At 35.6% G+C, this 72,089-nt stretch overlaps 4 protein-coding genes and 3 pseudogenes across 5 annotated transcripts; 6 read left to right on the top strand and 1 right to left on the bottom strand.

Moving 5' to 3' along the window:
- The first annotated feature begins 14,892 nt into the window (after positions 1-14,892).
- Positions 14,893-16,424, top strand: LOC143556693 (protein STRICTOSIDINE SYNTHASE-LIKE 12 pseudogene; annotated as a pseudogene). The gene is made up of 3 exons (XR_013139418.1): positions 14,893-14,936; positions 15,430-15,684; positions 15,762-16,424. The product of XR_013139418.1 is annotated as a protein STRICTOSIDINE SYNTHASE-LIKE 12 pseudogene (transcript).
- A 12,169-nt stretch (positions 16,425-28,593) lies between these two features.
- LOC143556688 (tetraspanin-8-like) lies at positions 28,594-29,942 on the top strand. Its single transcript, XM_077045953.1, has 2 exons — positions 28,594-29,328; positions 29,420-29,942. Exons 1-2 carry the CDS (start codon positions 28,828-28,830, stop codon positions 29,720-29,722), a joined length of 804 nt encoding a protein of 267 aa, XP_076902068.1. The 5' UTR covers positions 28,594-28,827; the 3' UTR covers positions 29,723-29,942.
- Positions 29,943-31,312: 1,370 nt separating this feature from the next.
- LOC143556686 (putative calcium-binding protein CML16) lies at positions 31,313-32,180 on the top strand. The gene has a single exon (XM_077045952.1). The coding sequence runs from the start codon at positions 31,541-31,543 to the stop codon at positions 32,021-32,023; it is 483 nt and encodes a 160-aa protein (XP_076902067.1). The 5' UTR covers positions 31,313-31,540; the 3' UTR covers positions 32,024-32,180.
- Positions 32,181-38,649: 6,469 nt separating this feature from the next.
- On the top strand, positions 38,650-40,769 carry LOC143556685 (protein Dr1 homolog). Its single transcript, XM_077045951.1, has 6 exons — positions 38,650-38,972; positions 39,050-39,112; positions 39,915-40,004; positions 40,097-40,191; positions 40,272-40,340; positions 40,438-40,769. The coding sequence occupies exons 2-6, from the start codon at positions 39,058-39,060 to the stop codon at positions 40,612-40,614; spliced, it is 486 nt and encodes a 161-aa protein (XP_076902066.1). The 5' UTR covers positions 38,650-38,972; positions 39,050-39,057; the 3' UTR covers positions 40,615-40,769.
- A 6,816-nt stretch (positions 40,770-47,585) lies between these two features.
- Positions 47,586-48,570, top strand: LOC143556684 (protein MIZU-KUSSEI 1 pseudogene; annotated as a pseudogene).
- A 2,029-nt stretch (positions 48,571-50,599) lies between these two features.
- Positions 50,600-51,823, bottom strand: LOC143556692 (early nodulin-like protein 5 pseudogene; annotated as a pseudogene).
- Positions 51,824-60,069: 8,246 nt separating this feature from the next.
- Positions 60,070-64,209, top strand: LOC143556708 (uncharacterized). The gene is made up of 6 exons (XM_077045968.1): positions 60,070-60,197; positions 60,320-60,518; positions 61,470-61,593; positions 61,663-61,955; positions 62,584-63,330; positions 63,425-64,209. The coding sequence occupies exons 1-6, from the start codon at positions 60,103-60,105 to the stop codon at positions 63,506-63,508; spliced, it is 1,542 nt and encodes a 513-aa protein (XP_076902083.1). The 5' UTR covers positions 60,070-60,102; the 3' UTR covers positions 63,509-64,209.
- Positions 64,210-72,089: the final 7,880 nt, after the last annotated feature.

Genomic DNA, 72,089 nt, shown 5'->3' with positions numbered 1-72,089 from the left:
GTTGGTGTCTCGAAAAGCGTGCCAAAGGTTGATCAAGCGAGTATTGATAAGAAAGATAGAGTCGAAGTACTGCCCGAGTGTGAAGGGTATTCCTAAGCCGATAAAGGTAGGCATAATGCCCAACCAAAATAATAATAAAATATTGAAAGGGCTTAATACCCTAAGTCGAAGTTATTCTCGATAATCAAAGAAAAATAAAGAAAAGAAAAGATATAATATATATATGAATAGATATATATATATATATATATATATAAGATTATTCTTTGTTATGAAATATATTATTTAAGTATAATGAGTATACTTAAATAATAAAAGACTACGTTTCTTAAAGAAGAAGAAACGTCGGGTTTTATGAATAAACTAAAGGTTTATAAATTACTATTAAAACTAAAGGTTTTAAAGTAAAAAGAGATTATGAATTAAAGGTTCATCGAGATAAATAAGACTAAAGGTCTTAAGCCGGATCGTGTATCCGACTAATGAATGTTATACTCGTACTATAGGTGCGAGATAGCGAAGGAAGATTAACGGACGGTGTTGGAAGCCGATCCCATTGAAAAGGTGTATACGCCCCACTTTTACAAACCTGTTTTTAACAAACAAACGTGTTACGTGTAAAACTTTATATGAGGCTACGTGTCTCTAAAAACATTGTAAATAAGAGTATAAGCCAGCCCTCAGGCTATGGTATACGTTTGTCTGGATCCTTACATATGTGGAACGCGGTGGGCACATCGCACCACGCTTGTTCATGACCTCCAGCCACGATGGGCCGGACCTAAGTTACGTCCGAGTGAGGAATGGCCATGTGTATATTTATGGTACCTAAGTTATGTCATAAACGCTGCGATTTTTCGCTGAGGTAACCTAGTGCAGAGACTCGAATTTATGATGATGGTTTAACTTAATTATTCCTAAGCCAAGATGGGCCGAGGCTTACGTGGTCTCGAGGGATGATTAAGTAAAAGAAAATATTTTAGCGTCAGCATATTCACCAGCATTCGTTGCTGACGTATTTTATTTAACATTTTGCAGGTAATCAGGATTAGAGCTTGAAGGACGAAGAAGCTCGAGTATCCGATGGCTCGGATAGTTTTATGTAAATATTAAAACATGGTGGTTTTTGTAAACTTATAAACAAGTAAAACAAATCGAGACTTTCGTCTCGTATTTTGTAATGTAAATATTTATATTATCGATCCTTATGTTTTTATAAGACTTCCGCTAATAACCGTAACTCTGATTTATTTACCAAATATGGTACCAATTATTGATCATACTCCTAGGCCTAGATTGGGGGTGTGACAGGTTGGTATCAGATCCATCGATCTTAGCGAATTGGGTATCATAAAACAATACCCAAGCTTCGATTCAAGCGTAGGAAATAATTACTTGTTTAGGGATAAGATTGGTTGGTAACCCTTTCTTTCCCTCTCTACATTCAAAACTACCTATCAAAGATGTCGTACGAAGAATTAATGAAGTGTTATAATAATGAAGAAAGAAGATCATGGAAGTACTATAAATTTCCAAAGGTCATCATGAGCAAAGATTACTTCGAGTCATTTTTCAATTCCAACGAAGGACCTAGCCAACAACCCAATATGGAACCAAGTCCTATCTATCATTTGTATAACACCCCGCACGAAGTGTACCAACCGCCGAGACACTCGAGTTATCATCCGACAAGTCTGCCAATGTATCAACCATCGGAAGTTCTGACGTATTATCCTTCCGAGGTTCCAACTTATTAACCCATGGAGACTTCGCGATACTATCCCTCTGGATGATCTTCACATATGCCGCCAAATCCGCGTCCGTCATACTATTTTCTTGCCAACAAGCAAAGAAAAGAGGAACCCAGTTCTCCTTCTTCCGAATGGATGAAATGCCACTCCGACCAGCGAAGGTGGCATACCGGCACTTCAACAATGGATACTGTCAATTCCCACATCAACAATAAAGGGCCGTCTCACAAGCCCAAGATGAGGGTGACTATGCCATACGAGAAGATCTACATGCCCGCAATGACTGAAGAAGAGCTAGAGAAGGAACCGGAAGAGGAAACTGATCCAGAAATGACCAAAGAGGAACCAAACGAGGAAACCGACCCAAAAGAGGAATACCCAGACAATCCAAACGAAATAACCACACCAATGGAGGAGCAACACTCAACCCCAAGCTATGGATCTGTGGACCCGTACATGCAATTCCTCCATGAACTCAAGGTAAAGGCGTCAACAAGTTTCCCATCATATCAAGGTGAGATTCCATCCATTGAAGAACATGCCAATGAATTTCGTGAGAAAAATAAAGAAGCCGATGCATTCTTCAATTATCCCTCCGATGTGACTGCATCACCATACCCAGATCCCAAGAACCACTACGACATTGTGATGATGGGTTACCGCGACCCACCTCCAAGATATGGGTATCCTACCGACATACCGCAGTCCCAGGAGGAGCATTTGGATCGAGCCTTACAAGAAACTGATGAGTTGAGGAAAAAGATTGATGCTGTGGGGAAAAAGAAAAAGAAAATGGTAGACAAACTACTTCGCAAATGCAACAAGCTCACCAAAGTTGCAAAGAAGTTTATGAAGGATTAAGAAGAAGAAGTATATGTGTAAAATAGTTTATATGATATGTGTATGATATGTATCATATGTAATAAGGATAGGATCTTATATATCGTTTTAACGATATATAAAATATGATGTAAAATAATATACATATCATTTATGATATGTATATAGATGTGAAATAAATAAAAATTTGTATAATAAGAAAAGAAATGTGTTAAATTTCAGATCAAAAGATATAAAAGATAAAAAGATCTAAAAGAGAATGTCTAGACAAAGCGATAATCGTGAGGTTTCCCGAAAGGAAGCCGAGAAACGAGAAGCAAAAGGAAAAGGTCCCGAGAAAGAACGAGAGGAACCGATTCCCGACAAGTACATGAATCAAATACAACAAATGATTAGAAAAGCAGTTAGGGAGGAATTTGAAAATAGATCCCAAACAAAACATTCTCATTCTGAAAATCCTTCTCGAAAGTTTGTTTCGAAACCACGATCTAGACCCTCCCGTATGGACGAAAGCATGCATGAATCAAATGCCGATGGAGGCATAAGGCAAGAATTTAAGAAACTTAAAATCGGTGGTTGTTCGTTTAAAGATTTTAAGTATTACGGATCAAAAGAGTTTTATAGTGACAAGGGAGCCATCAATACCGTAAGGTGGCTTGAAGAGATTGAGACGATAGTGATTACAAGCAAATGAACGAATGAAGAAAAGATTCAATACTCCGCCTTAATGTTTAAAGGAGAAGTGCTTGAATGGTGGAACACGTTAATAATGAGTAGAGGAAGGGAAGTGATGTATAGTTTGTCTTGGAACGAATTCAAGGAGTTACTAATGTCGAAGTTCTGTCCGATGCATGAGACAGATCAAATTCAAACCAAGTTCTTAGCTCACAAGGTTGTTTGAACAAACCTTCGTGAGTATAACACAAAATTTCATGAGTATTGTCGCCTGGTACCCCAACTGGTGACCCCCGAATCCAGCAAGGTCACACGTTACATTTGGGGATTACCACGTGAAATTCGTGACATGGTAAGATCGCACTTGCCACAAACTGTTGACTCCGCGATGGAGTTAGCAGGATACTTGATGGGCGGAATGATCCGCAATAAAGAGGAAGATAAAAAGGTTGTAACAACACATGACTCAAGAAGAGGAGGAGATATACGCTTCAAGGGTAAAGGAGTTGACCAACGAAGGTCTAGCTCCAATCTTGGCATCCCTCAATGTAAAATTTGCAAGAAGTATCATCGAGGTAGATGCAACTTCGCCTCACGAGTCTGTGAATCATGCAATAGACCCGGCCACGCTACGGCCGATTGTTGGAAGAAAAAGATGACCTGCTATAACTGTAAGGATATGGGACATCTTAGCTTCGAGTGTCCTAAAAATAAACCCGCGACTGGTGGTGCGGGTGGTAGTGGTCAAAAGAACGAGCCTAAGAAGGGCAATGCAAGAGTCTTCGTCTTGGACACCAGAAAGCGGCTGATACGCCGGAAACCATAACTGGTACGTTCCTTATAAACAACGCCTATGCTAGAGTCTTGTTTGATTCAGGAGCCAATTTAAGTTTTATAGATTATAAATTTTGTAATCTATTAAACGAACCTTTAATCAAACTTAATAAAACTCTAAGCGTCGAAACCGCTAATGGCGACATTGTTAATATCTCCGAAGCTTTAGAAAACGGAAAAATCTTGTTAGCCAGTTATGTTTTGCCTGTTCAATTATTACCTATGACTCTTGCTGGTTTTGATGTTGTATTGGGTATGAATTGGTTATCCGACAACCATGCACGTATCCTTTGCAATCCCAAGACTGTTGAACTCCAAGCCCCCGATAAACGTACTATACGAATTGAAGGGGACAAGGACGCTGGCCAAGTTAGCCTAATATCCATGATAAAGGCTAACAAATGTTTGAATCAAGGATGCTTAGCATTCATGGCCTACGTCACCGAAGAATCGAAACCCAAAGAAATCAAAGACGTTCCTGTTGTTTCTGATTATGCCGATGTATTTCCCGACGAACTCCCCGGCATTCCTCCCGATCGTGAAGTAGAGTTTAGAATCGACCTTATTCCCGGTACTGCTCCGATCGCCAAAGCTCCATATCGCCTCGCGCCAACCGAGATGAAGGAACTGAAGAAACAACTCGACGAACTCCTAGAGAAAGGCTTTATACGACCAAGTTCATCACCATGGGGAGTGCCAATACTGTTCGTTAAGAAGAAGGATGGATCCATGCGGATGTGCATTGATTACCGAGACCTCAACAAAGTTACAATAAAGAATCGTTATCCACTTCCGCGTATCGATGACCTATTCGACCAATTGCAAGGTGCTAGCTACTTTTCCAAGATCGATCTTCGTTCCGGCTATCACCAACTCAAGGTTCAATCCGAAGACATACCTAAAACCGCCTTCCGAACAAGGTATGGCCATTATGAGTTCACCTTTATCCATTCGGACTCACTAATGCGCCAGCCGCATTTATGGATATGATGAACCGTATCTGCAAGCCTTACTTGGATAAATTCGTTATCGTCTTCATCGACAACATACTTATTTACTCTAAGTCAAAGGATGATCATGAAGTTCACCCTCGAACCTTACTTGAAATCCTTAGGATCGAGAAGTTGTACGCCAAGTTCTCGAAATGCGAGTTCTGGTTGCACAAAGTGCAATTTCTTGGTCACATAATAAACGTTAACGGAATTCAAGTAGATCCCGCTAAGATTGAAGCCATTTCAAAGTGGGAGGTTCCAAAGTCGCCAACCTAGATCCGAAGTTTCTTGGGATCGGCCGGCTATTATCGAAGGTTCATCAAAAATTTTTCCCAAATCATTGTTCCCTTAACTTCTCTAACTCGTAAAAACATCAAATATGAATGGGGAACAAAGAAACAAGAGGCGTTTGATATACTTAAACAAAAGCTTACCCAAGCTCCTATACTGGCTTTGCCAGAAGGGATGGAAGACTTCATGGTCTTTTGCGATGCATCACATTCCGGTTTAAGATGTGTGTTGATGCAACGCAAGAAAGTTATAGCTTATGCCTCTCGACAACTCAAGGTGCACGAAAAGAACTACACAACTCATGATCTAGAGTTAGGCGCCATAATCTTTGCACTTAAGATATGGAGGCACTATCTCTATGGAGTAAGATTTGTCGTGTACACCGATCACAAGAGTTTAAAACACATATTCGATCAAAAAGAACTTAATATGCGCCAACGACGCTGGATGGAAACTCTAAACGATTATGACTGTGAAATTGTCTATCACGAAGGTAAGGCCAACGTTGTGGCCGACGCCTTAACTCGTAAAGAGCACCAAAAGCCAAAAAGAGTCCGAGCGTTAAGGCTAGAACTTCAAATTGATCTTATTGACCAAATCAAATCCACGCAAACTCAAGCGATCAACGAAAATCAAATCTCCGATGAGAAACGAAACGGCACCATTGACTCGTTGGTCAAAGGTGACGATGGTATCCTTAGACTCGGAAATAGAATTTGGGTACCAATCATTGGAGGATTGCGCGAGAAAATCTTAAACGAAGCCCATAAGTCCAAATATACGATGCATCCCGGAAGCGACAAAATGTATCAAAATCTTAAAGAAAATTATTGGTGGAACGGAATGAAGAAGGATGTCGCTTCGCATGTTGCGAAATGTCTTACTTGTTTGAAGGTCAAGGCTGAACACCAAAAGCCTTCGGGACTGCTTCAACAACCCGAACTTCCCGTATGGAAGTGGGAGTTGATTACTATGGATTTTATTACCAAACTCCCGAAAACGACTCGACAACACAATGCGATATGGGTGATTGTGGATAGTCTAACTAAGTCTGCACATTTCATACCTATTAATGAGTCGTACTCAATGGATAGATTAGCGCGTATATATGTAAACAACATCGTTTCTTTACATGGAGTACCGCTATCTATAATATCCGATCGAGACAGTCGTTTTACATCTCACTTTTGGAAAAGCTTCCAACAAGCACTCGGCACAAAGCTAAACCTTAGCACCGCCTATCATCCACAAGCCGATGGGCAAAGCGAAAGGACAATCCAAACGTTGGAAGAGATGCTTCGCGCATGTGTGATTGACTTAGGAGGAAGTTGGGATGACCACTTACCTCTAATGGAATTTTTGTATAACAACAGTTATCACACGAGTATTCAAACTGCACCATTTGAGGCGTTGTATGGACGAAAATGTAGAACGCCCGTGTGCTGGTCTGAAGCCGGAGATACTCAATTATCTGGACCCGAGATAGTCCAAGAAACTACCGATAAAGTACTTCAAATCCGTGAACGACATAAGACGGCACGCGATCGCCAAAAGAGTTACGCCGATGTCCGTCGTAAGCCGTTAGAGTTTAATGTTGGTGACAAAGTAATTTTGAAAGTCTCGCCGTGGAAAGGTGTAGTCCGATTCGGCAAGAAAGGCAAACTAAGTCCTCGATTTGTTGGACCCTTCGAGGTACTTGAACGAATTGGTACCGTCGCATACCGTTTGCGGCTACCTGAGGAAATGCAAGGGATACATGACGTATTCCATGTTTCAAACCTACGAAAATGTCTAGCCGATGAATCTCTTTCAATGCCATTAAAAGACGTAGAAATCAATGAGAATTTAAAATTTGTAGAACGTCCCATCCAAATTGAAGATTCAAAACTAAAGAAACTTAAAAGACGAACATTGAAAATCGTGAAAGTGAAATGGGACTCCCGACGAGGACCCGAGTATACTTGGGAACTCGAGTCCGAAATAAGAAAGAAATACCCCCACTTATTCTCGTAAGCAATCTCGAGGACGAGATTTATTTCAAGGTGGGGAGGATGTAACATCACGTAAAATTCGTGCCAAAAATGTCAAGTTTCCAAAGTCAAGGGACCAATTCTGCCAATTTTCAAACTCCAATGACTAAACTGAAAAATCTGTCTTCTTAACTCATCGCGCTACGCGACAGGGTCAAGAAAGACACCCATCGCGTACCGCAATGGGGTATCTGACACAGACTGACACGTGTGCCACGTGGCACACGGTGGCAACGCCTGTTCCCACGTGTCACCATGTGTTGACACGTGTGGCGGCCCCTGCCACGTGTTGACACGTGGCAATCTACACCCTGCCTCACCAACCCTATATCGCGGTACGCGATAGGGGAGCCAGGGAACCCAACGGTACCGCGATGGGGTTCAAAAATACTATAAATAGGGCAGCTGCGGGATTGATCCACTCACACCAAATTTTCACATACTTACTCTCTCTCTCTAGACTCTCACTACCTCGAGTTACGTGCCAACGATCACTCTCGATAAACGTGCCCCCGAACCTCGTTTTCTGTGCCCGTTACCTCGATAAACGTGCCACTTTCCATCGACATTCCGAGTTAAGAAGAGGTGTTGTCCGACGTCCCGAAGATTTACCTCGAAGTGCATGCCAAGAGTGTTGGTGTCTCGAAAAGTGTGCCAAGGGTTGATCAAGCGAGTATTGATAAGAAAGACAGAGTCGAAGTACTGCCCGAGTGTGAAGGGTATTCCTAAGCCGATAAAGGTAGGCATAATGCCCAACCAAAATAATAATAAAATATTGAAAGGGCTTAATACCCTAAGTCGAAGTTATTCTCGATAATCAAAGAAAGATATAACAAAGAAAAATAAAGAAAAGAAAAGATATAATATATATATATGAATAGATATATATATATATAAGATTATTCTTTGTTATGAAATATATTATTTAAGTATAATGAGTATACTTAAATAATAAAAGACTACGTTTCTTAAAGAAGAAGAAACGTCGGGTTTTATGAATAAACTAAAGGTTTTAAAGTAAAAAGAGATTATGAATTAAAGGTTCATCGAGATAATTAAGACTAAAGGTCTTAAGCAATATCGTGTATCCGACTAATGAATGTTATACTCGTACTATAGGTGCGAGATAGCAAAGGAAGATTAACGGACGGTGTTGGAAGTCGATCCCATTGAAAAGGTGAATACGCCCCACTTTTACAAACTTGTTTACAACAAACAAACGTGTTACGTGTAAAACTTTATATGAGGCTACGTGTCTCTAAAAACATTGTAAATAAGAGTATAAGCCAGCCCTCAGGCTATGGTATACGTTTGTCTGGATCCTTACGTTTGTCTGGACCTAAGTTACGTCCGAGTGAGGAATGGCCATGTGTATATTTATGGTACCTAAGTTATGTCATAAACGCTGCGGTTTTTCGCTGAGGTGACCTAGTGCAGAGACTCGAATTTATGATGACGGTTTAACTTAATTATTCCTAAGCCAATATGGGCTGAGGCTTACGTGGTCTCGAGGGATGATTAAGTAAAAGAAAATATTTTAGCGTCAGCATATTCACCAACATTCATTGCTGACGTATTTTATTTAACATTTTGCATGTAATCAGGATTAGAGCTTGAAGGACGAAGAAGCTCGAGTATCCGATGGCTCGGATAGTTTTATGTAAATATTAAAACATTGTGGTTTTTGTAAACTTATAAACAAGTAAAAAAAATCGAGACTTTCGTCTCGTATTTTGTAATGTAAATATTTATATTATCGATCCTTATGTTTTTATAAGACTTCCGCTAATAACCGTAACTCTGATTTATTTACCAAATATGGTACCAATTATTGATCATACTCCTAGGCCTAGATTGGGGGTGTGACATCATCATCACTATCAGTCTCCGTTTCGGGAAACTAACCAATCTTTACCCCAGGCTCCTTACCCTTATACTTGTACGAACTTCTACCCGTTTGCTCGAGAATGACCTTCAATGCAGATTGTCGTACCATCTTCACATGATACGGCTCGGATGACTCGACAGTATTTCCTTCATCATCAACTTCATTCATATATACTAGCTTGGGGATGTCAGGAAGCAAGTAATCCAAGATCAATTGGATGAATCTCGGATACATCATTCGTCTGTTCTTAGCAAGCACGTTCATCTGCATGTACTTGAAGAACTGACTTGAATAGTTGTACTTCATGTTCTTTGTCAAACACATCATTACTCCCACCTAGTCAGCATTTAACTTGTCAAATCCTCCCTTCTGTGAAGATAGGCAGTTAGCAACAAATGAAAGAGAAGCTTCCAATAAACAGGGATATGCTTCTTTATATAGGTGCCCCATACAGTATCATATCCAATCTCCTTAAGATACCTAACAATCTCTTCCTTCGAGAATGTAGTAAATGGATTAGCAGCATTATCTTTAATTTGCAAGGCCTTTCGTATTACTTCCTCATTTACTACTACATCCAGTCCGTCTATCTTCGAGGTGATCTTGGAACCATCCTTCTTAGTTTTTGCCTTGGTCCAAAACTATTCAACCCTTGAATTGTGAACTTCAGGATTAGTAGAGATAGCATAGGACAATGGACATTCCCGTAAACCCTTGATCATGGATATAAAGACTTTGTATTTTCTCTTCTTCGGGATCTCCAAAGGACAAGAGTTGTTATGACCCAATGACACACAAAATGAACATAAGTGTTGATAATTGAGCATAAAGGTACAAACTATATACAAAGAAAAAAAACAAGAAAATAAAACTTTACAAAAATTATGAACAAGTTTGCATTGAATCAAAGAAACTGTCTAAGTGTTGAGTTTTCGGATAGAATGGAATGAGAATTCAGCTTAAGTTTATATGCATACTCAAATTACTAAGTCCCAAGTAATCGAATCGAATGCAAAGTTAATCTTAGAAATGTGAACATTTAAAAATTAGACAAGTATAAACTTATTCTAATCGAGTCTGAATACAATCTAATCTAGTTATAGATTAATCTAATGGAATGTGTATTCGATTAGATGCCTGTTAGATTAGGTTCAAATTTAACTAAAGATAAATTTATAAGTGTCATATGATCTAATCGAATGAAGAGTTCAGTCTAATCGAAAAAACCAAAACAAACCGTTAGTTCGGTTTTTACAAAAATATTAAAAAAAACCGTTGGTTTTTGTTTAGTTTTTGATTTCTCGAATTTTTATTTTTTATTTTTTTGATTTTTCAGTTTCAGGTTGGTTTTTTCGGTTTCTTACACCCCCCCCCATCATGTAATATAATATCTCATATGAAGATTTAATAAATCCCACGCGAATTAACATTCTGATGATATATTTTCCCTCATTTATTCTTTATTTGGTTATTGACTCGTGCACCACACGTGCAGAATTATAGAAATCATTAAGTAAACATATATATAAACGGCAAGTTATTTTTTAATATATTTTTTGAGACAACAACATGATTTTAATTCAAATTCATATTCATACACAAAGTATAATAAACTTATAAAGAATGACTTTACATGGTAGAAGGTTTACGTAAAAAAAATTAAAACTTTAAAAAATAATATTAACATAAAACAAGCAAATTTTACTAACATAGTATGGAAATCAAGCAAATAAAAAAATAAGCATTCAGGAAAAATTCTCGATAAGCATCCAAGAATTATCACGTTTTGACCCGAACCCAAATCGATACGATTTTAAAAAGGCCTGTTGAAACCCGAACGAAATCGATACCTTTTTATATGGACTCGTTGACCATAAAGAAACTAGATACCCTTTTAAAATGATCCATTTTGACCCGAGCCAAAGCAAATCGAAACATTTCTAAAATGACTCATTTTCATAAATGAAAGTTGAAATAACACACTTGAAGATTAAGAACAAAAATGAAGGGTAACACATACAACATTCTTAGCTTCTAAAATTCTTATGACCAAATGCGAATTCATTATTACGGGTTATGAAGATAAAAAAAAATATAAAGTTTTAATGACTTCAACCCACTTGAACATTTAAACTCATGTGAACATTTAACTTAATTTGTGAACCCTCCATATTCTTTCATTTTTCAATAAGCGCTAAAACCAAACACCAAACAAACTAAATTGAAACGAAACTAAAAACAAAAACAAAACAACCATGAAAACCTAAATAAAAACAAATACCAATAAAACAAAAACAAAAACTGAAATGAAACTGAAAAATTACAATCGAACCGAAAACAAAAACTGTAAAAATCAAAAAGAAAAACTGAATAAAGTTAAACCCTCCTAAAACGAAACTAAAAACAAACAAAATCGAACCGAAACGAAACTGAAACGAAACAAATTTATAAAAACTAAAACGAACAAAAACCAAAAACCGAAATGAAACCAAAATAAAAAATAACTACTATGAAATTTTGAAAAGAAAAACCCAAACTTATTAAGGAACACTTGTATTATTAACAGTATAGTAAATAAGAATATGTTGAATATAATTTAATATAATTTTGAGTTATTTTATAAGCAAGAAATTATGAGAAACTTTATGAAAATAGTTATTGTTTTAACAGGATACTAGATAACAAAGTTTGACTTGCATTTTATCTTTCTCTTTGTTTGGTAATTGAAACTTGCAAATTACTTCTTCACTTGATGACCTTTCATCACCAGTTAAAACAACATTAATTAGTATTTAAATTAAATTAATGCATTCAAAATATTTAGTTAAATATTAAACCATCTTTGAAAATATATTTCTTTATAAATAATTAACAATAAAGAAAATCATTATATAGAATTTGTTTAAAGTTTCACTCGTCAACCTCAAGTTTAATATAAATACTTCATTTTAGCTCGTTGACCCTTAAAACTTTTTTAAAATAAAATATGGGCTAATTAGGATTGATAATTTAATAAAAACAAACCCTAGTATTACTTAAAGTGTAGAAAATATTAATATTATTTATATATAATTTAGAGCACATCAATGGTGATTGCTAAGATTTGTTTTTGAGTAGGGCAACGGAAGTGGTAAAGAGCATCGGGTGGCTCTACCATATAAGATGGTAAATTTTTGGTTAATTCATTCCATTCAATAGTGATTACATTTGTCACACCCGGGCCAAAGGCGGCGGAACATGTCGGGGCGTAATGTATTGATTGGATAGTAGCTCAACAGACACTAATTAAAGAGACAATAATTATTTAATTTCATTAACATTAAACAAGTACACAAATTCAATAATCGAAACAAATACATTATAATTTCGTATATTAAATAAATATCCTAAGGTAAAACTAATATCTTCAATCTTGAACAATATCAACTACTTGTACTTGTAGCATGTATAAAAATAGAGTTTTGCCAACACGAATGTTGGTGAGAATGCATAAGTTTAGTTTTATATGTAGATAGGTAAATCACAATTCATATGTAAATGGTGAGTATTACAATTCTTATAAATATGTAAACAATTAAATAGATGTGGACTTGTTCCTATTGATACAAAATCAACGTATTTGGGTAAATGTATGATCAAACTAGATGAGTATGAGATACCAAACCACCAAAGAATAAAATATACATTTAAGCACACAAAGCATAATCATAGAACATGCAATAATCACACATAAACATAAATTGAATTGTGTTTTGAATAGATTTTGTAACAAAACTCGAATAATACATAAGGTATACATGTTACCCCTAAAATATATTAAAGATGAAAAAAGGGGGAATGTAAACACACTTGAATGAAGGAAAGCAGTAACGAGAAGATGGTAACGGTTAGGGCGAACTTAGTTCCACGAGAATTCATGACAATTTATCCTAATTTTAAAGCCATAAAAGAAATAAATATCTAATCGAAATAAATGTACTAGTTGCGATAAATTGGATTTATAATGGGTTTGGGATCGATAAAGCGTTAAATACATTTTATAATAACTTTATAATTTGAATTGAAAAAGTAATCATTTTTTTATATATTTTCACAAGTTTCTTTTTAAAGAATAAAAAATACTATATATGTATATATTTATGTATTTTATCATTCATATAATAAGCTAACAACTGTTTTTGAATATTGGTGGTAAACATTTTGTTAATTATATTAGGCTTTTAGATTGAGAAAATATAAATTTATAAATATATAAAATTGTATATTTATATATACATGTATGAAAATGCTAATCGATAATTTATTTTGGAAGTTTAACCGGGTTCGGTTCGTTAAACGAGTGAAAATTGAAGTTAAATTTCAATATAGTGAAAGATTGTTAAAGGAATAACATTTAAAAAAAATCTTACAAAATCGGGCCTGCACCCCAGACCAATTCGAACTTACACATGGGTGCACTAACCAACTGGGATGGTGTCTAACCTCTGCAGGGGAACAAGAAGTAAAATATTTAAAAAGTTAATCAAAATAAGCCCAAACCCTTAGAACCCTAATTTGCAAAATCCCAAAATCGAAGGTCTAATGCCTGTCAATTAAAATTGACTTAGGGATTTGATTAATCATCATAAACCGATCAAGAAGCATACCATAATTACCTTAAACGAGTAACGATTGATCGGAAACGATACACTAGGGTTCGGTGAAGAACATGAGATCAAGAGTTGTACTGGACTGCTTCTGTGTAACAATTGATGGAGGGGTTTGTTTCGTGATGCAGAAGAGAGTGTGTGATACCCGTTAATTGAATTTCAAACATGTATTTAAAAAGTGCGCACCTAAATTTTACATATTTTGATTTGCGACAGCCACAATGGTGACAAGACAAACATAACATATTCCCCACCACTAAGATGGTCGCAATTCAAAAATACCATACTTCTTCCATGAATTTATGACCGAAAATAAATGGTTGCAATAACTCCAACCGCTTAGCTACCTATCAAGTAACCTTGCTTTATTTGCATTTTTGTGGGAAATCGGTCGCTAAATTTGATACTGTTTTTTCAATAGAAAATTATGGTCCAGCCCTGTGTTCTAGTAATGAGTGGGTATGCTAAGATGCCATGTAATTTTATGAAATTCACTAACTTAGAAAAGAGTATAAATTATAAGGGGAAAGTAAATACAATATTGTTAGCCATTCAAGCTTACACGCAAAACCAATTAAAATTACGTAGTTTTGATTGGAATCCCTAAAAACCCTTTTGGAGTAAAATCGTGTCTTCATCTCTTCCACAATTGTTCTTTTTCCCTTTCTATCAATGATTTCAATTGCTCATTTTTTTGGTTAAAATCATTTCAATCCTTAATATAACCAAGCAAAAGTTTATTTAGAAAAGCACTATCCTTCCGAAACTTGATTCTAAACTTCACGGTATTTCTTCATCTTTCTGCTCATCGATTGACTATTTCTTCTATCCAATCCAAACAAGATAAACAGGATAATTAACAATATCTCCAAAACTAATGGATAATATACACACAATTATACAAATAATATATGTACCGTATAAATGTACACATTTCCTAAAATGACGGCTCTAGTTTTCTTACCTATAAATAAGAGCTATGTGCAGTACTCTTGAATCAAATGCATATTCAAACACATGGCCACTCTAACACCTTTCTTGCTTTCTGTTTTCGTTGCATTTCTTTACACTTTTGTCGTTGTTTCCGGCCAATTTACCATTTTTAGTAAGATCAAATATTTACATACTCATTATTGAAATGGCTAGGCCCAGACGTCGGTTTCATTGATTTCGCATATACTACACCGACAAGGTCACGTTATATACATACTCATTCATGATGAACCTAACAAACACGAATGAAGATATGTTTGATTAATATCATTCAAGAACGGTTAATTGAAGTTAGAATCGCTTATTTTACACAATATTTAACAACTTTATATGTCCAAGTGACATACTTGGCTCTTAAGTAATCTGAATTCGATCTTTCATTAACTTTTCAAAGGCAAATATGCAAATTAAACGCCAAAGATTTTCTTGTGTGATTTCTAGCTTACGCAATCTTATTAACTATTGTGTTTTTTTAATACTGATCAGGAGTAAGCAAGTGTGTGATGGCACGACTGATCCGGATTTGGGACCAACATGCGGAAGGCCACTGGCTCTTAGCTTTCACCCTGTAAGAGGCCTTCTTTACATAGCCGATGCGTATTATGGGGTTCTAGTTGTTGGCCCTCAGGGCGGGCTTGCAACTCAGCTTGCAGGTGGATTCAAATTTGCTACTGGTATTGACATTGACTTGATAACTGGCAATATTTATTTCATTGATGCTAGTTTGACTTATGATATCAGGTATATACTAATCTTGTCTTAAGTCTTAACACATGTAGTACAACCAAAAGGGAACTTAAATGTCTATTTTGATGCAGAGATACAACACTACCTGGATTTGTTCCAGATTCAACAGGTAGATTATTGCGTTACAATCCGCGTACCAGACAAATATCTGTTTTGCTTACTGGTCTCTCGGGTGGGGGTGGTCCGGCAATCAGTGCCAACGGTAGATTTGTTCTTGTATCCGAGCTTAATGGTGGCCGAATTTCAAAATACTGGCTAGTGGGACCGAAAGCAAATCAAAAGGAACTTTTGCTAAATACGGTTGGGAACCCGAATAAGATAAAGCGAGCAGGAAGATTAGGAGAGTTTTGGGTGGCCGTTTCGATTGGATTCAGACCACCAAGGCCGCCCGTCATACCTCAAGGAGTGAGGTTCAATTCGAATGGAGATGTGTTGCAGATAGTGCCATTTGCTGCTGGGTACTTCAATACATCAATCACTTTGGTTTAAGAGCATAATGGGAAGCTTTATGTGGGTTCTCGCTTTACCGATTTCATTGGTGTCTACTCTAATCGTTAGCTAACCATGCGTGCATATGTTTTACCGCCACCACTACTAAATAAGGTTGATCGAATAAACCATCATAATAAAACTTTGCTTTGTGTGTAATTTTGTAAGATAAATGTTCGGTTTGAATTCGTAAATATTTATGTTTCTGTTTTTTTTTTGGATTCATCACCTTAGTTAACTCATGGATTAAATTTAGAATACATTAATTGATAGGGAAGCACCGATCCATAACCCAGTGAACCCAAGCCCAAGTCGACTGGACACAAGCCCGTATCAGAAATGGATCACTTTAGCCCAGCTGGAATACCCAAGCACTTGATTGGCATCATCAGTTCATCCCCCACGTTTTGTTCCACAGCATGTTAATTTTATTGTTTTACTTTTCTTTTTTAGTTTTCCAGTGTTTTCTTTTTTTTAGAAGTTGTCAAGGTAGTTGTTTGAAAATTCCACAAGTGTAGAAAACGTGGGGTTGTCATGCTTTGTTAGTTATTCTTTTTTATGGTTATGTACTGGAAGAATTGGAAATGAAAGCAGATTTGATTTTCCTAATTTTAATTCTCTATACTTAGAGGTTATTATTTCCATTGCTATTCTAATTTCTTGGCAGGAAGTTAGAAGGTGAACTTGGAAGGCTAATTCTAATTCTCGTGGTGTGACTGTATCGAGAATTCGAGTTAGAAATTCTGCCCAACGAAGCTCTCGGGTGGTGTGTCTGTATCTCGTAGAGACCGTTGTAATTCAGTGTTTTCAAGTAAAGGGTATTTCGATCCATTTAAGAAGCTCATAGCCATCATTCGGTATCAAAGCTATGGATACCCGAAGTACCGAGTTGAAAAAGATTTTGGTGATAATGGAAACTGATAAGAGAGAGATGGCACAAAAGATGCAGGCTACGCAAGAACAAATTCAAGAATTGATTGTTACCCAGAATCATGGTGAAGACTCCACGTCTAGCGGGTCGGTTAACAAAGGCAGTACGGGTGGTTGGCACCCGAATGACATCAAAGTTGATATCCCTGAATATGATGGGAAACTGGATCCTGATGAGTTTGTGGATTGGTTACACACTGTGGAACGGGTCTTCGATTACAAACAGACAAATGAGGAAAACAAAGTTAAAATTGTTGCCCTCAAACTTCGTAAATACGCATCGACATGGTGGTCGAATACTTGTTTGAAGCGAGAAAGATCAGGGAAAGAAAAGATCCAGGCTTGGCCCAAGATGAAGGCAAAGATGAAGCAAATATTTTTACCCACATACTATATTCAGAATAGTTTTTCCCAATTGCACTCGTTAAAGCAGTCACCAGGTACGGCTGAAGAATATTCTCACGAATTTGAATATCTCCTGATGAAATGTGATATACCAGAGGATGATCCCCAGACTCTTGTTCGTTACCTTGGAGGCATGGAACCAAGGGTAGCTAATGTTGTTGAGTTGCACTAAACCAACAACGCACACCAATTTAAAACCATCTTCTACATCAAACCCCAATTTCGAACCTCCAAAAGCTCCCCGCCGATGTCAGGGCACTTCGCCTCTGAGTGCCCAAATAAACGAATCATCTCGCTGGCCAATTTCGAATTGGCAGGTGGTTTTGAGTTCGGGTCTGAGTTCACAGCTCCGACATCGCCGCCTGAGGAAGAAGAGGTTACCGGTCCCAGGGCCCATGTTTAGTTTTTCAAGAAGAAAGCCTGCAACGGGAATCAATTTTTCACACCCGTTGTACAATCGCCCAGAAGGTATGCTCTGTAATAATCGACGGGGGTAGTTGTACGAATGTAGCTTCTCAAACCTTGGTTACAAAACTGAACCTCACCACCCAACCACACCCTTCTCCGTATGTAATTCAATGGCTTAATCAGGGCAAAGGCATACGCGTCTCCCATAGGGTGTTATTGTCTTTCAATATTGGTAAATCATACACCGATGAAGTGTGGTGTGATGTTATTCCAATGGATGCGTGCCATGTATTGCTTGGGCGCCCCTGGCAGTTTGATCGGCGAGCAATGCATGATGGATATTTTAACACATATTCTTTCACTCATAACAACCGTAAGATCGTCCTTACCCCAATTGCCCCTTCGACTGCCTCCCAAAAACCGACAACCAATTTGAGTACATTACTAAAATCTGAACACCATGAATATAAGTCTGTCAAGGAATTTGTTTTGTTAGGACTTGATGAAGATGAGAACCAGCCCCAACCAATTATATCCCCTCTCGTGCAAACCCTATTAAAATCCTATTCCCAAGTTTTTCCCACTGAAATCCCCCCCTGGCCTACCCCCTAAACGTTCCATCCAACACAAAATTGATTTAATCCCAGGTTCTGTGTTACCTAATAAGCCCGCCTATCGCACTAACCCCCTGGAAACAATCGAGATCAGAAAGCAGGTCGATAAGTTGCTAGAAAAGAGGCTTATTCGCGAGTCTCTAGTCCCCACTCTGCTTGTACCAAAGAAGAACGGGGAATGGTGGATGTGTATGGACAGCCGATCAATCAACAAAATTACCATCAAATATCGATTTCCCATACCGAGGCTGAATGATTTGTTGGATGAGCTTCACGGTTCCACTGTGTTTTCTAAAGTTGACTTGCGGAGTGGTTACCATCATATTCGAATTCATGAAGGGGACGAATGAAAAACAGCCTTCAAGACGAAGGAATGGTTATATGAGTGGCTCGTCATGCCTTTCGGATTATCAAATGCGCCTAGCACTTTCATGCGCTTAATGAATCATGTATTGAAGCCATTCTTGGGTAAATTTGTTGTTGTTTACTTTGATGATATCCTCGTGTATAGCCGGACTGTGGATGAACTCCACACCCACCTGTCCCTATTGTTCAAAGTACTCGATCAAGAAAGGCTCTATGGGAACTTGGAAAAATGTGAATTTTTTACTAAACAAGTCACTTTTCTTGGCTATCTTGTTTCTGAACAGGGCATACAAGTTGATGAAAAGAAGATTCAAGCAATTCGCGACAGGCCGGTACCCCAATCGATTCAGCAAGTTCGAAGTTTCCATGGTCTTGCCTCTTTTTACCGGCGTTTCATCAAAAACTTTAGCACTATTGTAGCTCCAATGACTGAAGTAACTAAGTTTAAGCAGTTCACTTGGAATCCCCAAGCTCAACTAGCCTTTGAAGAACTTAAGAAACAATTATCTTGTACTCCAGTTTTGGCGCTGCCCTGTTTTAATGAGGTGTTTGAAGTTGAATGTGATGCATCCGGGGTCGGAATAGGGGCTGTTATGTCACAACTTGGCCGCCCGATTGCTTATTTTAGTGAAAAGCTCAATGATGCAAAAAGGCGATATTCGACATATGATAAAGAGTTGTATGCCATCATTAGAGCTTTGGATCATTGGCAACACTACTTGATTTCGAAAGAGTTTATTTTGCATTCAGACCATGAAGCGTTAAAGTACATTCAGGGTCAGCATAAATTGCAACCCCGACACGCTAAATGGGTGGAGTTCCTACAAGCATTTACGTTCACCATTAAACACAAATCTGGTCGGCTCAACAAAGAAGCTGATGCTCTCTCTCGCAGGTACTCTCTGGTCACATCTCTCCAACCGAAAATTCTAGGTTTTGACCTCTTGCCGAAAGAGTATCCTTCAGGTCCCGACTTTGGGGAGTTGTATGCAAGCTGTCAATCTCATGCCAAAGGTGATTATCATATTTTTAATGGGTTTCTGTTTAAAAGGCAGCAGCTTTGTGTCCCCCGCCATAGCATCAGGCTAATAATAATAAAGGAAGTTCATGAAGGAGGGTTAGCGGGTCACCTGGGTACTGACAAAACAGTTCACATCCTACACAGCCATTTCTTTTGGCCAAAGTTGAGTCGAGATGTCGTGCATTTCATCAAACGATGCCTACCGTGTCATCAAGCCAAAAGTCAATCTTCCCCACACGGGTTATACATGCCTCTGCCTGTCCCGGTTGCACCTTGGGAGGACGTTAGTCTTGATTTTGTTACTGGGCTACCACGCACTCGATGTCAAAAGGATTCGGTTATGGTGGTGGTGGATCGATTTTCTAAAATGGCCCATTTTATCGCATGCCATACCACCTATGATGCTGTCCAAATAGCCAATTTGTACTTCAAAGAAATAGTTTGTTTACATGGAGTGCCGAAGACAATGGTCAGTGATAGGGATGTTAAATTTCTTAGCCATTTTGGTTGACATTGTGGCGAAAACTGGGCACCTAGTTGAAATTTAGTACTTCGAGCCACCCTCAAACAGATGGGCAGACTGAAGTCACCAATCGTACCCTTGGTTCACTACTCCGAGCGCTCATTACTACTAACATGAAGCAGTGGGAAGAATTGTTGCCTAGGGCTGAGTTCGCTTATAACCGAGCCCCGAATAAAACAACAGGTGTCAGCCCTTTCATGACCCCACTCGATCTTGTCGTGCTTGATACGTCCACCAAATTCAGCCAAGAAGCCTGTGAGCTAGCAACTGATATCAAAACCATTCATCAGCGAATTCATGATAAAATCACCCGAAACAATGAACTTCTGAAGTACAAGCGTGACAATGGAATAAAACACATCCTTTTTAAACCGGGTGACCTTGTGTGGCTGCATTTTCCCTCGAAACGTCGTTCTAAATTAAGTCCCCGGTCGGATGGTCCGTTCAAGATTCTTGCTAAGGTCAATGATAATGCTTATAAAATTGACCTCCCGGGTGACTCAGGTGTTTCAGCAACTTTCAATGTCGCTGACCTCCAGCCATATTTTGATCCCGACGAACCCATTCCAAGTTTGAGGTCAAACTTTTTCAAAGGCGGAGAGGATGATAGGGAAGCACCGATCCATAACCCAGTGAACCCAAGCCCAAGTCGACTGGACACAAGCCCGTATCAGAAATGGATCACTTTAGCCCAGCTGGAATACCCAAGCACTTGATTGGCATCATCAGTTCATCCCCCACGTTTTGTTCCACAGCATGTTAATTTTATTGTTTTACTTTTCTTTTTTAGTTTTCCAGTGTTTTCTTTTTTTTAGAAGTTGTCAAGGTAGTTGTTTGAAAATTCCACAAGTGTAGGAAACGTGGGGTGGTCATGCTTTGTTAATTATTATTTTTTTATGGTTATGTACTGGAAGAATTGGAAATGAAAGCAGATTTGATTTTCCTAATTTTAATTCTCTATACTTAGAGGTTATTATTTCCATTGCTATTCTAATTTCTTGGCAGGAAGTTAGAAGGTGAACTTGGAAGGCTAATTCTAATTCTCGTGGTGTGACTGTATCGAGAATTCGAGTTAGAAATTCTGCCCAACGAAGCTCTCGGGTGGTGTGTCTGTATCTCGTAGAGACCGTTGTAATTCAGTGTTTTCAAGTAAAGGGTATTTCGATCCATTTAAGAAGCTCATAGCCATCATTAATATTTCTCTTTTTTTTCGCTCAACTTTATTTACGAACTTTGGTACATGAGACATTTCCTACAAAAGTTTCACATATATACTTGTTAGCCCCTCATTTTAGTCTCGTATAATTACTTTTCGACCCATTAAGTTTAGTAATGAAACATTTTCCCATTCAACTTACATTTTAACTTTTTGGTCCTTAATTTTGATAATGAAATATTTTCCACAAAACTTTTACCATAACAAATTAAACTGAGTGTGATGAGCCCATAAATTACTTTATGTTGGGTTGGTATTTTTATATGAATTATTTGATGAGACATATAATTGTAATACTTATATTAAAAAAAAACTTGGTGTTCTCATTTGTCATTAGTGATTCCTGTAAATATTTTTTTTTTGAATGACCAACTAAGTAACGCCGGGTACTCTGTATGCGGCCCCCATTGGCTAAAGGTAGCCCGAGCCGGCCACGAGTCCGGACGGACGGAGCCCCTAGGGTCCACCTATTAAGGGATTCCCCGGATAAAACCTGACTTCCACGCCCGCCAAACGGCACGACAGCGAGGGTCCGGTAAACCGAGTGAGATCAGGACTCAAACCCTGTCAACCTAGGGTCATCCCTCATATCTCCCATATAAATTGGTGATAGTGAGGTTTGAACCCCCTACCTCTCACTAGTAAAGTGAGTAATCAGGATTCTATTGTCATTTGAGGTTTTGAATAAAATTAATTAAAGTCTATAAATTGTTAATCCTTAGACCACCCACTACGGGGCTCCAATGGCTGACCTGGCGGACGCCGATGGGTGCGAAACACCGCGGTGGGGCGCGGTCCAACCAAGGGCGCCGAAGGTTGGGTGGTTCCAACGGCCGGCGTAGTTTTGAAATTTTGGTGGGTCTCTCCCCCCCTCCAACGTTCATAAACGGCTACTTTTTTTTAAAAAAAAAATAATTATTTTATTTATAAATACTAACCCATTTTATCATTTTTTACTCAAAAAATACCAAATTTCAATCAAATTTCACTAAAAAATCTCTCAACTCTATACCATGGACCCTTCTCACATTTCACAAGCTCGAGCTCAAACCCTAACCAAAACGCGAACACCAACCCAAACCCGTGGGATCCGGCTCAAAGGTGGAGGGCTAGTATGCTCGCAAACAACAATGACCCTACCAACCCTTTCTATGCCAACCAGCATCTACCCGCCATGCCTCCAAACGTACAACTGTTTCCCAACAATATGTTTTATCGAATGCCAATGTCGTTTATGCCTCCGCTACCCCAAACCCAAACACCCGAAACCCCAATACCCGAAACCCAAGTTCTCGAAACCCAAGTTCCAGAAACTGAAGTTCCTGAAACCTAAGTTCGTCGCAAACGAAGCCATAAAAGGAAGGTTGTTGTCGATCAAACACCAACCGAAATGTACGACGGGAAAAGTGGGAAGACGATGAAGAAGTGGCGTTGGCGCAAGCGTGGATCGACTCATCCGAAGACTCAGTCTCAGGTGACGGTAAACGCAGCGCGATATTTTGGGCAGAAATACGTGGAAAGTTCTTTGAGATAATGGGTCGAGGTCATTACGCGGGGATGATTTTGTGACAATCGCCAATTCCAGGTTAACCTCGTTAACTCAACTCCGTTAATTCAAACTTTAAGATCGTTGAATCTATAACGCATACTTCATTACATTTAAACTAGGGTTTAAATGACGCTTAACACTTACTACATGTGTAGTAGTCTTTCGGGATTTGCACCGAAACGCAAACGATCGAGGAATAAACGAAGCACACTAAAACACTAATGATGTGATAACTATGTGTTAGGATTATGTGTTATATCATTGTCATGATTATGTGTTATATTATTGTCATGATTATGTGCAAGTTAGGATAGAATGTTCTAGAAAAACAACACTTGAAAGTAGAAGGACTAGAGTGTAACTTGTTTGCTTATAAATATATCCTAAACTAAACCCTAACTTATTATTATTATCCTAAACCTAAATCCCGATCGGCTCTCTCTCCCTCTCTTGATCCACGGCTGCCGTCCACCACCACACACACATACACATCAAATCAAGAGATTAATCCAAGAACTAGGTGCTAGGAAGGTATACTTGATCATCTCTTACCTCTTTGATTGTTTAATTTGATGTTTGATGGGTTATGTGAAAACCCTAAATCGGCCGATTATTGCATGAATATGATTGTTAGGATTCTTGTTAGTTGGATAATAGATTAATAACTAGATTGATATTGATACATGATTGATTGTTGTTCTTGATTTGAATTAAAACACAAACCCTAATCTTGTATGTATGGTGTGATTGATATGCATGGATAGTAGTTATAGTGTCTAGAGGGTTATATGGATGCATGATAGTTCATAGGTTGTGATTATGTTGAGTTTTGATGTGAACAGATTCTGGACAGAATGTATATACGATGTTTAACTGACTGTAACGAAGTGTAAACGTGAAAATTGATTGAGATTGTGGGTACTGCAGTAAACTAGGTTGAGTCTAGTTTCTATGAAGTATAAATTCGTAATTTTTGGATAAGTGGAAGTATACTTTTATGATTTTACAAAAACGTGATGCAAAGCTGAGCTGTTAGACCTGCTGTTAGGTTATGTTGTAAATGTTATATCTCATGAACCACGAGACCAATTGGGTTGGTTCCACTTCTGGAAGTTGACTCACTGAGTTAGGAACCAAACCCAAGTGGTCTTGCAATTATTGGATTTTTCGTTTAACGGGAATTGCAAATAACATTCTGATGTGCATGAATCTGACTGATATAAGTTAGCTGTAATGTTTTGATCATTATGAACAATCTATATGGAATAAAAATAAGATAAAAGATGTTCTGGAAACCTAAGATATGTATGCTCCTGTGGTAATTTTTGGTAAATTAATTGAGACGTTATAATCGGTAAACTAGTGCAATCTTTCAAGTAGAAATTCTGTCATAACGAAACTAGCTGCTGAGTTGTATAGGAATGCATGAAATATGATAGTTTTTATATAATTGTTGTATTTTGACCAAAATACCCTTGCGGGGAATAGTTGCTAGTTGATTGCCATGAATTGACCAAATTGCCCTTATGGGGAATAATGGTTAGTTAGTCTTTGTTTGTTGACCAAAATGCCCATACGGGAATAATTGCTAATAAGTATGTTATTAATACGTGACACGAAAGTAATTGCTCACTCATGTATCGTATCACAATTTTACTTGTTTAAGTCACACACGATTCACAAACGAAACAGTAAACATGTTACGTGCATAGGTATTATGTGCCGAGTCTAGAGACTCGTTAAACATTCCGATACTTAGAAAATCTCTTTGTTATTTTAGAACGCTAGAGAGTTTTCTACGACGCGCATCACTCGGTGATCTAGATCGGATATTCTTCGCAAACAGTGAGTTCACTTACCCCACTCTTAAACTGTTTTCAAACGTTTTTCACTTGGGGGAGATAACATACTCCGATAAACATATTTTCTGAGATAAACGCATATGAAAGATTTTGTTATAAATTATATATCACTTGTAAAGGCTAAGCGGCATACATAACATTTGAAGTCCCACACATCGGACCGGTTAATATTTGGAATAGCGAGTCACTTTTGGGTAGTACTACTGGGTTTGACAAACCCCACCCGACGCTAAGCTCAACTGGAGGTTGAGTGGGTGTAAATTTTGGCTAACACTTACCATGGTCTGGAGGACCTGGTGACGGGCACTTGATAAACAGTCAGCTTCGGTCGCGAACCACTTAGCGATACTTGTTGTATAGATTAGCTACCTATCGATATATAATTTGACATAACACTATCTGGTAATGCAAAACACTTAAACGCTGTAACGTGGTTACACACTTAAACGCTGTAACGTGGTTACACACTTAAACGTCGTAACGGGGTTACGCAACATTTAAACGTCGTAACGAGGTTACGCAAAACGCTAAACGATTTATCTTATTTTACTTGTGAACTCACCAACCTTGTGTTGACACTTTTAGTATGTTATTCTCAGGTAGCCGAGGCGGGCGCGCGGTTTAGGAGCATGCATTAATGAAAACACTTTTATTCTGCAAACTTAATTTTAACAGTTACATTTGGTTTTAAGTCGTCCTGCGTGACGCAACTTTTGAATTAAGGTTTTATGCTTCCGCACTTACTTTCATTTAAACGTTTTTCTTTGGTTTGGTTATAACTAATGATTCCGATCCTGCCAGTTCACACCCTCTGACGGTAAAACTCCGTTAGTGGATTTTGAGGGTGTGACAGATTTCGTCTCTAACAAATGGAAGGCAATGGTTTTATAAATGAATCACTTCTCCACAATTCACACTCGCCTTACGAACAACAAACCAAGTGGCACGAACGACGCCGACCTTCTTAAGGCTATTTTGAAACAATACAAGGGCCTTCATGGTCACCACTTCGGCATGGGGATGTTTAAATTTGGAAGAAATGCACGAGCTCGTCAAAGTGGCATATGATCCCGACATCTTCACCGGGACCGTCCAAACGGTCAAAAACAACGTCTACTTCGGCCGATCAATCGCCGTCTCAAGCCGGGTCGGATGCTCGTTCTCAATTTAACTTAAACGAGATTGATCCCAATTTTGTTTTTGATGAACCGGATGAGTTGCCACGTCCGGTAGGAAGAGAAAGGGCCAAGGCGGCGGCTAGAGGTGGGGAATCTTCGTCTAGAACGACATCCACGGTGAGTTCCGACGTGAGCGCGCGGTTTGACAATTTGGAGCTTGCTCTTAAAGAGTTTCGCGAGGACAAAAAACACTCGAAAGAGGAACTCAAGATAATACACAAAGAAAGAAAAGCGATGCATGCGGAATACAAAGCCATGCATGAAGAAAGAAAGAAGGCTAAATCGGAGCGGCAACGAGAGAAGGACTTCAAGCTCCTCGCAAAGGATCTCTCGCATCTAGATCCGGCCACGCGGACGTTTTTGGAGAAAAAAAAGCAAGAATAATAGCAAAATACGCAAACGAGGACTCGGACGTCGAATGGTAGTTCTATTTATTTTCTATTTGTATGTTTTTTTGTATGTTTTTTAGTTTAATTAAGTTTGATTTTTATTATCTAGTTTAAAATAATTTGTATTTTATTATTAAAGTTTGTTGGTTTATTAAATTTTAAAAAAATTAAAAAAATTAAGGGGCTTCGAAGCCCCTCATCATAGAGGGAAATCGTTGGGGTGGGGCTTTGAAGCCCTCAGTGCCCACGTGGCGCTGACGTGACATTGGGAATGGGCTTCGAAGCCCCCTCACCATTGAGAATGTTCTTATTAACTTTTTGAGTATTGTTGTTTGTGGTTGGTAGTGATAAAGCGTGTATAGTGGTTTAGTTTTTGATACAGTCACCAATGTTATAGACGATTATTAATCAACAACTGTTTTCATTGTCACGTTTGGACGTCGTTTGAGTCTTTGGTTATGGTTTGACCAATGTTTTAAAAACCGGTTATACTTTTACCGGATTAGATTTAAAAATGGTACAACCGGTTGAACCGGGTTATATCGGGAGGTTCAACCGTTTGAATAGTTTACCTTATAATTTTCTATAAATATAACTTTAATCCAACAATAACCCAAAACTAAATGATTTCATAACAAAAAATAATCCAAAAGTTAATTTATATTAAAAAATGATGCTAAAACACTCAATTTTTTAAAAATAGTCTTAAAATTTACACGTTTGAAATTGTTGGGTTAAAATTAATTTTGAAAAAATGTGGGCTGCAAATATCAAAAAATTCTTAGACTTAAAACCGGTTTACCGGTAAAAACCAGTATTTTAGACAAAAATCACCGGTACGATGTTCTAGCAAACCGACCAAAAATACCAGACTCAAAATACCGGCCTGTTGTCCGAAATCCGATTTAACCGGTTCAACCGGCCGGTTTAAACCGGTTTTTAAAACAATGGGTTTGACACCCCTTGCCGCAACATGGGAGTCAAAATGCTAGTTGATAATAAATTGTAATATAATTACGTGTTAAGGTATTTTGTTTAATTATAATTATTTCGCATGTAACTATTTGTTGCTTTATTATTATAAATTATAATTGACTATATTTTATTGAAAAATCACGTAAGACTATATGTGTGGTGAGGGATTACATTATAGGTGTAGTGGTGTGTGTATTATTTCCAAACAATGGTAGGCGACAGATACCTCCCCCCCCCTTTTTTCCAATCGCCCCTCTTATTGCCCGAGAGGGGGGGAGGGGTTCCAATTAAAATCGTCTCTTTGTCGTCCTTTTACTCGGCCAGTACACATTGCCTAATAGACGAGTCTCAAGCTAGTAATTTAATAAAATCATGTTTAAAGAAAAAGAAAAACTTTAAGAGACAACATCATATAACTCGATTTACAAGATTATATGATCAATATGATTATGTGTAGTAGGGAGGGACTTCAAATTTGAATGGATAAGTGTCATGTGGAGCTCACGTGGCAAATTAGGGACTTTTGTTATAAATTTGTAGTGGTGTTGTATCTTAATATATATATATATATATATATATATATATATATATATATATATATTTATATATATCTCACACAAATACTAATATAATACTATTAAAACCGAAACCCATCAAGACGACAAATGCATGCCCCCCTCCCCCATTTCACCTATTTGTAGCGCAGGGGGCGATGTTTCCCCTCTTGTCCCCCCTTCTCATGCCCGGTTCCAAACAAACATCCGGATTCTATATTAAATATTCGAAGACTATTCTAGTTAGAATTTTGTAATGGTTGAATAAAATAAAACTATTTAATTATTAAAATTCGTTGATATTTAGATCTTACTTGAGAATATTATAAGTATTTAGTTTAATTGAATACATTCCATATTATATATATCAATCCAAATAAATATTTCTAAAATTCGAAATAACATTAATAAAACGAAAAACAAAAAAACAAAAATCGTCAACAAAACCAAACTCAAACTACCAGAGAACATGCCACAAAATCTAGCACCCACGTCCTCGACAACCTATAACCGTAATGGCAGTTTCGTACTTATTCCTCGACAACCCACGCATGTTTTCTCCAACCGTTTTCCATCCTCGTACAAATAAACCAAACATATCCCATGTTTTCCCATTTCTTCACTCCCAAACTCTAGTTTCCTTTCACTTCTACCACAAATGGCTAAAACAAGCAACGTGTTAACCACCGTCCTTAACGTCTTAACCTTACTCCTAGGACTCGTCCTAATCATAGCCGGCATTTGGACATCCGTCCACCCGGACAGTGCCACCTTATGCGAGAAAACATTCGCTAAACCCTACATTTTCACCGGGATATTCCTCGTAGCACTCGCGGTTATTGGTATCGCTGGCGCGTTCTTCCGAATCAACTCCATGTTATACATTTACTCCGCGGTTCTGCTCATCATGATTATTGGGTTGCTCGCGTACGCGATATTTGCACTTGTTGTTACAAATAAACGTATTAGCAAGGCGGTGTCGAACCGTGGGTATAAAGAGTACCGGTTTAGGGATTATTCTAAGTGGCTTCAGAAACATGTTGTGACCGATAAAAATTGGGCTAATATCAAGAGTTGTTTAATCGATTCGCGCGTTTGCTTGGCACTCGCTGCCAAGACGTCGAAGGACTTCTACCGGACTTATTTGACTCCAATAGAGGTATCATAAATTCATAATCATAATATTAATGTAACATATATGTATTTTGTAACTATTTTATTTAATGTTTATGTATTTTGTGGGAATGCAGTCTGGTTGTTGTAAACCACCGGGGAATTGTAAGTATTTGTTTGTGAACTCGACGTATTGGGTGCCACCGAAGACGGGTCCGGCTTCGGATGATTCGGATTGCAAGAGTTGGAATAATGACCAGAAGAAGTTGTGCTATGATTGTGGGTCTTGCCAGGTTGGAGTGTTGAGTAACATGAGGCATTTGTGGAGGAAGTTTGCGATGCTTAACTTTAGTATTATTGTGTTTGTTATCGTTATCTACTCCATAAGTTGCTGTGCTATTAAGAACAATGAGGACATCCCGCAACCGTGTCACATCTGAAGTATGTCTTAAGTTTATGTGTTTTGGTTAGTTTGTTTGTGTTTGAAGTTTGAACTCATGTTTGGATTTATGTCTTTTGCTTGCTTGTTTATGTTTGAACTTGTGTTCTAGAGTTATGTCATTTGCTGGTTTATTTATGTTTTTAAGTATTGTACTAGATGTTTCATGTTTGGTTTGTTGGATTGGATCGTTCTGTTTTATAAGCATGTGACTTTGGTATTTCGTAGTGCTATAACTAATGTATTGAGCCCTTTTAATTAATTTGCTTGCATGTTTCTAACAACCCTTTTTTTAAGATTTTTAACCCAATATAAAACAAGATATAAGTCAAAAAAAATTTAACATTGTACATTGAGCTCGATCAAAATATGTTTTATCAATTCAAAGTCAGTTTTTTAAATAAATTGGAAGTTTGGAACCAAAATATTTCACCAATTTGCTACTTAATTTATCAGTTACCCTTTTTACCATTGTTTACCAATTCAAAGTCAGTTTTTTAAATAAGTTGGAAGTTTGGAACAAAAATTATTTCACCAATTTGCTACTTAATTTATCAATTTAAGCCATATGACACATCATTTTAATCAAAATGATGATTTTCTTTTACTTTTGTTTGAAATAAAAGAGAAGTAAAGTTTTAAGTAAATTGTACAGGCTGTCCTTTGGATTTCATAAACTTAAGGTTTTTATCCATAGCCTTTAATTTAAGATTTGATGCTCATATATTAGTTTAGGCTTGGGATATACAAACACCGGAAAGGTTATTCAAACACCATGAAAGCCTATACGAGTATGGTCAATATGGCTCGTATAGGGTAAAGGCAAGTCATTTTTGGTTAGGAGTGTTAGGTTTTATTCCTTTATACCGTATAAAGCTATACGACTCGTATATGTGTTTTTTTTTTAACTTTAAGATTACTTTAAAATTACAAAATATTAAATTATAAAACAGAAACACGTATTTTATTAATAAATATTTATCTCCATACATAACAACCTATGAACAACATGAGCAACATCGGAAAGGATACAACAACATCGGTATGTATCGACTTGATCGACACTGGACTAAAATTGAAAGTGGATAAGAACTATAATGTAATTTCTCGATACCCGATTGCGTTACCGGCATCAAACATTTGCCTCCAAGGAGTGTCTTACAAAGAAACTTTTGGTATAATCTTACAAAGCAACTTTTAGTATAATCTTACAAAGCAATACACAAATCTTACATGGTTAGAGCAAGAAAAGCTAATACCTTATCTATACGGGTCACATACCATCTATACAACTCGTATAGACCAGAAAATAATTATAAATATCTGTTCAAAGTACAAGCTGACATGTTGTCTATATGAGTCGTATAGACCATGTACGGCTCGTATAGGTCAGCCGAGTTAAGTGGGCTATACGAGCTAGAAAATCTATACGGCTCGTATAGATTGCAAAGACTACCACACTGTCAACTCTGTACGTATGTCAATAAGTTAAGACTATCTGACTCGTATAGGTCCTATACAAGCTATATAGCCTATATGGACTTATTTACACACCAAGAAGTTGATGTTGGAATATAACCACACATTAGTTTATTTTCTCTATCTTCTAAAGTTTTTATAACCTATCTATTTACTTATTTAGTCACAGCTTATTGTACGGTGACCATCTACCGCATATATCTCCATGAATACATGCATGCCTCCTACGTTATTCCCTTTACCACCCAAAACAACCACCACCCTCCGCCCTCTATCGCCGCCAGCCACCCGTTCTCACAACATTTTCAACGTAAACCGCTAAGAGATCGACCTAACCATCATGTCACGGCTGCCCGAGGACCAATTAAAACAACTCCGTGACATCTTCACCCGATTCGACCTAGACAAAGACGGGTCCCTCACCCACCTAGAGGTAGCGGCCCTCCTCCGCTCGCTCGGCCTCAAACCCTCGGGCGAACAGATTCATAAACTCTTCAACAACATGGATTCGGATGGGAGCGGGACCATGGAGTTTGTGGAATTGGTGAATTGTATGTCATCTCAAATGACGTCCGATGACATTTTAATTAATCAAAGCCAGCTTTTAGAGATTTTTAAAACGTTTGATAGGGACGGAAGCGGGTTCACTACGCCGTCCGAGTTAGCCAAATCCATGACCAAAATGGGTCAGCCGTTGTCGTACCGTGAGCTTACTGAAATGGTTAGAGCCGCGGATACGGATGGGGATGGTGTGATTAGTTTTAAAAAGTTTCAAGGAATAATGGCTAGATCAGCAGCCGAATCACTTGGGTTCTCTTTGTAATGAATTTGATTAATGTTAAGGGTTGTTATTGTTAATGCATAAGTTAAGTTTGTATATGTTTTCTTGTTAATCATTAGACATTTAGGAGTTCTAAACATGTTATATCGTAAATTTGCAATTTTATGATTTTGATTAGCTAATACGAAACTATGCCTTAGATTTGTAAGCTCCCGTGTTCGGCTGTGTCTGAAGTTAGAGGTGGTTGGTGTTGTTTGTTTTTGAAGACAAAAATTGTCTACAATCTGATTTCATCTGAATTCATGTCTGTAACTGAATATGTGGTCTGAAGGTATGCAATCTGAAAATATAATATTGTTTGTTTTATAAATTGGATATAGTCTGCATAAACTGAAAATTAGTCATCTGTCATATATATCACAGTAGATAGAAGTCATTTAACGTCTGTAAACTGATAAAATGATTGTTGGTGGTGTACGAACTATGGAAGTGAGTGGTGGTATACGAACTATGGAAGTGGGTGGTGGTAGGCGGCGAACGGTGCTGGTGGACAGTGGGTGGTGGTGATTAACGGTTGCGGTGGGTGGTAGACGGTGATGGTGGCCGACAGTGGGTAATGGTGGGTGGTGGTGGCGGGTGGTTGTGGCGGCAGGTGGTGGATGGTGGTGGCGGTGGATGGAGGGTGGTGGTGGTGGCGGACGGTGGTGGTGGTGGCGGACGGTGGTGGTGTAACATCCCGTTTTTCGGGTTTCGGTAATAAATGAAAGTATGGGTTATTAAGAGTTGGGCTAGTGTTGGGTTAAATGGATATGGGTTATGGACTTGGGTATGAAAGAAAGAAGGAAAGACCATGGGCTTAAGCCCATGATCCCTAAATATATAAACCATAATCGCCATTAATTCCCTCATTTCACACATATTCCATACACCACCAAAACACACACTTAAGCTCTCTCTCTCTCTAGTCTCTCTCTAGCCGAAAAATAGAAGAGAAAACCGATCCCGACCCAAGGTATGATAGTATTATGTTGTATGAGCTTAAATCCGTTAGATATGGTCACGAAACGACGAGCCGACATCGTTAAACCGTTTAAGTCACGAGATCCGGGTGGAATCGGGTATAAACCGAACCTAAGATGAGCTTAGGGGTCACCCTAGCTCAGATCTGGATCGAACGGGATGAAAAACGGTGAAAAACGAGTTAAAACTCGTTTTTCCGACGAATCCGCGGTTTTCCGGCGGCGGCGCCAGAAAAGTTAATACGAGGTTGTCAGGGAATGTTCTGACATTCCCTGACCTAACCCTAGTTCGCTAAGGGTAACTAGCGAATTAGAAGTAATTAGCTAAGCTGATTCGTCTGTGGGAATGTAACGAATTAGCTTCAGTTCGTTAGGGGAAAAGATAGCGAATTACCCTTGATTCGCTATAGTTAAAAGATAACGAATTAGCCCCAATCCGTATAGTCATTCGTTAAAGGAGATAACGAATTAGAAGCTCCAGTTCGCTACTTGGACTGGTTCGCTGTATGGACTGATTCGTTAGAGGGTCCAGTTCGTTACCATGACCAGTTCGTTAAGAGAAATGTAACGAATTAGAAGTTTAACAGAATGACAGAATAGTCCCTGGACTTAGAAAAGAATGATATAATTACAACGAAGCCTTTGGACTTTAAGTAGCAAATTATTTAATGGTTCAAAACCCTAATGGAAAATGTGTTAAGACAGTTAATGAAAATAAAATTTTTCATTGGACCCCACTAGGGGCTGCCGCCCCTAGAACCCCGCTGCCAGGGGCGCTGCCCCGGACCCCCGTTCGTTGAGGGTAATAATTAAACTAGAAAGACGATTTGCGTAGTGATAGTTTATTGATGCGTATAATTATTATACAGTTAGTCGTGCACGGCTCAAGAAGGGAATAACTATAAACGGTGAACGCAACCGCATTGAGGTGAGTTTCTAGCCCCACTTCCTTGTTATGTTTTCTGGGCTGTGTGCATACTCGATGTGATAGTGAATACACTTACCTTAGGTGGTAAGTGTATGCCTTGTATGATTTATGTATGACGATTGCTTGATGGTGCGGGAACGATCTTCGGATATTGCATGTGCCGTCAAGTGTTTGTTAAAAGTATGATTGATATGTATGTTGTATGAAAGACGTATGTATGAATATGTATGATGTATGAACACTATATGTATGAAATGTTGATGGTACGTGAACGCTCTTCGGAGATTGCACATATCATCAAGGAAAGTATGTAAATGATAGGTATGTTATAGTAGCGAGAATGTAGGGAACCGACCCTAATAATGTCTGCGAATGAAGGGAACCGACCCTAATAGTATCGGTGAATGTAGAGAACCGACCCTAATAGTATCGGCGAACGTAGGGAACCGACCTTAATAATATCGGCGAACGTAGGGAACCGACCCTAATAATATCGGCGAAGGTTATAGGGCGGAATGCTCTTTAAAACGTATATGTATGAATGAAAGTACGTAAGTAAGTACGAAAGAAATAATGAAAGTACGTATGTAAGTAAGTGTGTAAGAAGATATGAATGTATGTACCTCCGGGTGCATATGCTAGTATGTGAATGTATTGTATGTTGTATGATTAACTAGAACTCACTCAGCGTAGCTGACTTTTAGTATGCACGCAGGCTAATAGACTGAGGCAGTTGGCTTGAGGAAGACACATGGCAGGATCCGAAAGGCTGGCATCTGGAGATTGTCGTGATGTTTGAAATGCTATGTTTTATGTTATGTTTTTGAAAGACACGTTGTGGATGTTGTAATGACTGGTTGACTTTTATATTATTCCGCGAAAGTTTTTATTAACTCTGATATTTAGAACCGCGTTTATGAGTAAATCCAACACTAAAGTAGGGCTACCTGTAACGGGGCCTTACAAGTGGACGGTGGTTGTGGCCGACGAGGGTGGTGGTGGGTGGTGGACGGTGGGTGGTGGCGGACGAGGGTGGTGGTGGGTGGTGGTGGCGGCGGACGGTGGGTGGTGGTGGACGGTGGTGGTGGCGGCGGACAGTGGGTGGTGGTAGTGAGTGGTGTTTGACATTGGGTTTTGGTAGGATGCTAAGAAATGTAAAGAAGTTTGAAAAAGTGTGAAGATGGTGGATATTAACTTATTTTTTAATAATATAAAAGTAGTTTTTAGATATTTTTTATTTTTTAAAACAAACTGTCTTCAGAGTCTTATGTCTGCGCGTCCGCAGACATAAATCTCTTGCAGATGTTTGAAGCAAAAACAAACACACAACCTGTGTATCGATAAAGTATAAAAAACATATGATTTAAAATGACACATGTTATTATGATTTTAACTTATTTAATATTCATCTTGCAACTTGCGAGTTAGGTAGATCTTATAATCGTGAAGTTCATTATAACTAGCTACAAAATCTCAAAAAAATGCGTATTTTATGAACAAGTTTACAAGCATTGTAAAATCTATACCATCAAGCAAACGATTCATCAAAATCATATCAATAAACTAGACCGAAGAACCCTTGTAACAATAAAAAATAATAAATATCTTTTCAATAAATAATAAGTTAGTAAGAAAAATCAACAAAGTTATATGTTGAATAAGTTTGTAGGGATAAAATAAAAAAATTAAAGAGAGAGAGAATAATGACATTTGAACTTTCATGGCAATAGTGGTATGTTGATGCCGTTAACTTGTTGCACTCGTGTAAGAATTTATGATTTACTGATTTGCTTGCAAGGTAGCAGTTGGAGGTACATAAAAGAGTTTAAAACTATACACGATTTGGTGTGAAGGTTTATTAGGGTTGCGGTTTTAAAAAGTTGTGTATTTTTGCTTGCTTTATCTCGTAAGAATTTATTATCCCGCGTTCACGTTTAAATTCTTTTTTTTCATAAATGGATATGGAACCAATGCGCACATTAATGAGTATTTTCTTAGAATATTGTTTACGAGGAGGTTTTCGTCCCCATCTAAGACGACTTGTTGGTCTTAAAACGCGTGAGCTAATTAAGCCAGATGAGAAATACAGTGTAACATAGAATTCTCCATTAACGGGAGCAGCATCTGTCATGTTAGACAAAAACCAACCCTACCAGAGGCAACATCTCATTATAGTCAAGCAAGAAATGGAGAAATTACCCGACCGCGACCAACCTCTCACTATCATCAATTCAAAAAATTTAGAAATCATTCCTACAGTCCTTAGTTCTCAATATGATGATAGAACACACAGATTAAACCAAGACACTCATTCACAAAAATCTCATTGTTATTCCTATTTAAAGGAATTTTCAATACTCTCATATTTCACTTATTGAACAATAACACTCTCAACTAAGGATTTGTTTCCCATCACTTTTAACTTTTAGCTTATTTTTTTATATCACTCCCGAACTTAGGAGACCCTAACTCTGTTAGTTTTTTTTTACTGACGGAACATGTTTTTGCTGATGTGACATGCTATGTGGAAAATACCTTATTTACAAAAAAGAAAACCTAACAACATATACTATATATATATATATGTATATATACACACACACACACAGTGGCGGATCCAGAAAATTTTCTCACAGGGGTCGAGAATTTTTATGGTCGGTACTAATACAACTGTCGGGTCGAATCGGGTTGGGTCGAATCGGGTCGAGTCGGGTCATATATATAAAAAAAGATTACCAAACAAAATATTAGATAACAAATATATTAAAGTTGTTCTCTACGAGTTTTCATTTTTTGAAATCTAACCATTACATCATCTACTTTAACATTGACAAACAAGTATTTCTCAATATAACAAATACAACTGTCGCTTAAAATTTTCATCACCCATTCGATTACGCAAATCGGACTTCACATACTTCATCGCCGAAAAGAATCTTTCAACGGTTGCGGTTGCAACAGGTAATACGAGAGCTAACTTTAATAAACGATACACCAATGCAAAGGAATGGCGTTTCTTTGTTTGAACCATCAATTGAACAAGGCTTGCTAAACCATTCAAGTTTTTAAATCGTTTATCTCCTTTTAAATTATCGATGTATGTCGCGAGTTCAACCGGGAGTCTTCTTTTATCACTTTCATCAAAATCATACGGGTACAACTCGACTAATCGTAAAATTTTTGGAATTGAAAATGCCCGAAAATTATCACAATGAGTCAAACAACTCAACAAAACAAGTAAGTCGGATGTTACCTCGTTAAAACGGTCCCCAAACTCTTGGATTTGCAAATCTAGAACCGCATTGAAGCAATCAAACTCATCATAGTGGCGATTTTTCATGTTTGTTTTTATTTTCTTGGTGTTAGTATGTTAATGTAGTCATCATCGATCGAAAGGACGAAGTGAGGCAGCAGAGGCAGTCAAAAAATAAATTTTAGAAGTTAGAACTGGATTTGGGCTAAAAATTGAGTAGGGTTTGAATTGGGTTTTGGGCTTAAAAGTTGGATTAGATATTGGACTAATGGACTTGTTAATATTAAAGTCAAATTTAATTGAAAAATTGTTTATATAATGTTTATATAATTATATGAATAAAATTGTCATTGTATTTTTTGTTTGGGTTAGTCTCAAAATCTCATGGGGATCGTCTTAAAATTATATAGGGGTCGGTACCAAAATTTTACAGGGGTCGGTCGGGAATTTTTCGGTATATTAACACTAAAAAAAAAATTTCACAGGGGACGGGGGACACCCCTCCTTTGTAAGTGGCTACTGGCTACGCCCCTGCACACACATAGAGAGAGAGAGAGACACCACCATCTACACCATAGCACCACCACCACAGACCTCCACCACTTCCAGCCTATATCGCCACCTTCACCACCATCGCCAACCTCATTACCTTCACCACCAGCAGCCTCCACCGCATCTATCACTGTCGATCAAAATCCCAAACTCAAATGAGGTAGTTGTTGGTCAAAATCCCAAACTCAAATTTGGTTGTCGCCGCCTTCGCTTTAATCCGTCGAGTTCCGCCATTAAAAATAGAGCAACAATTCAAGGTAATCCTTTGCTCGCCGGAAAACGAGTTGCATGTTTCCGGTGAGCACCATATCCATCATTCACCGCCCATCTCCACAACAACCACAACCCCCACACTCCGCCACCACCAGTGTCTCAGCCAACCACCATCCGGAATTGTCTGCTTGCCGGAGAAACAAGTTGCAAGTTTCCGGCGAGCATCATCTTCATCATCTCTCAACCGATGCACAATCTCCATGATCTCCATCGTCTTTCTACACCTCCGCACTATCTTCATTGTCAGAAAGGCGAGGTAACGTGAAAAATCAAATTCGCCGAAAAAACGGGGTCACCGGAAGTGAAGGTTGTTGAGGTTTTATATTGAAGAAAGGAGATGATGTGGGACCCACAATCTACTTTTTATTAATATAAAATTCCATGTTATCAAGAAAACTAACAGAATTATAATTCGTTAAGTTCAAGAGTGTCAGAAACAAATCGTCAATTATAAATATTATCATTAAATAAGTGAAACTGAGAGTATTAAAAACCAATATTTTTTACAAAATAATTTTCAAAAGTCCATTTTTCATTTTACCCAAAGAACCCGAGTCCAGTTGGGTTAATGAGCACCACAGGATCCAGTCACACACCAATCCTTAAATCTCTCACTCTCACTCTCACCGATCATCAACCACCACTTGTTGATTGATTAACATTAACCACATCCCAATAATCCCATTAATTAATCAAACTTATTATAAAAAAAAAACCCAAAACAAAATGACTCACACCCACTCTCACGCGCCCTCTCCCACCTCACATCTCTCCTGGACCCCACTCCACGCGCCACGAATCATTCCCACCACGCGCCCGGAGAATTTAGCCCTAATCGCCTGTAACCACACCCTATCTCTATATCGTGCACCATCACCACCATGCTTCATCCGATCCACGTCGTTAGATTCCAATTCGATCCGGAATTAGTCGTTGCTGTGTGATTCAGCGTTTGTTGTATTCTCGGTGAGTTTTTGGATGCCTAATTGATGAAATTTGACTCAGATCTGATGAATTTGTACGGATTTTTGTTGAATTCGTAGAGGTTAAGATGGATCCGATGGATATTGTTGGTAAGACGAAGGAGGATGCTTCGTTACCCAAAGGTTTGTTTAATTTTTATTAATATTATTTGTGTTTGATGCGTTTGAATGCAATTTTAGTTTTTAGATGCTTTTGCAGTGTTATTTTTAAATTAATAATTGTTTATGTGGTTAATAGATTTGATGAATTCATTTTATTCTAATGATTTTAGTACTTTAATTTTGTTTAACAACTTTTTGTGCTAGATCTTATTGTCAGAACTGGTATCAATCGTAGGCTGTTCGTTAGGGATGAGCGTTTTCGGTAGTTTGCGATATCGGTACAGTGCCGGTATGGTTTGGTTATTTCCCGAATTTTGGACGAAATACCGTAACGTACGGGTACCGAACCGAACATTTCGGGACCGGTACCGGTACCAAATATTTCAAATTTTTGGGATCAGGATTTTCGGGATCGGTACAGGTACCATCTGCATCGGAAGCCGGCGCCTCCTCGTTTTCTCCTTCATACGCCGTACCCAAAACGATAACGGCGCCAATCTGCAAAAACGATACCACGTCAGCCGGCCACGTCCCCATAACGCCGCCTACCTTCCTCCCTTCCACAACGAATGGCCTTATTTTTTTTATTTTATGATGATGAACAAATATGTTTTAATATTTGCAAAATTGCAAACATATTTTTTGTATATCTGATATCAGCTTGAGAGAAAACGTCTCATTAAGTATTTTGAATTATAGATCTAATTGTTGTTTGTTTTTGAGGATAGGTTGGAACTATTCTATATTTGTTGGCTTGAATTTTGTTTATATAAAGATTACTAATTAGTAGTTCTAGCTAATGAAAGTTTTTATTTTTATGCAGCTACAATGACTAAAATAATTAAGGAGATGTTGCCTCCAGACGTTCGTGTTGCACGAGATACTCAAGATCTTTTGATCGAGTGTTGTGTAGGTTAGATCTTTGATATACCATAAATGTTTTAAACCATATCTGGAAACATAATTGTTTAAAACTCATAAGTTTCTTTATTTTCTCTATTGCAGAGTTTATTAATCTTGTTTCATCAGAATCAAACGAAGTCTGTAGTAGAGAAGATAAGAGAACAATCGCACCCGAACATGTTCTCAAGGCATTAGAGGTTTATTAATTGTTATTTGTTAATTACTTTTTTGATATTGATAACTGTATTTGTTATAACTAATTTATATGTTGTTTCAGGTTCTTGGTTTTGGTGAATACTTAGAAGATGTTTATGCTGCATACGAACAACACAAAGTTGAAACCGCGGTAATCATTTATTCCTTGTTAAGTTCTATATTTAATTATTTATGATTTTGTCACTTTATTTATATTGATGCTAACTTTAACTTAAATGATCAAACAGGACACCGTTAAAGGTGGAAAGTGCACAAATGGAGCTGAGATGACGGAAGAAGAAGCATTAGCCGAGCAGCAGAGGATGTTTGCAGAAGCACGTGCTAGAATGAACGGTATGGCAACCGCGACTGCAACTGCAACCGCCCCTAAACCGCCTGATGCTGAACCGAGTTTGAACTGCTAACTTTTAGAGCCCTTTTAAGCTATAAATTTAGGCAAGATTTCTTACCTACCTTATCCTGTACAAAGTCCATTTGGTTTAGTTAACTGTTATCTGTTCTAGTGTTGATGTAATGTGTGCTCTTAGTTTATGTCTATGTGCTTGCTGATTAGTGATTAGTAACGGTTAGTTAAGGTCAATGCCAAAGTCAAAGCTGCATCTTATTTGTTAGGCATGTTGCAGCTTGAATGGTTTATTGTTGAAAAGGAAATTAATTAGAAAGATTTGTTGACCTTTGTTAGTTTTTATGGTTATATCTGATTCAGTCTCTCTCAAGTTTCAGTTACTTATCTTTTCTTACCGAAACTTGACTTTAATGACGATAAAAGGTGGTTCATGATCTTTGTTAAAATAAATTTGCATGTTATGACAGTGTTTTGGGTTTGCACGTGTCAGTAACTAATAGCGACTCAATCTGTGAAAATTTACACATGTATAAACGAGTAACAAATGATTTATTAATATTGAGAAATCCATGCTTAAAAAACGAAAATGTGTAAATAATAATTATAATAATTTGAATGATAATTACCATAAATTATGAAAACTAGTAGTCTAGTAAGGCTTGGATTTAATAAATTTCGTCACACTTAAATATGAAAGGATGAACCATTTCTTTTATGCTTTTAAGTGTTTAGTTTATATGAGTTCATGTTTATATTTAGTAATCACATACTTAAAAGGTGGTCGTAAAAAATTGTAAATCAAGATTATATCTATACTATATATAATACACCAAACAAGGGCAAATTAAGACACCCATTTTTAAGTAATTTACAACACTTAAAGAATGAAGTACATATGTAATTAAATGTAAACTTGTATTTTAAACACAATTCACTCAACTTACAAGTTTGTCACCTCATCTTTAACAATATCATGTTTTTAGTTTCAACTTTAAACCAACTTCTCACCTATGATTTTTAAACGACAATAAGTTTTTCATAAGTTAATATTTTTGTAAAAATATTGCACCATAAAAATGAGCATTTTATTCTCTTTAATTTGTATATAATATTATTATAACTTTTTCAATTGAAAAAAATTAATATGTTACGTAGGGATGTTCAATGACGGTTTTGATTGTTTTTAAACGAAAACTAAACCATTAAAAATTGAAACCAAACTGTTATTAACGGTCTGGTTCTGGTTTGGTTTAAGAGTTTAAGCTTTGATAATAAAATTTGCTTAAAATGATTATTAATACAACCGTATCATCAATTCCAACTAAGTCAAAATATGATACTTGAAAGAATAAAGGAAGTAAAAAAAACGACTAAAAGTAAACAACCCAGCCGTGAAACCAAGCCGATGACCAGTTCAAACGGTTTCAAGGTTTTAAACCAAACCATGAGCACTCGTAATTGTTACGTGATTAATAGAGTCCGCGTTCAATGACCCGCTTCATCGCGCGGGCACTCGTCTACTCTTATAGTAAGCTTGTCTTGTTATGATAAACATATTCACATCAAACAGAATTTTCTGACAGTTAACCATGTGGAGAACAAATTCTCTTTGGCAGTGTGTAGATTTATACTTGACGTCTTTATACTTCTATATTCTCATATGTGGTTATGATTCTACACATCTTTAGACGTATGATATCCCAAAAAAAAAAAATAGTTTTGATTATTTTGAGGTTATATGGTTATATACTTCTGTATTCTTATACTATAAGGTTAAATATTATATTAACTTTTTTTTTCTTTCATAATTAGTTTTGATTATTTTGTGGTTATATAATTACTTTTATGATGTAAATTATATTTTCAAAAAGCTTATTTTTCTAGTTAACATGATATTATTTATTACATATAAATAATAAGGGTATTTTTTTTGGTAAAAATATGGATCTTTTGAAAATCTTTTTTAGGTATTGAGTTCTATTTTCTTGTCCCAAATAGTGAATCCAGTGGTTAAGAATGGAAAAAATTGAATTTGCTACTTAAGATGGTGAATTTAATTTGAGTAAATTGTAATTAATTTTTTTTCTCCCAATTTTCACTTATAATTAAATTAAGTTTTCTCTACTTGTAAGTAATGCTTTATAGAAAAAAAAATGTTCTAAATGAACACTTTTTTTTAAATATGATATAAATTTCGTTGAAACCAAGTTGTATTCAAAGTATTGTAGTTTTTGATACTACGAAACAAGATAAAGCTCAATTTTCGTTTAAAATTGAGATATTCATTTAAAACCATGGCTTGTATACACATCTCAAATCAACTTTTTTTTTTCTTTTCGCCATTATTATTAGCTGTTTTTAATGCCTCGTTTCTATATAACATATGCTATAGTTTGAGATTATCCATTTGGAATCTACAAAATGGTTTGAAAAAAACCCATTTTTGCAAAAAAAAATCCTTGATTTATGTTATACTAATTACTTTTTTTTTAATTTTAAAATCGTTTTATATATTAAATAAAATGATCCAATTACAATATATGTGGATAAACAGACAACAAGTTGCGCCGCCACCCCCCTTTTGAATGACAAAAGGCTATCCGTTTGTGGTAGTGTGAAATGCAAAAGAACAAAAGAAGTGATGCTATGTAAGTGTCACGTGTGTTGTCGATGGTTTCACGTTTTACATCTAATGATATGCGTTGTGATAGTATGAAATATGGTGGGGTGAGTAATGAAAAAGTAAATAGAAAACAAAAATGATGAGGTTGAAGCTAAATGATAGGTTATTTTATTAATTATTAACTTAAAAATAATAATTTAACTTAAATTCACCCGCATACCCCGAGTGGTCTTCATTATTATACCCTTATGCCTACCTTTGCGTTAAGGTTGGCAAATTTGGTACCCGTTTAGACATGATAAGACATGTTTAACAAAAATGTATATGATGCAATTTTATACTTTTCCTCTTTAAATAATTAAAATTAGTCGGCAATGATTCATCATTTCTCCTTCTTGATACATTAAACATATAATTATCACGTTCAATCCACCAAATCCAAGTATTTAACGAGTTGTTTTCTGTTTGATACTTGTGTTAATCGCGTCGTCTCTAATTTGTTAAACAAGATAAGACACGATTTGTCAGCCCTATTTTACGTCTTAGAATTGCGGTGTTGAGCGGCGGAGTTGTTAACGTAACAGCGCTTAACAGCCTCACAACACGTAGCCTAATATCAATACCATGCTCCTAGATTCAAACCTATGGAAAAAGTTTCATCTTATGTCTTTTTCTTTATTGTAAATTGTAAATATTCGCTCTCTTATTTTCTATCTTTCTTCTTTTCATCAAAAATAATTTTATAATCCAAAAATACTTTTATAACATATTATCAAATTCATACATTTTGCATAAACTTTCAAAAACCTTACCATGTTGTTTCATATTTCTTGTATAACTTTTCTTATCCCACTAGTAATGCAATTACCATACACGAAAAAACCATAATTTACACCAAATGGTCACAAATTCTCCGGTTCATTCACCATCAAACCTTACGGAACCCCCTCTCTCCTTCACGTTGGCTGGTGGTTCTTCCTACTACACGTATTGTACCGTGTTTGAACATCTCATGCCACCTAAACGTCAACCTAAACGACAGACGAATTCAAAGACCTCCATTGCGAATGTTCATATCTCTATCCGACACCTTGATCTCTCCCCTCTAATATTTTTCTTTCTTAAACTCATATGAAAGCATATAATTAATCATATCCGTTTTAGAAAACATAATTACGAATAAAAAATAAAATGGTACAAAAAAATTAGTGAAAACCGTTAATTTTTATACATCCACCATATGAGCATATGATTACAAATGATTACGTAATAAGGTCTTTACTTTTGGAATTTCTGAAAATAATGTAATTGAAGTGTGGGCCATTTCTAGGCCTACTTTTAGGGTATTGGCTGGTGAAACTTAGACATAAACTGTCTACAAATGGACTATGTGACAGAAAGAGACCCATATGCACCCTTTATTCCTTTATTCTTTTTTATCTTTTTCTACAAATCTAGTCATAAAAAACAAATCGACAAAATTTAAATAAAACTACAAAAATCAGAATTTGGAACTAGAAAGAACAAATATATGAGATCACAAGTTATAGCTCAATTCCAAACACAATTCTCAGTTTGTTAAAAGAAATATGTGACACACTTTTATTATTTTTTTTTACGTATGAGAGATAATGAGTCGTAAATAATGTCTTATTCAAACATTATTAAGACGTTTAAGAAATATTGACTATGAAAGATAGGATTTAATTGTGTTTGGATGGAAGTAATTTCAAAGACAGGCCAGATTAACCTAAATGAGCGGATTAGCTAGCCATGATTTTACTAGATTTGCATCTCTCTTAGGACATCCACGATATAAGACTTTGTGGAGTCGTAAGTTAAGGTTAATGATTTTTAAGAGAGGGTACAAATATGTCTTAGCTCTGACTTAGAGGCTTAAATTCGCATACACTCTATGTGGGTGTTATTTGTGATTGTCTTATTATATTTATATCTTTGTATTAATTTTAGATATTTATCTGAATATTTTTACCATGCTACTTGAAGAGGTAGGTCCCAGCAGAGCCCAGTTGGACCCGCAAGACTCACCTTGAAGAGGGACATCTGCGCAAGGACCAACTGCTTCCGCAGGACCCACCATGCTCAGAGATGAAGACCTTACGCGCAGTACGCCAGCTGTTCCCGCAGGGAAAGCCTCCCAATGGTGAAGTACCCCGCCTGTTCCCGCAGCTGCGGATACAAGCCATCAGGGAAGGCTACCCGCACTAATAGCAAGGCTACACGCACAAGGCACTAACTCTTGATACTTCAGTAATGTCACCTGAAGGAATGAGCAAGGCGGGAATACTCCCGCCCAAATGAGCCGGTCCGTATGCTTCTGGAAGATCTTTTGAACTATACCTGCCAAGGTATGGACAAAATAGACAAGATCTGACCAAAGCAGCCCATGAACCAATCACAGGGTGACAACTCACCGACAACAGTACGAGGAGGAGCACCCTCTAGTACTGTTTGTCACTATTAGCCGCTGCCTACTCACCAACCCTCACTGTGGGACGTGCGTAGCCTACAGTTGGTGGAACAGTGCATAGCCGGCAGTAAAGGAACAGTATACAGCCGGCCTTGTCACTATCAGCCGCAGCCTATCCACCAACCAGCATGGCTCGTGCGTAGCCCACTGTTGGTAGAACAGGAATACTATTCAGCCTTCGGCTATAAATACTCCAACACCTTGGAATGGTAAGGACAGGATCTGATATCTCATTATCTTATCTTTTCTAGCAATCTCTTAATATACACTTATATTCAGAGCAATCTAGTCTGATTCTCACACCGGAGGGTGGTCACAAGGAGGAACCCCCTCTTCTCAGTGACGAGCTTACGGTGTCTGTTTTGCAGGTCACCTGAAGAACAACTTTCTTTGCTGGACCTCATCCTCGTGGGAAACATCTATTTAACCCCCAGATTATCCGTAATCTGCCCGGGGTCGATTAGTGTTTCTTCACTTTTTATCTTTTATGTTAGATATCTATATGTTTGTTTATTTGTCTATTATGTGTTTAGAGTCAATGGTCTCTCGAAGCAACTCTCTATCCTTAGGGATATTGATTTGTCTGCATTCCTCTCTTCTCAGACCCTACCTATAGCTAGTTACAAAGTTGATAACCTTTCGATAATTTTTCACTTGTACAGCAAAAACCAAAGGCGTTACTTCTTATGGATGAAACATACAATATTAGTTGGTATGAAAGACTGTAAATTCGATTGAGTAACTAAGGTAAAAACGTGGTGTTAAAAACAAGCCTTGAAGAATGTTCCTCATGGAATAGACCTAACAAAGGGATGGGGTGGTCCTTTGGCAGCCAATAAAGGATTGCTAGATCCATAAGCCCTGAGCCACCAGAACCCACCAGAAGCCAGAACCCAGTAGTATTAGTATTCTAGTGATCATGTATAATGTTTTTATGTGGTAAACTAAAAAACATAGTTGTACAATATGCAGTAAAAAGTTGTATTGGGAAAAAGAGTGTTCTTTTTGCTGCCTGAGTGCATCTGTAATACTTTGGTGTTGTGTTGGGAATTCTGGTCAATAAAACACAAATAAAGTTGAGTCAAGCATTAGCTTCTCTCTTAACCCCACCAAGAAAGTGAAGTTACATATTTTACTTTGTTTCCTTCCCTTTATTCTCTAGTGAAATTACCAAAAAGGGCTTATGAGTGTGTTTGTGAACATTGTTGTGGGTTTGAATTGACTCATTTAAGTGAGATTTTATACTGATTTCAAATCTATGATATCAAAACTTATTTACTTTTTAGGAACATTCTTAACTTGAAAATATTGTCTTTCAAAGAAAATAAATTTGTGGTATATCTACATGTATACTTATGTTAATTAAATGGACATGGACATGTGAAGTAATTTAACTAATCATCCAATCTAATTCATTACATATCAAGGTTATGATAGTAGCGCACATTATGGTAAGTTTTGCTCAGTTATGAAACGTGTCAATATAATATTGGTTGTTTATATATATAGTTGTCATAAAATTAGTAGTAGTCATTCACGTCACTGTAATAACTTATGCTGATGCATCAATTACAAAATATTTGATAGCGATCAAATTAATGGAATTTAATAAATATCAATGACTATTTAGTAAAATATATTTAGTGAAATTAATAATTATTAATGTGATGAGAAATGCTAGTTATTGTTATTTAATAAAAGGATTAACCTAAAATCATTGCTAATGAAGGGGCTTGAATTCTTTAATTTGAAATCAAACTCTATCTTGGTGGGGTTGCCTATACTTCTTTCTTTTTCAAGATCCGACCCGATTCGCCGTTCATAAAAGATGCATTCATCACTTTAAAACAAATAAGATAAATAATACTAAATAAATAAATAAATAAATAAATAAATAACTACATTCTCTTTCTCTCACACTTGCTCACTCACTCTCATTTAAGTAGTTGCATTCTTTCACTTTGGTTATTATCTTTCTTTCAAACAACAAATTAAACAACCATTATGGCAAAAGCCTCTCCGGACAAGAAACACTTCCATTGGTCAAACAAAGTTGGCAATGAAGATGAAGAACAAGAACAAGTTTCTTCATTCAATTCTTGTCCTGTAAAGGATAAAGAAACCGAATTACCCCCACCCTTAACAAGAAAGAAGCTTCAAGCGATCACAATCGCTAGGGTTCGCTCAGTGCTGTCAGCACTGAGCAAGAACCGTCCCAACCTCTTGCACGGGTTGGGATCTAGGGTTATAGGAACCCTATTTGGTTCACGAAAAGGACATGTCCATTTCGCGTTCCAAAAAAGCCCTACTCACCAACCCGTGTTCCTGATCGAGCTACAGACCCCGATCAGCGGGTTGGTGAAGGAAATGGCTTATGGGCTCGTGAGAATCGCACTCGAGTGCGATAAAGAGCGAGAGAATGTCAAGAAAGTTGGTAACTCTAGAAGGATCTTGGAAGAGCCTCTTTGGAGGACTTATTGTAATGGGAAGAAGTGTGGTTTTGCGATGAAAAGAGAGTGTGGAGAGAAAGAATGGAAGGTTTTGAAAGCGGTTGAGCCGATATCTATGGGAGCTGGTGTGCTGCCTGCAGAAAAAGATGGTGATGATGAAGAAGATGATCAAGGTGAAGGTGAGATCATGTACATGAGGGCTAAGTTTGAAAGAGTTGTGGGATCAAGAGATTCAGAAGCTTTCTATATGATGAATCCGGATAGCAATGGAGCCCCGGAGCTAAGCATCTACTTGCTCAGAATCTAAGAGTTCAAATTTGGATCCAAATTCAACTTGTTTCAAGCTAAAGAAATGTTTTCTTGAATTTGATATTTCTTTGTTAAAAAGATGATCCAGTTTGTTGTAATTTGTAGTTTGTTATGTGTGGAGTGGGAGATATACATATATATTAGTTACATAACTACTTTTAATCCAATAAAAGGTTACATCACATGTGACACCTTAGATAAATTTAATATCATCTATAGCTAGTTAGAACACGAAAGTGTTGCGTCTCAAATGCTACATATCGACGTGCTTTGGTCATGTTGATAATTTCATTGTTGATAATTATGAAATTATCAACATGGGTTTTCACTAGTGTACGTATTCAAACTTACAGTCAAAACGAACAATATTAATTAGTATGTGACCATAAGTTACGCTACATATACTTGAATTGTTTTTTTTAGATTTGGTTAGACACTAGCTACAACCAAAACATATGACTAAAAGGCCAAACTAACAAGTATATAGTATATACATATACCTTTCTTGTTCTTTAAATTATCAAATTAAGCTTAGTTAATAATTAAAGATGTTCGTACCAAAAACAAAATAAAAAATTGGGAATATACACATAGATCAAAGTTATGATACAGGTACAAAAGCATACGGTGTACTAGAGTTTTTTGTTTGCAATGTCCAACAGTTATAGTTCCATCTTTATGGTAGCGACCAGGGTGTCATTCGATCTTTTATATAATTTAATATAAAGTAGAGAGTGGCCCATTCTTTAGAAATATGATGTGAAATAAAGTGTGCTAAAATAACGCTCCAACAGTAAGATTATATTTGCTATTTGGTATCATCTATCTAGATATCTTCATCGTCTACTTATCATTTCACAGATTCTAAAGTAATCCAAATATCTTTATATAAACGTAACAAGCCACCTTTAAAGTTTTACTATTGTCAGAGCTATCCCCTCATACTCTCTCCCTCTCTCTATATTGTTATCTATGAGAACCGCACAACACATATATACATGACAACTTTTTAAAGCAGGTATCATATCAAAAAAATTGAGAGCTTTGTAATATACAAGATAGTTTTGTAAATTCCTACTTCACTTAGTGTAGACGATATGGACCCCGAGGAAGGGTTTGGGAGCTCGGGGCCAAATGGGACCACTGTCATCTTCTATTTAAGGGGGATTTTGAGCTCCGAGAACTAAAGCTATCCCTCGATTGCTTCCACAAATTGCATCAGGTTAAGAAGCTTTGGTCTATATTGTGCAATCTTGAGAGTTGTGTAAAAATATGATGTGACGCTTATGCAGCATTTGAGGAGTTTGGGGTCCATACCCTCCAATCCTCCATGGTGACTTTCTTGTGTTAAATCATCAAAGCATTGTGAACAAGTCTATTATATGGTTATCACAGTTCCTAGCATAGTAGCATAATATTGATTTAGAAAAGAACATGGTACATATATAATGAACTATTTTAGTTGTCATGAAATTCTAATCCATCATCATATATATTTAAGTCGCGTAAAAAGTCTCTTAAAAGAGGAATTACCATATATGGTCACACAATTCAGAATTGTCCTGTTCTACACTAGCCGAGTTTTGAATTTTTAACCTCAATTTTATAACCTTTAATGTTATAGCTATAACGTACCAAACCATATATGCTGTAAATCATATGGGTGTGAAATGAAAGTTGATGATATGATACTCCAAAAAGCTATTCTGAATATCTACACTTGTTTAGTTCAAAAAGAAATAAACAAATACATCTACACTTGTCATTACCCCTAGCATCAGTGACCATAATCATCAGCTCAACCCTACTTGATCATGTTGGAATATAAAATAAGTATTGCATTAAAATAGATACATAAATAATTCATCTTGAAAATTAGAACCCACTTTCGTAGCATATAGTAATAGAATTGCAATGTTGTTTTCTAACTTAAATCAAATCTATTGTTTAACTGGTAATTTTCATCCATGTTCGTTATCTTGTAATTTCATCATCTTTATCGTTCGTAATTTAGTTGAACTGAATATTAAAATTATTTTGATTATCCATTAAATGTAAATCAATATTACAAATAAAATTAAATAAATTATATTTTTCGTCCTTTGGGTTTACCTTAAAGTCCGATTTGTGTCATATAACTATAACAATTACAAATGCCTCCTTTTAACTCTTACGCCGCAATATTTTTACACTAAAATTAATAACATTAATATTGAATCATAACATTAAATTCATTTTAAAATACTATATACAAACACCTGATCGAGTCAGGGACCTCTTCAAGTAGGTAATGATCATTATAAAATCTAAAAATAATAATCCCAAATTATGGAAAGCGAAAGCACCTTGAATGGATGGGAGTGAAACTATCATCATTACAAATATCATTATTTTATTAAACAATGATATAATGTTATAAAACATGTTTCAATAACTTTTAATTAGTACCCAATCGCTTAATCAATTGCCCTATAAAGTATAAACCTTAATTTATTTGATAGCCGGCAACTATCATTTATCTTGCTTTCCTTTAGAACCCATATACATTTTAACACATTACACTCTAATAACAAATATTTATTAAAAACAAAAAAACATCCTAAATATATCACTAAAAAACCATTTAACTAACCCATGTCAACAATCCATTTTGCAACAAAAAAGAAGGAAATTAAACTTAATTAAGGACTTAGAAATACATCAAAATTCAAGCAAAAAAAAAAATTACATATAAAAACAGTAAACATTGCAATGATTCCCACAATCATAAGAGTTTGAGACAAAGTATCACTATCCATCTTAAGCACCGAAGCGGCTTCACTCGTAGCGGCTGTAGACGGTTTGGTTCGCGGGTCGATCAACGTTTTCAGCTTCCAAAACCTTAACAATCATCTTAAGCCCATGTTCACAATGGCTAGACACCACTTATGAAGTAAAAGTATCCAGACCGGTTGAGTTCAAAACTAGTGTCACCATTATCCGAGAAAAACATAGGGTTTGTTGACTTGCATTTCTCATATTCTTCTTTTGTCACAACCAATACCGAATCCTTCTTAATGTACACAAAACCTACACATGTTAATATTATTTCATGCATGCAATGAACAAACTTATTATTATTATTATTATTATTATTATTATTATTATTATTATTATTATTATTATTATTATTATTATTATTATTATTAATTGTTCAGAAGGGTCAAGATGACTTACGCAACGTGTCGTTGATGCTAAAGCGGTTACTCTTAGCCCATTCATTGTAGTGATTGGTGTCATTAGCCTTAGGGGTTACCCACCCTTTGTCACCACCAACATGGATATTATGAGCACTTTGGACCTTGAGGATGGTTAATAAGGCAAATGCCATGAAAATGATGGTTATGTTCTTCATGGTTGTAAAAGGTTTGTGGGAGTAAAGAGTGAAAAGTGATTAATGGTGTGGTTTGAGGTAAGTGAAGTAGGGTTTATATAATAAGGTTAGACGTGAAGAAGTTGGTTATTTTGAGGAGAGTGGGGGAGATAGTTGAGGAGAAGTGGGGGTACGATGTTTGACTAGGTAACTTCTGTTTTTTTGTTTTACGATATTTCATGCTGATACCTCGGATTTTCCGAAGTAAATTAGAAAAATGTGGCAAATTTCCCTCGAATATGTATATTGAATTTTAAGAAGTTGTAGTTTATATAGCTTGTTACATAATAATCAAATCTAAATTGAGAGTTATAAAATGCATGACATAACTATTCATAATAGTGAGGTGATGTTTATAAGGTATTAAGGTTATGGTTATTCTATATGAAACTAGGTTAGTTACCCATGTAGCACACGGGTTGAAATAAATAAATTTATTTAAATATTAATATAATGTCAAATACAAAAATTATGTTCAACAGATATAAAAATATATTATACGATAAAATAAATTATACATTACACAATATGAAAATAAAAGATTAGAAAATTCATTAATCTCTAAATATTTCTTTGTATACAATATTTATAGTTTTACTTGTAACTTTACTTCCTATATCAAAACTTAGTAGTTTCACAGTATTTGTGATTTTAACTCTAGATAATGCAACTCATAACTGGTCACGAGTTAAAATAATTTGTTTAAAAAATAAACGAACCATCTATAGTAACTGACCTTGGTTTTATTAATCTTAATTGCAAAACGCAAAATAAAGTGAAAATTTCGTTGTTTGAAATTAAGCATTTCATCTAAAGGTGTAAAAATTTTCTTTTTAAGAATAAAAATGTGAGTTTCAATATTACTTCTGGATATGATTTTCGCTTTTATAACACAGTTATCATATTGTATTTTCACATGTATTTTAGTTTCATTGCATAAACCATTTAACCATCATCACTTCAACATCATCAACTAATCTATAACTTGACAACCTTAGATTTTGAGATCATTTAAAACATCAAGAGATAAATAGTTTCTTGTAATGTATCATTATATGTATGATAGATACCATCTGAGTAATGGTAATATTTTTCATCTCCCGAAACATGGATAACAAACATTTGCTAATTTCTTGAATGACCTCATTTTTTGGTACAAGTATAACTCGTTCATTAAAGAAATCTATATATTTGAAATGTTTAATAATAGAAAGATATACAAAGTCAATTTATCATCTGATTAACAATGTGTTAATGCCTAACTTTTGTATTTCTAAGGTAAGAAGTTGATTTATCCATCTAAAAAACCAAAACATGTAATCTAGTGTTTATATATTTTTGTAGATTTTTAAGATGATAAACTTAACATAAACGATGGGTTGATTAAAAAGTAAATTAAAAAAAGAAGTTGTAAGTGACTCTTTTTTTAAACCAACCCGTGAACCGAAACTCATTCTAATTATAAGTTGTTTTAACCTGAATCATGTTTGATACTTTAACCAGTTATAATAACCCGCTCATTTAAATTAACATCAACATTGAGAATACATCAACAATGAATTTATCTTTTAAGGTTTGAAAGATAAAAAAAACTTGTAATTTGGTAAATATTATATATATTTAATAAGTTAAAGTTTATTAAAATTTAAATTTTAAATCAATTTTGTCTCTTCATCCAATAATACAATTTCTTATAAAATCGCAATATTAATTAACTAATATAATATATTTAAAGCCATACTTTTTGGAATCATTATTCAAAATTAACATGAAAATTAGTTACTTATAAAAACTTAATATTAATAAATAATTAGGAAAGAATTATTAAAATTTTTAAATTAGGAAAGAATTATTAAAAAGGAAGAATGAAAGATTGAAAAGAAAAATAAAATAAAATAAAATTGTTAATAAGAAAGAGAAATTGTATTTAATATGAGTGAGAGGAGGAAAAATTTTGTAAAGATCATCACGGTGATGACATGTGGCACTTAGAAAACTTTGTTTATTATATAGTATAGATTGTTACTCTCTAATTTCTTAATACACTTCCAAGTACTTGCTTATTAGATAGTATTACTTAAATGTTTTTTTGAGGTGAATGTAATTTAATTTGTATTATTTTGAAAGATAAATACATTGTTTTGTATGAAACATTAGAAGATTCTTTTAGTTTTTTTTTTCAAATTTCAATAATTAATAGATGTGAAATAAAAAAGATTTGGGCTCACTGAGCCCATAAAACTTCCCAACGGACTCAACGAGAGTTGAGGCCAACTTATACAGTTTTATACACTTATACCCACTTGACTCATTTTTGCTATTTTAGTTTAGAGTTCATATTTTAGGTTTGAGTTCATGTAAGCAGCCTTTGAGACCCAATGCGATGTCATATGGATATTACACTTCACACTCATGCATGCGCATATATTTTATTATTATTTGTTTAGCAATAAAAAGGAATGCATTACAAAAGATATAGAAAATTAAAATAAGAAAATAAAAATGTAACATGTAAAATGAGAATAGAAAGTGTGTTAGTGGTATGCGTTAAGGTATAAATTGTATAAATAAGTAATAACATATGTTAAAAGAGATGAATATAGAAAATAAGGACTAAAGGGACGCGAGAGTGGCGTTCTTTCAAATTTATGTAATTGTTGGTTTTTTTGTTCTCCTTGCGGGCTTGTTGAGAGAGGTGTCCTTCTTTTCGTTGATTTGTTTATAAAAGTTAACAGTTTGAAAAAAAGAAAGGATGAAAGAGTTATGACTTGGTCTAAATATTATTATTATTATTATTATTATTATTATTATTATTATTATTATTATTATTTAGGATGCCATCTTAATAAGAAGAATGCATGCTTTTTTTTTCAATGATACGTATTAGTTTATTTCTTGATAACACTTATAAAAAGTAAACGTTAATTATATGTTCATACACATATTAAAGATATTAAAATATCATTTTAATTATTTATCGTAACAATAATAATAATGTCTTGTTGTATATATACATTCTATGTACAACAAACTGACACATAAAACATAATTTACTTGGGGGGACGTTGTTTGCTAATATATTAATGGTTCCATTAAAAAGCCATATATGAATTAATCCACATTAATGTGTTTGGTTTATTGAAATGACACATTTGAATCGGTCAGGAAGCCTCTTACTCATTAAGCTTTAAAATGACGTTGAATTAAAATTTTACTAATTTGTATCTTCACATATATTCCTAACCCACAGTCTACCACTCGCACAGTCGCACATCACATCCTTGACCCACCAAAACATCCTCCTCCATCATCAATTACCACCACATTGGCATACATACTCAGCACTAATTCAATGTTTACTGACTCAATTTCTCTTAATCATTCAGACATTTTACTGATTGCTGCATTTACTAGTGCATAGGTTGCCAAACAGCCTATTATTCATGCATTTCATGTAAGATTCAAACTCTAATTATAATTATTCGGCTGGCTAGTAGGTAAGTTGAGATGTCTTTTGGCTAGATTGTTGGGCTTATAAATATACTTGTTAAATAACGTTTTTCCAAACATGTTTGAACCTAACCGAATAGTAATACTAGACAACTACATGCAATTGAACTTGAATTAAAAGAGAGAGTTGTTGGGAGAACAAAAAATAAAGTGAGTAAAACTAATGTGTAGAACTACATATTAACTTCATAGTACCGATATCAAATATAGATGGAAGTGGATGGGAGGTGACTAGCTACGTTCTCAATGCGATCTATCGTATCAATACTTTGAAAGAGTTGTTTATGCAAAAAGATTACACACACATATTAAAGAAATTGGACCCCTTTAAAGGTAACTGCCGTTGGTTAGCAAGTCGCTCCAAACATGATTCAACACAAGATGCTTTGGCAATGAACATGATTTATTGGAAGATACAAATATAGTTGATGGAAATAAAAATGACTATTAAAGTGATCATTTTACGTGTTATGCGGCACGTATGAAACACAATGAACAACATATTGTTCAACAATACAAATCTACAACATAATGAAATAACTAACAAATTAATGGCCAACACATACCTCTAGATTAAAAAAAACGAAAATGGAAAAAAAGAAAGAAAAGAAAGAACAATCCGGTAACATGAATGGATTATGTTTTTGAAAGAGCAAAACGTGATGAAAACTAGAGAAAACAAAGGTATTAATTTTATTCATCCCGTTACAAACATAACACATATACACACTACTCAAATAGTAAAGAAATTACTCTATAAAATAGTAAAACACATTTTGAATCTATTCCATTCAGTTCATTAAAGTTTTATTTGTGTTATAATATTAGCTATTTTATTTGGATAACAAGTTATTAGTTTTTTTTTTCAAACAATTGACATTGCAAACTTTTTTAAATAAAAATGAGAAATTTTTTTTGAAAAATTCCAAAAAAAAAACAAGTTTTTTTTGCACTTTTACAGAATATATACACACACATATATGTGTATACATACATATATATATATATATATATAAGATTATTAACATTACGGAACTCTTAAATTATTTAAGAATTAAAAAAACACTTTAAAACTAACGTTTTAAAAAAAAAAATTGTATGTTAATGTTATTTGAGTGTAGTTTTATCATTTTCTTTATCATTTTCTAAATATATTTACAATTATAATTTTGAAAATTGGGTTTTATACATATCTATGTTTTTTTTTCACATGTGTAAATTTGGTCGTACATAAATCTTACACATATGTAAACTTGTGATTAATATATCTAATAAAAAATTTATATATGAAATCTTATAAAACTACTATTAAACGATGTTAATATATAAAAAAAATTAAAAAAATGTTTGTTGTTAAGAGTTTCTAAGAATTCTTAATTTTTTTAGAGTTCTTAAATGATACCAACTATATATATATATATATATATATATATATATATATATATATATATAGAAAAGAGTTCAAATAAGAAATTGTAGTTTTGTGAGAATGATAAGAACCAATATAAAATTGACAAATGGGATTTCATAAAATCTATATAAAAAAAGTAGTAAAGTAATTAACTTGTTCATATTAAAAAAACTTATTTACTAATTGTTTCCTACATTATAGGAATTGGTTTTTTACAGATCGTGGTTTAGTTTGTAAACTATACAATTATACATCAAATATCAAATGATTATCTAACATTTTATGACTATATAAATGTTTTGAATCAACGAACAATTGAGACAATATAATATAATAGTTTAATGAAGAACCTGTGGTCGATCCTTATGTTATAGACCAGGAGATAGTTTTTTTTTGAATTTTAAAACACACTATATATTAACATTAACCATCGAGATTCTTATTTCATGTGATTAACTGATATGATGACGGTTTGCATGTTTAAAACACCAACTGGACGATTTTACCCTTGAACCAATAAAAATTGCTAAAAAAAATAAAACACTATTCAGTTTTTAAGAAACTACAAATCTTAACCATTGATTCAAAGATCCAATGGCATATATCTATTCTTACACTTCTCACAAAACTATTATGTTTTACGATAACCCTACCCTATATATATATATATTGTAATTTTTTTCTGAATTTTTACTAATTTTGTCAATTTAAAAAAATATATTTTGCAATGTCAATCTGTTTAAAAATAAAAAAAAAACATACACAGCCTGCTCTTCAAGTAAAATATCTATGATTAAAACACAAAAAAAAACTTTAGTGACTTTATTGAAACAAAACATTTTATGACTGAAACAATTTCAAAATTTAGTTACTATACTAAACAGTAATCCTAATAATAAAATCCATAAATAACGAATCTGGCCATAAAACAGTATGCTTTTACACAGGTTATGTAGGTTTTTTTAAACAATTTGACATCGCAAAATATATTTTTTTAAGATTTGTGAAAAAAAAATATGGAATATTGCAATTTTTTTTTGCATTTTTTTAGGATATATAACGTATATAAGAAAGAGAAATGATGAGTGTTGAAAAATAATAGTTTTACAAGAAATGAAGCTTTATGTATGGTCTTCTATGCATGTTTAAAAGCTTTACAAAAGCATGTATAATAAATACTACATTACAAACCCATATCTAAATAATCTCTTCTCCCCCGTCAAATTCAAAATTCAGGATAAAACACTCTCTCCCTACTTCCAATTTTAGAGGGTTTGTTGTTCCTAATTAGAGGGGATTTTGTTTGTCATCGGAGCTCCAGTTTTACATTGCTGATTATTGAATACCATAGGTTGGTGGTTGTGGCAATTTGTACAGAGACAAATGATCAGACGCAAAATCAATAGTTGGTAAGTACCCATTCTGAACTGATCTGCAGCAATTTTTACTATTGGTGAATGAAATCGAGTTATGAAGGTTTTTGCCTTTTTTTTACCTATTAGTTTTGAAGAAGAGTGTACTGGATATCTTGATGAATAAAGGGTGCTAAAACAGAGCTTAAACTTCGATTTAGGTTTGTGAAATACGCATCTTTATGTTATATCTTGGTATCTTTGATGGTAATGAATTTACATTCACATTTTTTTCTTTGGTGAAATTGTGTTGCCATAAGTATCACAGTAGCGGCTGAAAGTTACTCATATATCTTTTTTTTTTATTGAAAATCATCTATTTATTGAAAGTTAAATGTATTTCTTCATAGCATGAATTCCTTAACACAATGAATGACATTTTCAAATATTTTTATAATAAAAAGATGCGATATATAATTCGGTTTGAAAAACACTTATTTCGGTTTGGTTTCAAGCTTTGTAAAAGCTGAGTTTTTGGTTCAGTTTCGGTTTTACATGAATTTCTCAACTGGAATGATTTGTGTATCTTGACCATAGCATCGATGGTGTAAACAAGCTGAACCGGGCCGGTTATAGTTGTTATGAGCTTTTCTGATTATAGCATTTTGGTTTTACTTGTGTGTAGGCCCTAGCGATTTCAATGGTATGAGTAGGTGATTGAAAGAGGGACATTTGTGCTGAGAATAAGGTATTGCGGCCCCAAGGTGTAAAGGTTTGCACCGTATTTTAACCATTTTATCTAAGATGTTAATTCCGTCTCATTAGTCATTTAGGTATAATGATAGAATTGGCTAAGAAAGAAACCGGCAAAACATTTAGCTCGGGTCATTAGGGTTTTCCTGCTCCTTGCACATGTGGATCATCAATTTTTTCCATTTTTGGTTTAAGCTAATATGCGTTGATTGCATTCAACAATTTGTTGCCTATCATACAAAATTTTACAGGCCATATAACTAATTTTAGTCTTCATCTTATCTTTGATTTTTTGCTTTCCGTGTTAATATTTTTGTCATATAACTCCAAATTGCATATGTATGTAACTGCTACAAATGCCATTTTTGGCCTTGCATTGGGATATAAATTGGTTACTATCTCTGTTTTTTCAAGGAATCGGTATTTTTGATACTTTTAGTATATCAAAGATAGAAGGGATGTCGTTAATATCATTACTATAACAAACCGAACCAATGCCACCAAATTCCAGTCACGCGCCCGCCGCATCGCGCGGGTTTACTACTAGTATATATATATATATATTTTCTGCAATTATTCAGATTTTCTTTTTATTTATTTATTTTTGTAATTTTCTAGATTTTTTTTCTCAATTTTTACTAATTTTGTCAACTTTTTTTAATAATATTTTGCAATATCAAATTGTTTAAAAATTAAAAAAAAAACTACACAACCTGCTATCCAGGTAAACTATCTATATTAGAATACAAAGAAAACTTTATTGACTTGATTGGAACAAAATATATTATGAGTGACCTGATTGAAACAATTTCAAAACTTAGTTACTATTATATAGAGTATTCCCAATAATAAAATCCGGATCTGACCATAAAACAATATGCTTTTAAACATGTTAATTTTTTGATGACAAGTGAAAAATGATCCACTAAATTTGTTAAACCATGCGTAGTGGGGATTCTATACCCACCCAAAAAGCCCCCATAGCCGCCCCCAGACGCTATGGGTTGTGTTAGGGTGGGTTGTGTTGCGCCATGTTACATCGCATGATGCAAAACGCTTCCATATACGCCCCATCTGTCACATATACAAAGTATCGGTATTATTGTTTTTTTTTTTTATAAACCTTGTCTTAAAATAGCAAATAGTAAAAAGTTGCGTCTTCGACAAACCCAAAAACAAAATCTGAATTCCCAATAATAATTTTCACAATCGAATTCAGTTGAAATTGAAATTGAATGGCAGAAGAATCAGAGAAACGATTTAACGCCGTCATGGACAAACTCTTTCTTCCTTCTTCATCTCCCAATTCCAAATCTACCCCTTCCTCCAGGTACACAAAATTACTAGGGTTTATTATTATTATTATTATTATTATATTATACAAACTAATTAAATGTCAATTTTGTCATTGTCAATCAAATTTAGTTTAATTAGGTTTTGCTCTATTGTTAGTGTAACTGCAGGCGGCTTGACGTCAGCAACCAGGAAACGCCCGTACACTACAAAGCTGGATTTAATTGAGTTGAAATCCAAAGCAAGTGTGACTGATTTGCAACCGGTGCATTCGCCGCGGTGCAGACCGTGGGACAGAGAAGACTTACTCAAAAGGCTTGCTACATTCAAGTCCATGACATGGTTTGCCAAACCGAAGGTTAGATTTTGCTACTAAATGTCGATTTTGTTGTATTTAATCGTCGTGAATATGTATAATAGCATCAATTATACTTGTATACTATGAAGACTATGAACTGAACTGAACCGAACCGAATCTCATTTGTTAAGCTTTTATTGGACAAGCGAACTGTTCACAAACATTTAGTTGAATGAAATTTCTTGTTCGTGCTCGTTCATTACGGAAATGAACTTGTTTGTGAACGGTTTCACCAACATAAACAATGTTTTATTTGATTTGGCTACTAAATGTTGATTTTGTTGTATTTAACTGTAATTATTACTCTGTATGATAGCATCCGTTATACTTGTATATATACTATGAAGATTGTGAACCGAACCGAACAAGGTCTTGTTTATGTTCGTTTGTTAAGCTTTTATTGGACAAGCGAACGGTTCACAAACTTTTAACCGAATGAAATTTCTTGTTTGTGTTCGTTTATTAAGGAAATGAACTTGTTCGTGAACGGTTTACCAACATAAACCATGTTTTATTTGATTTGGCTAACCGAGAATGGTTAGTGTCAATGGTTCAGTCCGGCTGCCAAGTTTGTGTTGGTGTTTTTTTTAACATTCATATTCATATGTTTAGTTACATATAAAAATTAATCATCTAATATTCATATTTTTTATTTTATAGCTAATAATTTTGCTTATATTTATATGATAAGATTAGAAAAGTCATAAAGAGTTTTTAAAATGTTTAACGAACAAACATATATGGACGTAAACAATCACAATTGAACGAACATAGCCTTGTTTCTCGTTTGTTCATTTAGTTAATCGAACGAAATTCCTTGTTCATGTAATTCCTTGTTAAAATGTTCATTTATTAAAGTAGCGAACTTCCCCTCGAACGTTTGGTTTGTTTACAGTGCTAATCATAACCATTTTGTAGTTCTAAGAGGTTAATATTATCTATTTTCATCAGGTAATCAGTGCAATAAATTGTGCAATGAGAGGTTGGATCAATGTAGATATAGACACTATCGCGTGCGCATCATGCGGGGCCCGCCTCTTCTTTTCTGCACCATCATCTTGGGCACAGCAACAAGGTAATCCTTGATTTTCTTTTATAACACTATCAGTTTTCTTTTTATAACACTATTTTCTATGTAATATAGTTGAGAACGCAGCCTCGGTTTTCAGCTTAAAGCTGAATAATGGACACAAGTTACTTTGCCCATGGGTTGACAACGCGTGTGATGAAAAACTAGCTCAGTTCCCACCTGCTTCACCTGTAGATTTGGTTGATAATTACAAGAAACGATGTGATTTGTTATTGCAACTTTTGGAGCTTCCTGTGGTTTCATCAACTGCCATTGATTACATGAGTACCCCTTTGCTAGAACATTTTCTTAAATGCCCTCCAACTTTAGATGAATCTGGACAAGCTTCCCCTGTTTTGTACTATCAGGTATCACTGCCTTATGCTAAAACATGTAGGCCTGTAAACGAACAGAACAAACACAAACAGAGTTTGTTTGTGTTTGTTTGGCTAACTTTATCTAACAAACGGTTGAACACAAAAAGCTAATGAACGGGTTTTTTCGTTCGTGTTTGTTCGCTAAGAAAATGAACGTGTTTGTGTCTGCATATGTTCTTTCGTTAACAGTAGAAACGAAAGGTTCATGGATTTTAACGGATGAACATAGCTGAGCTAAAACCAATTAAAAGTTAATATAAACAACAATGTGTTGGTTCTAAAAAGTTATTAAAACTAGACTAAATTGTAATTGACCTAAACATTTTTAATGAATATGTTAGTGAACTAAACAAACAAACGTAAACCGACGAGCATAGATGAATGCAAACGATTGAACATAAACAAATTTAAATGAACGAACGGGACATATGTTCATGTTTGTTTATTTAAATAAATGAACACAAATATCTGTTTGTGCTTGCTCGTTTATTAAATAAACGAACTTCCGGCTGAATGGTTCATCGAACGTTCGGTTCGTTTACTGGCCAAACACGTGTTACAAATCTTGCTTGTGTATATTGTTACCATGTGTTAAAAACTTATAATTGGAATTTTACAGGCACAAAAGCTTATAAGTCTATGTGGTTGGGAGCCAAGATTTCTGCCATACATTGTTGATTGCAACGATGCAAATAACGCTATTACTGTATATTCTTCTAAAACTTCTGAGAACGTGGAAGACACCGAAGGTTCTTCTTTTGAGAAACATGATCATTCATCTGTGATTCTAGAATGTAGGCTTTGTGGGGCCCGAGTTGGTCTGTGGACTTTCAAGACGACTCAACGGCCCACAGAATTTGTTAGACTTATTGGACATGCAGAACCTAATAATCATGTTCAAGAACCTTCTTGTGTTGAAAATGGGGAACAGACAGCAAGTATTGGTAATAGTAGTGCCACATCATCGAATAAAAACGTTTTGAGCTTGACAATTGCAGGTGGGCCACCACCAGCCGAGCAGAATTTTCGGCCAACAATATCTTTGCCTGTTGTTGGTCAAAATTTAAGGTCCCGTTTTTCATCTGCGTTTGAAACAGTTGGTGATGATCGTAGTTTTACAACTAATAGATTAGTTGAGGTAACTGGAGATAGTGTTTTAAAATCTGCAAGTTCAGGTCAATCTGAAACCGTTGATGAAAAAACAATTGAGTTTGATCCGATAAAGCAGCATAGATATTTTTGTCCTTGGATTTCATCCAATGGGAAGTCGCCACCTGGTTGGAAACAAACTCTTTCCGCTCTAGAACGCCAGAAAGAGATTGTTTATTCATCTGAAACAACCCAAGCTTTATCTTCACTAATTGAGGTAACCTAAACGTCGTTTCTTATAAAATAATTTCTTTAAAGTGATTTTTGTGACAATATGTGTAATCTGGTGCTAAATCTTGATTACCGTGCAGGTGGAAGATCCTGTTGGTTCTGTTAAAAAGCTTCTCACGCCTCCATCGGCTAAAAGAAAGAAGTTTACTCACGGTTCGAGTTAAAGAAAGGCCATCATCAGCATTAAACATCAACCAAACGCGCTCGATCAAGTAATATCTTTTTACTGTTTGGTTAAAACGACTATTAAGTTCCCTTCTAGGGATAATCACAACTGTTTGTATCCAGTTTTGAATTTTTTCGACTGTACTTCCCATGCTTAGGATATAGCTAGAAACATAATTTTTTCAACTGTATTCAAGGTGCTTCGATGGACAAGAAATTTTGAGCTTTTACATAATCAAAACATATGAAAAAATTAACTTGACCACAATTGGTAACACTTACTTTTGACTAGGGTCTGTTAAGCCCTCTCTCTGCAACCATTTTACTTTTGTACGCCTAAAGAGTGCCAACAGAAGTATCTCAAACCCAACTAGCGTACCATTCATGAAACGTTTAGTGGGTTGTTTGTTTGTATTTGGTTAGTTACCGAGTGAACAAACATGAACAAGAGTTTATAGAACTTTGCAACAAAATTTCATGATATGTAAGATTATTATTAATAGCAAGAATTATAAAGATTGTTTTTAATATACACATATAACCATGACCAAACAAAAAATATGTTTTGTATAAAAACCATAAGTAGACATTCGGTTCGTTTAACCTTATTGGTAGTCCTATTCTCCTTTTCTTTTAGGAATCAGTTATTCAGTTGTTCTTAATCTTAGACCAGCATGTTGCAATAGTATGTACATGTATAAAAGTTTAGCTTGTTAGTTTAATCAAATAGAAGTTTAGCTTGTTTAGTCTATTAAAATAATTGACCAATTACCTACATGCTTTATAATTTTCTTAGTTAAACTGCTTTGAGACACCAAGACTAGCATCAAAATTTAAACATAACCAATAAAAATTTTGAGGTGTCCAATATCAGGTTTCAAACCTATTAAACCGAAAATCGAACCAAGTTGAAACTGTTAAAAGCCAAACCGAATTACATGTTTTCGGTTCATGTTATACTGCATTTGATTTAGATAATCGGTTTTTGGTTCTAGAAAACTCAACTTGGAAAGGGAATGTATTGATTACTGCTATGGATTTTCCAATTCGTACAACCAATTACAAAATCGAGGAAACCGAAATCCAAACCAATAAACACATATCTCGTTAAAATTTGGGGTTTTCAGTTAAAGTCAACCCAAACGGATGGCGACATCTGCAACAATTGAATCAATGAAATAATATGATTCAGTTGAACCAATGCAAAATATGATTCATGGAATTATGAATCTCATATGCTTCGAGGGTCTGCTTCCCATTTTGTATAGCCTTAAGAAGGTTACATAGAACATGGATTCAAATTTGAGATCCTTGTTAAAGGGACTCAAAACACTAACCATTACAATTTCTCAAATTTGTAGTTTCGATTTGTATATCAAAGTGTTTGTAATGCAGTTTTTTTTTATTATTATATTTTAATCTTTTGCTTGGAAGCTCTTATTAACACTGGTATTCAAATGGGACTTAAATTTTAATCATTAAAAACTATTTTCAAAAAACCAAAGAGTCAAAGACAACTACCAAATGTTTTTGTTGATACAAAGTTTTGTGATCTAATGCTTATGTCAGTCTGAGTCAACCTTAAATAGGCCAACAGTCAACACAAATGGCACATGGCCTCCAACCTGGTCAACCAGTTTTAGGGAAGACTCCGGGACAGGTTTTATGTGTTTTCCAAACGAAATCTTGAAAAAAAATATGTTAAATCTTATAAGACGAAGTATGTTAGGATTAGGATCCAAAAAATAGTATAATGAATGTGACAAAATAAAAATTAAATCAGAAACTCTCTAGTCATAAACATATGTATTATTTAGTTATAATGTAGCATGATAAAAGATGACTAGTGTAGTAGTGTTTGATGGGGTTTGTAGGTACAGTAAAGTGATAAAAAAATATGGAATTGGATTTATGTGCACTACCCTCTCACCTTTCACTAAAAAATGTCAATGATGGTTAAAGAAGTGTCTACCACCCCTCTACAAATAGTCATAACAATTAACAACCATGTTGAAATGCCCACTTAAAACAATTATATGATTATTATATCCCACCCACCCATTTTCCATTTATATTGCAGTTTAGACATTATTCATAAGTAAATATTGAATCAATATTCATCCATATTGAATTTACTTTACAACTCATCAAAAGCAACCACACAACTCTCAAGTGGTGTTCTGAAAACAGGTGAATTGTGAACCATATCCAATTGAACAATCGGTCAAAGTTTTTATGTTGTGACTAAGGGAGAAGTAGTGAAATCTGTACATTAACTTCAGAGTAGGCGTCTGATAAGATTTTGATATTTTTAATTTATCAAAAATTAAAATCTTACAAGAGATATGGTATTGGTAACACAAGTTGATGATGACATAAAAAGTTATATATGTATTTCACATATCATAAGACTATTTTTGATTCGTTAAATCATACGAACTCATGCCATTGGTTTTAACAATTTTTTTTTTAACCGCAAGCTTCTTACTTCCCGGGTCTTGAACCCTGTCATGATAATTAGACAATGTGTTATGGTTTATTTTCATTTTTCATCATTCTCCCTCATTCGTTACGTTTGCGTCACCTCAGTGTCAACTCAGTTTTTCTTTCATAATTCAACATCACAACTCAATCCTTGTTATGCTTGATTTTCTCATTCTCCATCATTCCATTTTATTTAGTAACAAAAAAAAAGAATTGATTGGATGAGGGGTCAAAGAACCCGTTAGACCACTCTCATTTTGGTCGTGTCATGCGCGAGTAAGATGGGAGTGACACAGTGTTCAAAGACCAAAATGGGAGTGACCCTTCAAGAGTTTTCCATGGCCCATAGCCAACAACCTAAGATGTTTAATAGATTTTACATCTAACACTAGACCATCAATCCCATGCCATATTTAGCTAGTTTTAACATACCATTAGTATTAACTATTAAGTATTTTTCTTAACAAGTTAAAACTATGTTAAGTTAATACATACATCCCTAAAATTCATTAAGCTCTATTTTTAAAATATATACTATTTATTATTACAACAAATTAATTAAAAGTATATATATTCTATATTTAAGAACCAACAAATCTAACTTGTACAAAGTTATTTTACTCTTTTTCAGGAAACGTGGAGACGCCGTGCCGTCACATTCACTCCTCCATCGTTGCTGAATCTAAGGACTACCATATATTTTAGTGCTACATATAATACAACCATGATCACATCCATTTTATATATGACCACTTGCTTTATTCTTTATGTTTATACAAAATTAAAATATTAAAAATTTATAACCGACCTTTTAAAACATATTTTCTAATAAATTACTAAACTATTTAGTAAAACTATTTATGTAGGTTGTACACATCTTTGAATATATCTTAATCATCTAACGATTAAAGTGAATGACTAAACAAGTTTACACAACAACATATATATATATATATATATATATATATATATATATATATATATATCAACAATTTGATATATAATATTATTTTGATTAACTGTATGAAATACAAAAAAAGAAAGTAAAGTGATTAAAAAGATTTATGCACAAAAATATCTTTAGACACATATAGCCATGCAAGCTACAAACACAAAAATTTAAAGAAATTAATTAAGTACGGGTTATGTGAAGCATCTATAATACAAAGTGAATGATCATTTGATCATTGATCGATCAAGAAGAAAATGAAGAAAAAAATTTATATATATTTAAGAATAAATGCCGTCATAATTTTGTACTCTTTTTGGTCTAATAAACATATACTACAAGTACATATATCAAGTATAGTAAATGAACATGAAACCTCAATGGTGCAATGGGTTTGGACCAGTTGGGACAAGCCGCATCTCAACTCCATATCTCGGGTCGATTTCTGACCCTTTGGTTTGATGTTGGTGATGATGGTGTTGATGTTCATGTACGAATGGTGTGAAGTCGAATTCTGTAGATGGTGATATTGTATTCTTGTTTGTTAATGTGCGGCGTGTTGATAATGAGTACTTGTAATGTTGTTGGTCCTCTTGTTCTTGTTTTATTATTCGAATATCGGTCGCAATAAGTGGTGGATGTTGGATGATGAAGGTGGTTGTGGTGGTGTACCATAAAAGGAGGAGGGAGAGGGAGACTAGAGAGATGAGAGCTGAAACTCGGGCTACCATGGTAGGAGGTGGCGGTGACGGTGGTGGAAGAGGGAGGATGGAGCATGGAGAGTGTTAAGTAGTAGTAGTAATAATAATAATAATAATAATAATAATAATAATAATAAGGTTTAATATTTAGGAAGAGAGAACTTAGAAGTTAGACCATAGGTTAGCACAAACTAGTAGAGCATTTTTGCTTCTACCGAAAGTTGCATTTATGGAAGAATATTTAATATTTATAATTAATTAATTTATTACAAAATTATAAAACTTTTATAATCTTTTAATATGAAATACTACTATGGTCCAAATAATGCGGAGAGGAAGCAGGAGGTGGTGCCTACCATTCGTCCAACAAGACCTGCCTTTGCGTTCAAGCAAATGTTACTCTACACTTTCATGAAACCTATTTTGTCAAACCTTTGACTTTAATTATTTTTAGTTTATTCAATAAACATGAAAAGGCACATATGATCCACATTTTTAGGGAAATCTCTATTTTAATCCTTAAAAGTTTTTTTTTTAACCATGGTCGCATCTGGTAATAGGGGTGTTTATCGGGTCAACCCGATCGGGTTTCGGGTTAATCGGGTCGGGTTAGTCGGGTTTTTCTTAAAAATTATCTAACCCGAAACCCGACCCTATTAAGATTCGGGTTAGTCGGGTTCGGGTTATTCGGGTTAGTCGGGTCGGGTTAGCCGGGTTAATCGGGTTGACCATGTTACTTTATAATTTGAAGTTGATTTTTATGCTTGTAACACGTGGGTTGTAAAATTTTTAATTCCACTCAATTTTCAATTTCTTTCATAAGTAATTATCTTATAATTACATATAGGCTTGTAAACGAACCAAATGAGTACGATCACGAACACTTAGTCGAACAAATATTTGTTGGGTTCGTAGGCCTTGTTGGCCCGGTTTATTATATGAAGTCAAAAGAGGAGACGGGTGTGGGCGGTCGGGCCCAAGCCCGGCCCGGTTTAGATTTCTTGCATAATAATTTACTAACCCTAGTTCAGTCTCTATATAAACAACATTATGTACTTGTAATATTGGTCACTCAATAAAGATATACCTAGTTGCCACCCGTGGACGTAGGTCAGTTTAGACCGAACCACGTTAAATCCTCGTGTTCGTTTACTGCTTTCGTGTCGTGTTCAGTTTCGTGTGTGCGTTTAATCCTAACAAGTGGTATCTAGAGCTTAGGTTCAGATCACGCGAAGAACACATTGAACCAGCCGAGTCGCCGCCAACCCATCCAGCCGCCGCCACCCTACTGCGCTAGGGTTCCGCCGCCGCTACGGTTTTCCGATTGTCGTTAGGGTATACGCCGCCGCTGTTTCGCCGCCGCTAAACCCAGCCCGACCAATCGCGACTAGGGTTCAGTAAAGCACCGCATCACCACCATAGTTGTGCTGCTTTCCGCCACCGATCGTTTGGTCACCGTTTATTCGTTTCCAGTTTGTTTGGCTGTATATGATTGACCATAAAGGAGAAAGTTATTATTTATTTTTTCCTTGGAGTTTGGTGTTCTTGTGGCAGAACGTTTGACGGCCGGAAGGAGCAAGAAATCAAGAATTGTTATTTCAACTTTTTGGAGTTCATGCCAATATAAGACAAAAGAGTTTTTTTTTGGCAGGGAAGAATACGTGAGCAAGGGTTTCTTAATTTTTTATTTGTGGGCTGTTTCTTTTGGGCCGAAATACAAAGGGCTGTAGGCCCAGTTTCTTATATTGTGTGGGCTTGGGTTGAAGATCAGTATTTTTGATCAGCTTTCGGTTAAGCAAAGAACGAGTAAAACAGCGAATCAAGATCCTATTTTCGTTGAAGAACAGTTTCAAGTCAGAAGAAATTTAAAGAAACTTAGAACCAGTACCAACCGCGTTTGTCAGGTTTTATCTTTTCAGTTTAAAGTTTCAGTTTTCTGATTTTTAGTTCGTTATTCCGCTGCACGTTTAAAATAGGTTGATTTTTTAACAGAGTTCAGTAGAACAGTCGTTAAGTTCAGGCTCGTGTTGCTGTGTCTGTCTCTGTTTTTTATCCAGTTTTTCGTTTTAGTCATTGTTATGGCAGAAGACGGAAAGTTTTCGATACAGAAGTTTGACGGACAGAAGTTCGGTTGGTGGAAGATGCAGATTGAGGCACTACTTTGTCAGAAAGACTTGGATGTAGTGTTTGAGGATGAAAAACCAGAAAAGTTGTCAGAAGCAGATTGGAAGAAGTTAGACAAGAAAGCTAGGGCTTGTATTACATTGTCCTTGTCGGAAGATGTGGCGTTTAACATCATGAAAGAAACCACAGCACGTGGTATGATGGAGGCGCTATCCAACATGTATGAGAAGCCTTCGGCAGCGAATAAAGTCTATCTTATCCGAGAGCTAGTGACAACAAGAATGAAAGAGGGTGGGTCAGTTACAACTCATATCAATAATCTTAATTCGATCTTGTCCCGCTTAGTGTCAGTTGACATTAAGTTTGATGATGAAGTTCAAGGCCTCTTGTTATTATCCTCTTTGCCCGACAGTTGGTCGCAAACAGTGACTGCAGTTTGTAGTTCGTCTACAAATATTACTTTCGATGGGATTCGAGATCTGATTCTGGGAGAAGATTCAAGACGCAGAAGTTCAGGTGAATCATCAGGCAATATGCTAGTCACAGAAGGTAGAGGTAGGGGAAAACAGCGAGGCAGTGGGAGCAGGAAGAGGAGTCAGTCTAAGACTCGTAAGGATATTGAATGTTGGGGTTGTAAAGAGAAAGGACACTTCAGGAATCAGTGTCCGAATGGTAAGAAAGAGGTGAATGTTACAGAAGACGACACAGATGACGGGGTCAGTAGTGATGAGGCTTTGGTTTGTAGTGTTGAGAGTAGCGTTGATGCTTGGGTGATGGATTCTGGTGCATCGTTTCATGCCACTCACTGTAGTGAAACGATGAAGAATCTTAAATTTGGGGATTTTGGAAAGGTTCGACTAGCGAATGATGATATTTTAGAGGTTACGGGTATGGGAGACGTTGATTTGATAACTTCAGCCGGTACTTCTTGGACTTTGAAAGACGTGAGGGTTATTCCAAGTTTGAAGAAACGTTTGATTTCAGTTGGGCAGTTGGATGACCAAGGGCACGATGTTAAGTTCGGGAATGGGCAGTGGAAAGTAGTCAAAGGGAATCTCGTTGTTGCTCGTGGCAAGAAAATGGGTTCGTTGTATATGGTCGATATGTCACCGAAAGGAGTGGATCCAGTTTTGGTGAAAGACAAAGTCCGGTTCACAGAATCTCGTATGCAGAAGAAGGTTCGTTTTGCAAGTAACAAACCCAGAGCCAAAGTGAAGATTCAGGATGAACGAGCTAGGAAGGTTAAATCAGTTGGGGGACATCGTGACAGTGGGAGCACAGGTCGTGTTTTAGTTACAGTTCCAGGTCGACAGTGGATTAAGAAAACCAGTATTCCAGCTGTAAAAGTCTCTCCAATGAATTACTTGCTGAATATGGAGAGTGTTTGTTCTCAGGTTATCTCAGGATCCGGTAGTTCGTTACAGTGGGAGCCGGTAGGGACGGAGAACGGGTCAGGGGCAGTTTCAGCCGTGACTGACGTGTTGGAGCTCCGGGGAGCTTCAACGGGCCTTCAGGTTAATTGATGAGAAGGCGGTGGCAACTAGAAGAAGTTTAATGTTCAGATTACAGAAGTACAATCAGGAGTGCAGACGAGAGTACTCAAGGCCTCCGAGTGGGAGATTGTTGGGTTCGTAGGCCTTGTTGGCCCGGTTTATTATATGAAGTCAAAAGAGGAGACGTGTGTGGGCGGTCGGGCCCAAGCCCGGCCCGGTTTAGATTTCTTGCATAATAATTTACTAACCCTAGTTCAGTCTCTATATAAACAACATTATGTACTTGTAATATTTGGTCACTCAATAAAGATATACCTAGTTGCCACCCGTGGACGTAGGTCAGTTTAGACCGAACCACGTTAAATCCTCGTGTTCGTTTATTGCTTTCGTGTGTGTGTTCGGTTTCGTGTGTGCGTTTAATCCTAACAATATTTGTGTTCGTGTTCGTTCGTTAAAAAAATAAACATGTTCGTGCTTTTTTAATAATCGTTCATTTAAAATCTAAACGAACAGTTCACGAACATAAATGAACACAATTAAACAAAGATAGATGAACTTAAGGAACATGTACATATATTTACGGACACAAACATACATAAACGAACATAAATGAACGCATTTAAATGAACGCATTTAAAAACATATTATGGTAATATAATTTCTAAATGCAAAATATTATTTAATAATTTTCTATTAATATGTTAACGAACATGAAAAGACGTAAACAAATTTAATTGAATGATCAAAAACGAGTGTTCACGAACATAGATGAATGAGTGAAACATTTGTTCATGTTCGTTCGTTTATTTTAAAAGAACTTCCAGTCTAA

The sequence above is a fragment of the Bidens hawaiensis genome, unplaced genomic scaffold, assembly GCF_021521415.1.
Source record: "Bidens hawaiensis isolate Kalapana, Puna unplaced genomic scaffold, B.hawaiensis_p1.1 tig00018669_1, whole genome shotgun sequence".
NCBI classification, from domain to species: Eukaryota; Viridiplantae; Streptophyta; class Magnoliopsida; order Asterales; family Asteraceae; genus Bidens; species Bidens hawaiensis.
Note: the sequence above shows the minus strand (reverse complement) of the source record. Positions and strands in the feature narration are given on the sequence as shown.

Excerpts from the sequence above, each read along its gene's own strand:
- LOC143556688 (XM_077045953.1), top strand. The coding sequence starts at position 28,828 with ATGGCTAAAACAAGCAACGTGTTAACCACCGTCCTTAACGTCTTAACC. Across the intron at positions 29,329-29,419 it reads CTTATTTGACTCCAATAGAG|TCTGGTTGTTGTAAACCACC; the intron begins GTATCATAAATT and ends GTGGGAATGCAG.
- LOC143556686 (XM_077045952.1), top strand. The coding sequence starts at position 31,541 with ATGTCACGGCTGCCCGAGGACCAATTAAAACAACTCCGTGACATCTTC.
- LOC143556685 (XM_077045951.1), top strand. The coding sequence starts at position 39,058 with ATGGATCCGATGGATATTGTTGGTAAGACGAAGGAGGATGCTTCGTTA. Across the intron at positions 40,005-40,096 it reads TTTGATCGAGTGTTGTGTAG|AGTTTATTAATCTTGTTTCA; the intron begins GTTAGATCTTTG and ends TCTCTATTGCAG. Across the intron at positions 40,341-40,437 it reads AACACAAAGTTGAAACCGCG|GACACCGTTAAAGGTGGAAA; the intron begins GTAATCATTTAT and ends ATGATCAAACAG.
- LOC143556708 (XM_077045968.1), top strand. The coding sequence starts at position 60,103 with ATGGCAGAAGAATCAGAGAAACGATTTAACGCCGTCATGGACAAACTC. Across the intron at positions 61,594-61,662 it reads ATCTTGGGCACAGCAACAAG|TTGAGAACGCAGCCTCGGTT; the intron begins GTAATCCTTGAT and ends TATGTAATATAG. Across the intron at positions 63,331-63,424 it reads CTTTATCTTCACTAATTGAG|GTGGAAGATCCTGTTGGTTC; the intron begins GTAACCTAAACG and ends ATTACCGTGCAG.